At 37.6% G+C, this 60,948-nt stretch overlaps 2 long non-coding RNA genes and 1 pseudogene across 2 annotated transcripts; all 3 read right to left on the bottom strand.

Annotated features, from left to right (window-relative positions):
- On the bottom strand, window positions 2,932-3,760 carry LOC100621775 (annotated as a pseudogene).
- Window positions 19,024-41,135, bottom strand: LOC106506390. Its single transcript, XR_002339119.1, has 6 exons — window positions 39,861-41,135; window positions 33,700-34,521; window positions 31,902-32,433; window positions 28,985-29,152; window positions 25,091-25,337; window positions 19,024-23,203 (listed from the first exon to the last, which is right to left on the bottom strand). It is a non-coding gene; the product is annotated as an uncharacterized LOC106506390 (long non-coding RNA).
- LOC106508684 lies at window positions 43,348-51,150 on the bottom strand. Its single transcript, XR_001305704.2, has 3 exons — window positions 50,860-51,150; window positions 47,813-48,022; window positions 43,348-43,423 (listed from the first exon to the last, which is right to left on the bottom strand). It is a non-coding gene; the product is annotated as an uncharacterized LOC106508684 (long non-coding RNA).

A 60,948-nucleotide genomic window follows, 5' to 3' on the forward strand; every position in this document is an offset into this window, starting at 1 on the left:
CAAAAATGGGCAGAAGATCTAAACAGACAATTCTCCAAAGAAGACATACAGATGGCCAAAAAACACATGAAAATATGTTCAATACCACTCATTATTAGAGAAATGCAAATCAAAATCACTATGAGGTACCACCTTACACTAGCCAGAACGGCCATCATTAAAAAGTCTACAAACAATAAGTGCTAGAGAGGGTGTGGAGAAAAAGGAACCCTAGTACACTGTTGGTGGGATTGTAAATTGGTGCAACCACTGTGGAAAACAGTATGGAGATGCTTCAGAAAACTACATATAGAACTACCATTTGATCTTGCAATCCCACTCCTGGGCATCTATCCAGAGAAAACCATGACTCAAAAAGACACATGTACTCCAATGTTCATTGCAGAACTATTTTCAATAGCCAAGACATGAAAACAACCTAAATGTCCATCAACAGAGGAGTGGATCAAGATGTGGTACATATACACGATGGAATATTACTCAGCCATTAAAAGGAACGAAATACCGGCATTTTTAGCAACATGGATGGACCTAGAAATTATCATGCTAAGTGAAGTCAGCTATACAATGAGACACCAACATCAAATGCTTTCACTGACATGTGGAATCTGAAAAAAGGACAGACTGAACTTCTTTGCAGAACAGATACTGACTCACAGACTTTGAAAAACTTATTATGGTCTCCAGAGGAGACAGTTTGGAGAGTGGGGGGATGTGCTGGGGTTGTGGGTTGGAAATCCTATAAAAATGGATTGTGATGATCATTGTACAACTATAAATGTAATAAATTCATTGAATAATAAAAAAAGAAAAAGAAAAAAATATAGTTTCTAAAGAGGTAAATAAGTTGAAATGAGGTATTGGAGTGGGTCTTAATCAATCTGACTGGTGTCTTTATAAGAAGAGAACACTTAGAGAGAGGTACCAAGAGCACACACACACAGAAGGAAGACTCTGTAAGAGCAGAGTGAGAAGGTGGCCGTCTACTAGCCAAGGAGGAAGCCTTGAGAAGAAACTGAACCTGCTGAGCTTTCATCTTGGACTTCCAGTCTCCAGAACTGTTAGAAATAAATTTCTGTTGTTCAAGCCTCCCAGCCTGGGAATTTGTAATGGCAGCCCTAGATAATTAATACACTGACAAAGAGTGAAAATCATCTTACCTCATTTCAATCTAAAACCATAGGAGTTCTCTAATAAAAATTTCAAGGGTGTTTAAATAAAGAAACACTGAAATTTCTCATTATCCTTTAACTTAGTGGGGAGGCTAATTGCCATTTTTCTTCTGAGAATATAAAGTCTGCCGGTAACGGTAAGATGTTAAAGAGAATGAGTAAAGCTTTGTCTCGTGCTTATAGCCCAGACACGGTGGTCCCAAGGCCAAGGGAAGGATAGCCAATATCATCTTTTAATCAGAGACAGCATAATTTGTGCTGGCTTCGGAGCCAAGAATGTAAGAACATAGGCCTCTTGCAAATGAAAATAGTAGTTACAAGCCAACTGGGATCAAGCGTGGCTTTATGGTTTTCACCACTGTTTGCACAAACAAAGGACAAAACGTGTTTGTCCAGACAAGACTGTCCTACAATGTATAATTAACTAATTCAAGTAAAATTATACTTTATCTCATGTGTCCCATTTCGTCATATCTGCTACAAGCATGACTTCTTTTTAAAGTTTTTATCTATTTTCAAAAGCTGAAGGAAAGGAAAGATAACTTCTCTTAAGTAGTCAGGCAAAACATGATACTCAGATATCTTAATTCCATTACAATGTTGCTGGAAAATACCATCCAAAAAATTGTATCATTTATCTCATGCAAACCAAAGATTAAAAATATGTATATTACATTTTCACAACCTAAATAGAACTTTGAGATTTAATTTTAATTTACATATCAAGAATTTCCTTTCAGTCTGAAGCTTACATATCCTTTTGGTGCCTAATGTAGTTTATATTGATATAGCTGATGTAATGTATAATATATAGTTTACATCAATATAATCTTCAGATATACACTTATCTTTTATATTTGCATCTAATATTTTAAACACTTATTAAAAGGTAGAATCAATAATCCCTACTGGAATTCCCGTCGTGGCACAGTGGTTAATGAATCCCACTAGGAACCATGAGGTTTCGGGTTTGGTCCCTGCCCTTGCTTCAGTGGGTTAAGGATCCGGCGTTGCCGTGAGCTGTGGTGTGGGTTGCAGATGCGTCTCGGATCCTGCATTGCTGTGGCTCTGGCGTAGGCTGGCAGCTACAGCCCCAATTAGACCCCTAGCCTGGGAACCTCCATATGCCAAGGGAGCAGCTCAAGAAATGGCAAAAAGACAAAAAAAAAAAAAATTCCTATTATATTGCCCTTTACTCATATCAAATTCTCCGTGAAGATTTACTAATTTAATCAATTAAATGAATACTTTTTCTTTTAATTGGTTAACTCTACTGTTTTCAGTTTTAAAGGGTATGAGTTCAGTTACACATCAAGGAGGTTATTTTTACTGGTAGGGAACATGTCCTACTACCAGGCATTTTGTGGAATTTATACCCCATAGTAAAATTTCATTTCCTTTAGTCTAGGACAAGTTCAAGGTATCGTGGAAATAATGAAGAGGAAACTCAGCAGACCTGGGTTTAAATCACCCCTTTTCATTGTACCAGCTAAAGGACCTTGAATAAGCTACATAATTTTTCTGAGCCTGTTTCTCTACTTTTGAAACGGAGATAATAATATTTACGAGGTCATTTTGACATTCTGCGTAGTGATCAGTGCATAGTTCTTGCCCAATAAACATATTTTCTTCTGAGTTCCTCACATCCTGGGGATCAGCCAATTATCTGTTGGTTTAGCCTTTTCAAGTAATCTTAAGTTACTCCTTTTTTTTTTTTTTTTTTTTAACCTGAATGTACAGAAAACTTCATGGTGTACACTTAGCTCTGTTTGATGGCAGTTCTTCGGTCTTTGCCTTTCCTAACTTTGGGCCCAGGATGTGAGGAAACCATACAAGCCACCAACCTTGGACCCAGAATTTTGCCTCCCCAGTGACAGCAGATTTCATACCTGTCTTTGTAATTGGTCCCAATAGCTTCCATCAGCTTAGCCTCAGCTCCTTTATCTGCTGAATTAACTTGTGTGAAAGTGACAGTGATGCAGTTCTTCCTGTGGAATCTGAACCCTCCAGTCTGGCCTTCCTTTTGATGATGCAGCAGGGAACCTCTATCTCTTGACACAGGGCAGGTAATAAGATCCATTACATTCACAATCACCACTCGCTCAAACTTCTTGCCCTCCACCATGTGGTCCTAGCGGTAACCCCTGCCGGAGGGATCAATGGCCTCTTGGTGTGGACATCCTCTTTGCTGGTAGCTTTCTTCTTAGCCTGGGACAACAACCTCTCCTTCTCTTGCTTCATGTCTGGCCTGTACTTGTGCACCAGCTTACACAGCTGGATGAAGGTCTGGCTGTCCAAGGCCCAGGTGAACTCATTTATAGCTCTTCGCCACTGCAACCAGAGGTAGTCAGGCCATGTGACAAAGTGGATGAGGTCCCTTTGGGCTTGATGTCCTGTCCTGAGAAGTAAAGGGCAACTGTAAGTGAGGCTCGAGTTCCTCATCAAGTCTGTGTTTAGGAACACGCAGGAAGCTATGGCATGTCAGTGATCTAGGTGGTTTAAAATGCCATCACCATTCTTTTCCTTTCCTTTCCTTTTATTTCTTTTTAGGGCTGCTCAGACAGCATATGCAGATTCCCAGGCCAGAGATTGACTCTAAGGCACAACGACAGCACTGTCAGATCATTTAATCTACTGCATCAGGCCAGAGATCAAACCCACACTTCTGTAGTGACCCAAGCTTCTGCAGTTGGATTCTTAACCCACTGTGCCATGGCAGGAACTCTAGCCATCTTTAATTCCTTCTAAAATGTCTTGGGTTGAAAAAATTCCAATGGATCTTTGAAAACTATGTCAACAAAGACTTGCCAACTTAAAACTGCACCTCAAAGGCAGACCTCATTTTATTGGGCTTCACTTTATTGCACTTTGCAGATAGTGTGTTTCTTTACAAATTGAAGATTTGTTGCAACCCTACATGGAGCAAGTCTATCAGCACCATTTATCCAGTAGCATTTGCTTGTTTTTTTAAACTCCATATCATATTTTGGTAATTCTCACAAACTTTTAACCTTTCAACTTTTTATTTATTATCATATTCTATGATCTTCTAGAAGGAAAAGGTAAAAAGCAAATTCCAACAAAGCATCAGGAATTCTAATTACTAGACTCCTCAATAGCAACAAAAGAAACAACAAAGCAATGAAATCAGGACTCTGCAATGCCGAAGAAAAGTTAATTCCAACTGCATATTCTATATTCAAACAATTGGTCACCTGTCAGTATAGAATAAAAGATATTTTCCTAATGCACGTTCTCCAAACATGTCCCTCCATTGCACTCTTGCTAAAGGGGCTATTGGAAGATGAGTTGCACCTTCAGAGGGAGCAGACCAAGAAAAAGATGATAAGGGATTCATAACTGAAAAGAGAAAACCCAGGAGGGAAGTGATGAGAATCTTCAAGATAGCAGTGGAAAAAGATCCTAGGAGACAACTGTGTCCCAAACTTAGACATTCCTGGAGCAGGGTAACACAGCAAACAGGCATATGGAGGGCCTCTGCGGAAATGCCAGCTTTAATCTGACCAAATTACTGGAGGATGTGTTCCCTTCCAAGTAAACAAAGAAAGAGCAGGGCATAACATCTAGAAAACAGAGCATCTGACTCCAGATTAGCAAATTCCAAAGGCAACTGTTCAGAGAAGTAGCAACCAGATAACAACATGCAGCAGACCTAGAATAAAACCAGCCCAGAGAGGACAAGAAATTTTCCAGGAGAAGAAGAGTCTGGGTAGATCAACTGGGCTTATTGACCTTATGGAAAACTGTCCTATGGAGATATTAGAAGGTCAGAAGAATTAGCAATAAGTGCAAAGATAACCTAGTAAATGAAAAATAAAAAAAAAAAAAACTACCTTAATCTCAAGAAAAACAGAAAGTAAAATGGAAGACATCATTATTCACTGGATGTTTGTTAATATTTGAAAAGGCATCAAGAAACACTGAATATTTATTTAATTAAAAATTATACTGATATCTATTAGGAAGTGGGTAAAGAAGAAGAAGGATGGGGTTGGCAAAGTAAAAGAGCTAAACTCATCTAACATAAAAGGAAATCAATATGAGATTATATGTGCGTATAATCTAGATGGATATCTGTATTTTTTTTTCTTTTTCCAGCCACAACCATAGCACATGGAAATTCCCAGGCAAGGGGTTGAATCAGAGCTGCAGCTCCCAGCCTACACCACAGCCACGGTAACTCTGGATCCAAGCTGCATCTGCGACTCACGAGACAGCTTGTGGCAACACTGGATCTTTAACACGCTGAGAGAGGCCAGGGATCTAACCCACATCCTCATAGATGCTATGTCGGGTTTTTAATCCACTGAGCTACAGTGAGAACTCCAGGATGGATATCTACAAATTCCAGAAGAAGAAAAGGAAAGAGAAGGACTTGAGAAAGTGAGGCAAGAGGAAGAGAAGAACAGCCCAACACCTGGGAGCTGGAAGGTATGTTGTCTTCCCCTTGGCCATAAACTTGAAGGAGCATCACTGTCAGACAAGGCCATTCTGTGCCTGTGATGGATCAAGACAAAAACAAACCCACTCCATGGTCATGTCTGAACCCAGAAATTGAACATTGTTCTTGGTACAAAATGACAAAACTTCCTCCTTCCTGCTTACCATGAGTGATTCCTTCCCCTTTACCAATCATCTTAGCCTCACTTTAATCTCCCCATCATCAAAATAACGTTCACAATGATAGCCATAGAATTGCCCCTGCTTGCAAATGGCATCCAATCCAGTGCAAAGACACACTTCCTTAAACCTTCCCTCAAGTCACCTAATACAGCTCTAATCCTATAAATTTAATGATCACCGTCTTACTGGGACTTCTCAGAGTCCCCGTGCTGTGTGGTCTCCCTCCCTACAATGAATAAAGCAACTATTGCAACCACAGGTGTGTTCCTGGTGGTCTTTGGCTGGAGAGCACTTATTTATAGCAAGTATTGGAGGGAAACCACTGGGTTTTGTTAAAATTCTTTTAGTATTTTTGGATATGTTAAAGTATATATGCATGCCACTTGGATAAAATATATAAATTAATATTTAAAAAGCTTGTCACACACTACTTACCAAGGTGGGGAAGCATATACGTATCTGGCTAACTGAGGGGTTTTGTAATTGTTGTTTTAAGAGGTGTCATATCAAGCAGAAAATCCAGCGATCTCTAGTGAATGCTGAAAATACCTAAAATGATAGCAATACTTGCTGGTCCAAGAAGGGAAACAAACCATTTCAGATTCTGGGTGTGGTCAGCAGCAACAAGAAGGGGTTAACCTCTTCAACAAGAAGAGTTGAAACTGGATCCCTTTCACTTGCTTTACTTTGCAAAGACCAAATATCAAGGGAAATGCAAAATGAGTATGGTTCTTCTGCAAAATTTGGATCACCGCTTAAAATAAGCTTGTGCATATTTATTCATTAGTGATCCATGAAAATAAAGTAGCCTTTTTAAAAGCCTAATTGATGACGTCAAGCACATGGTTTAAAAAATATCTAGTATGTGGCAATTTTGGTTGATCTCAACCTTGTTTTTAAAAAGGCATCTACTCCTCTGGCTAATGTTAATGCTTTCTTTTAATTATAGATTCTGATTCATGGAGGTGATTAGAATGGTGATATCTTTTTAGCTGCCGTTGAAACCTCTCTTAAATTACAGAGAGGCTATAGAGCCACCCATAAACATAATCATGATCCAAATAATCCCTAAAAGGCTCCGTAATACAGAGGCCTATGAGTCAAACAAAAAGTCACAATTTTAGGATCTGCCAGGATGTCATAAACAAACTTTAAGGGGAAAATCCCAACCATTAATTTCAACCATCCAGTTTTAATAACTTTCAACACATTGTCAATCCTGCTTTATTTATACCCCTCATCTATTTTGCCTACAGCCCCAGAATATTTCGAAACAAATACAATGAACCATATCATTTTATCCGTAAACACTTAAGAAAACACCTATAGAAAGATAAGAGCGCTTCCTTCTTTAGGCATAAACACAGTATTATTTTTGCACCTAAAATTATCGTGAATAAGCCTGTAGTAACCTCAAACATCCAGTTCAGTGCTCAAATTTTCTCTAACTATCTTATAAATGGTGTCACATAAATATTTATACAGTTTATATTTTTGAATTTGTATCAAAAAATTCCACATGTGGCATTTGGTTTGTCTCATAAGTCTCTTCATTTCTTCTAGTTTCTCCCTCCCTTTACCTGCTTGCAATTTACTATTTGAAGAAACTGGGTTTTTTGTCTTATAGAATTTCCACATTTTGGATGTTACTGCTTAAATCTGTGTGTGTGTGTGTGTGTGTGTGTGTGTGTGTGTGTGTGTGTTTATTATGTGGTTTCCCCACACACACCCCTCAAAGACTTTTAAAGATTAGGATTAATTAGTGGGTTCGGATATTGTCATCTCGATTCATTCATTATAAAGATTTCCATAATAAATCCTGGAGAGGGTGTGGAGAAAGAGGACTCCTGTTAAACGGTTGATGGGAATATAAATTGGTACAGCCATTATGAAGAACAGTATGGAAGTTCTTTAAAAAACTAAAAATAGAGTTATCATATGACCCAGGAATCGCACTCATAAGCATATCTCCAGAGAAAACTGGAATTCAAAAAGATTCATGCACACCAATGTTCATAGAAGCACTATTTAAATAGAAAAGATCTGGAAGCAACCTAAATACCCATTGACAGAGGAATGGATAAAGAATATGTGGTGTGTATATATATATATATATATATATATATATATATATATATATATACACACATATACATACATACATACATACAATGGAATACTACTCAGTCATAAAAAAGGAAGGAAGTAATGTCATTTGCAACAACATGGATGGACTTAGATTATCATACTAAATGAGGTAAGCCAGATAAAGACAAATATCATACATCACTTATATGTGGACTCTAAAACAATAATACAAATGAACTTATTTATAAAACAGAAAGAGACCCGCAGATACAGAAAAAAAACTTATGGTTACCAAAGAGGATAGTGCGAGTGAGGGAGGGATAAATTAGGGGTTTCAGATTAACATGTACACACTACTATATATAAAATAGGTGACCCAACAGGACCTACCATATAGCACAGGGAACTATATTCAATATCTTTTAATAACTCATAATGGAAAAGAATCTAAAAAAGAATGCATATAACTGCATCACTATGCTGTTCACTTGAATCTAACACAATGTAGTAAATTAACTATAGTTTAATAAAATAATACCTATTTAAAAAAAAAAGATTCACATACACTTTCCACCTGAGGGTTTAAGCAGCCACTCATGATCATTATCTATACCCATCATGAATTAGGGGGAGCAAAGTTGTTATATTCTAATTTCATTATTACTGCTGCAGTTATCGGCTCAAATAATTTTTATGACCAAGGCTGTTTTTCATGATGATTACTCCAAGGACAGTTCACACGGAAAAGAGGATAAAGGCTTGATTCTTTCTATTTATTTACCAATTTCCAGAGTAGGATTTCTCACTTCCTTCAAAGGTTGCTAGGAACCATTCTGTCTTGTTTTGTTGTAACATTATAAACTCATGTACATCTTGACATATGTATCATCTCTCAAGTTACTGCAGTTGTCTTTATTTGTGGTTCCCAAAATTTCCACCATTTTGCCAGGGGGAATTCTTTCCAGTTGACTCTCAACCACTCCTTCCTGATACAATTCAGAGTCTTTAACGGGGTCCTTGTAATCTGGTATGAAGACCTGTTCCTGGATCATCTTCTCCATTTCATGTCCCAGACCTGGAATCTGCCATTCTCCATGGTGTTCTCGTTTCCTGTAGAGAAAAATGACACTTAGAAATCACAGTTTTGGTTTGACAGGGTGTTCCTTGCTACAGATTGATCATTCTCTCCATGCTTATTCAGTGGGCAGAGACGAAAAATCATTAAAAATATATCCTGAATACATCCTGTTATTTCCAATTCAGATTTAGGATTAACTGGTTTTTATTTCATTTTGATCTTGGCTTTGATATGTCTCTTTTCCCTTATACTGAAAATATTGCTTCCTAATAGTATTAATATAATTCCTTATCTTCTTTATCATCTGCATGTATATGCTTCAGATTGTATTCAGGGTAATTTGTCTCAGAGTCATTTATATTCATATGTTTAAATACACTTAATGATATATGACAAACCAGCTAACTCAAATATATGTTTGAGTATTGTGTGTGTGTATATTCTAATTCTTAGAATTACTACAAATATATACTTGTATGTATATATATATATACACACATATATATGTATTTATATATAAATATAAATACACATATATATTTATTTTTATATAAATATAAAATATATATTTTTTTTACAGAAATTCCAGATAAAAGCAATAACCTCATTTCACAGAGAGGATATTTATTGCATAGAAATGTTGCCAATTTTATGAAAAGAGAAAAAGAAAAACAAATCTCAACCTAGATTAAAGGTACTGATGTACCTGTCCAGATTTTAAGCTGGATGACCAGGAGAGGTGATCCTTTTTTAGATTAAAGTGAAGAGGACAAGAAGGTTCGGACAATTCACAGTGAATTTTTTTTTCCTTATCTTGAAAAAGATGGCAAGTGAAATGGAAATGGACTATGTTCCGTGACGTCTGAAAATTTCTGAATTAGGAGTAACTGAATGAGCTGAGTGGAGAGTAGTAGAAAAAGGATGTTTGACACTGAGTTTGATTGATGGCACCGTATTTAGGATGTAGCACATCCAGTGCAGGGCCAAGGAGTGGTGAAGGGTATGGTACTAAAGCGAAGGCAGGCAGGAAAATGAGGATCTAGGGTTGGGTGTATTGTCCATGTGTCTCTAGGGTCGGGTGGGATCAACTCAGGAGTGATGCAATTGAGACGTAAGAATAAATTCTTAGAATTACTACTTGTGTCTGACAGCGTCCTTTCAACATTCCTTTCTAGTGTATGTCTTTTTTTTTTTTTTTTTTTTTTTTTTTTTTGTCTTTTCACCATTTCTTGGGCCGCTCCCACAGCATATGGAGATTCCCAGGCTAGGGGTCTAATTGGAGCTATAGCTGCTGGCCTACGCCAGAGCCACAGCAACGCAGGATCCGAGCCGCGGCTGCGACATACACCACAGCTCACAGCAATGCCAGATCCATAACCCACTGAGCAAGGGCAGGGATGGAACCCGAGACCTCATGGTTCCTGGTAGGATTCGTTGACCACTGCGCCACGATGGGAACTCCTAGTGTATGTCTTATATTGCAGTGTGTAGTACAATGCTCTCCGTAGAGTGACTGATTAATATAAACCAGCTCCATCAAAAGATTGGAATTGGTTGGACTTTGCAATCTTTTCAAAGTGGCAATTCTTTTTTCTTTCACCCATGGCATGCTGAGGCTTGATGTGGGATTTCAGTTCCCAGACCAAGGACTGAACCCAGGCACAGGGGTGAAAGCATGGAGTCCTAACCACTAGAGCACCAAGAAGCTCCCTTGAATGGTCTTTGTTTGTTTGGTTGGGTTTTTTTGGTCTGGTTGTTTTTGTTTTTTTGTTGGTTCATTTTAGCAGAACCCCATGGCATATGGAAGTTCCCAGGCCAGGGACTGAATCTATGCTTCTGCAGCAACCTGAGCCACTGCAATTGAATCCTTAGCCCACGGCATCACAGTGGGAACTCCCAAAGTGGCACAATTATACTCCATGACTTGGCTATGCTACCATAAAGGTAACCTAGTGCTTCTTCAGAGAATATTTGATTTGTTTCCACTCTTCAGCATTATAAGATGGTAAAATAAATATTCTTCTTACATATGTTTCACATAGTTAATTCAATTAGGGTAAATCCTTAGAAACAGAAACAGTGGGTGGACAGTTATGCATTTCAAAGGCATATTAGCTAAATTGGTACATATAATTGGAAAATTCAATGCTTACCATCAAAATATCACTGAAAATGCTAACTGATTTTGTATTTTATGAAAGTTTTTATCAAGTCATAAATAAAATAAAAATGATCAATATGAGAAGGATGGGAAAAAATTTCATCGGCATAAACACCAATGAATCTGATTTTAAGAAACCTAAAGAAACATTTTTTATAGATTTTGTTTTTCATTTTTAATAAGATTCTTACTTTCCTAACATTTATTTATTTATTTTTGTCTTTTTGCCTTTTCTAGGGCTGCTCCCGCGGCATATGGAGGTTCCCAGGCTAGGGGTCTAAACAGAGCTGTTGCTGCCGGCCTACGCCAGAGACACAGCAATGCTAGATCGGAGCCTCATCTGCAACCTACACTACAGCTCACAGCAATGCCAGATCCTCAACCCATTGAGCAAGGCCAGGGATCAAACCTGCAACTTCATGGTTCCTGGTCGGATTCGTTAACCACAGAGCCAAGACGGGAACTCCATAACATTTTATTTTATATATGTATTTTGTTACATAGACTAATTTGTGTGAGTCTACTAAGGCCAATTTATGTCTCCGAAATCATGGAAATTGCACTAAGCAGCACAGAAACCACCTTTTCCTTTGCCCCTTTTTTCTTCCCAGATACTACGAAAGAGCGTAGAAAAAAGGTAATACCAGGGATAGTTCCTCAGACTCAAGATGGATAATTGATTCCTACAACAACAAGAACAAACACCACTAAAAGCCCACATTTGATGTTTCATTCCTTGATACTAGTCATTGTTACTACTTAATTTCAATTTGTTGCTTTAGTTTCCTGATCTGGAAAAATCAAACAAGATTTTGTTGAAGAATCAATGACATTCAACTTTAATATTAAGCTGACCTCTTACAAATTTGTCAGAAATGGCATTTCCTGCAGAGGAAGAACCATTCCACTCACCCACATAATAGAATGACAATTAGCCTCTGTTTATGTCTTTAATTAGGTGTATTTTCTTCTTCCAGACTGACAATGCACAAAGGAAAAAACAGAAATCTGATCATGCAGAGAACAGTAGAGCGCCTCTTAAAACATACTAACCAAGTCATGGAATTTCTGTGGTTAAAGTAATAAATGGTCCCCAGAGAAGCCGTTGATCGTTGCTGTTTTGACTGAATGGAATCTTGTAGCCAATGTATGCTGTTTTAGCTTTGTTTTCTTCTTTTTTTATTTTAAATTACCTGATTCACTGCTTTTGTCGTGGTTGCATAACGCTTTGCCTTCTCCTGTGAAATTTTCTTGACTAGAGTCTCATTAGATGACATTTCTAATTTGATTTCTTGGCTGTTAGAGATTATTATGCTAGAAAACCCACATTCCTTCCTCCCTCTTCCCTTTTCCGTTATTTCTATCGTGCTCTTGTGTTTTTATTTATGCAAGATGCAAGCCAGATGTTATATTAATAAGAGAGCTGATTTTCCTCAAGGAGCTATTCATCAGCATAGAAGTAAACCCTGTTGCAATTTCTGGGAATTCCTTAAATTCTTTCCTTATTTTTTTTTTTCCATATTAAGTGGTAACTTTTGGAAGATACACTTGAAAGCAATATTACTGTTGGTATAGAATTATTTCTGTTTACTATGAAAGTTGATGGGGTTTGGGGGTTTTCACAACTAAATTTTAAAATAAAAGAAGAAAGCATTAAAATGAGAAACTGCATCTTCTAAATGTAGGTATCATATCACAATCGATATGTGTAAAATTTTGAAACCTATGTCACTATACTCTACAACAGAAATTGACACAACACCGTAAATCAACTATACTCTAATAAAAAGTTTTAAACTTAAAAAAACTTAATTAAAATGAAACAAAGATATCATATTTGAGCAAGGGAGTATCTCATACAAGGAAATCTTGATTCTTTGTTATTTGAGATGTATACTTTAAAATACATAGAATTAGATGATATTTTCATTTATGCCTCAAATGCTATTTTATGTAATGAATAATATTAAAACAAAAGATAAAGAGCTTCTTATACTCTTTGGATGATTACATATTCTAGGGTACAAAATGATTTTTTTAAGACCACACTTAAATTCATTATGATTCCAAAAATAATCTCTTAAAACAGACATGAGATCCTCAAACTACCACACATCCCAGGAACACTCAATAAACGTTTTTGGAATCCTTTTAAAGTCCTCAAAAGGCTTATTTTGGGTCTTCTCTCTTTGTTGCTTTTGGTTCTGTAGCTGAAATTAACTGACAAGACAAAGAGATCATCTAAAGTCCATGATCAGAGGGATACGATTAGAGCTTGTGGAGCAATGCAGTACTTCTCCTTTCAATAGGTTTTCCAGACACTCATAATCTGTGCATGTTAGTTACAAGTTGAAGCAACTGATTGATTTTGATTTATAGACTATTTTTAAATCAAAATGTATGGGTAATGTCAGCAACAATTACCAGCTTCCCTAGAACTATAACAGGTAAGAGTTAATAAGACTCATCCTTGATTTCACTAAACTAGTTCTAAAAGGGGTTATCTGCAACTAAAAATTAAGATCTTACTGACTCAAGAGCTACAAGTGTTTCAATCTTACACCAAGTTTTGCTAGCAGCCCTGGAAGTGGGGGTTGATGTTCTCTTTGCTCATCATTGGCCTGCCCATATCCTTGTCCCTTGGCCATCCTTAAAAACTTCAGTTTCGACTTCATGTCTGTCCTCCTTAAATTCTTTTTGCTTTCCAGGACTCTAAAAATCTCTCCTGTTCTTCCTGCTTCACTGTCTGCTCCTTCTCAGTCTGCTTTGCTGATTTGTCTTCATCTCTCTGACTTTTTGTTAGATCCTCCAGGGCTCAGGCCTTGGACATCTTCCCTAACTCCTGCATCTCATTGGAACTCTCACCCAGGACCATAAGCCATTTTTATGAGCTTCACTCTGTGCTTGCCTTCAGAACTCCACACTTGTCTATCCAATTGGTCTTTCCACATTGCCACTCCAGTGCCTAGAGGCTTGGCAATAACATGCTTTAAATATAGTCTGAATGCTCACAGTTCTAACCTCCTCTACTGATGCCACCCAAGTTCAAGCTATGATGATCTGTCCCTGGGACAATTACAATAGATTCCCAGCCAGTCTCCTTGAGGCTCCATTTTTGTCCTACTGTCTATTTTCAACACTGTAGCCAAAATGATCTTGATGAAAAAGTAAAATGCATTATGGCTCTCATCAGTTTGGTATTTTCCCATACCTTTTTGGCTCAGAGTATATACACTGACCAGGAAGACCAGAACTCATCCACTGGGATTTGGTTAATCCCAGCTCACACCACCCAGCCCCTCACTTGACCTCAGTGACACTGATGTTAGGCAAGATGCTCCGTGCCAGGGACTCTCCCACCTCAAGTCTTTTGCACATGTTGCTTTCTCTCCTGAAGGGTTCCTCTGCCGTTGTGTAGTGGTTTTCCTCTTCCTCGTTCTTCCCTACTTTATTTCTCTCTATCACCCTTGTAGCCATCACTTTATTTACATATTCTTTTTAATTGCCTGCCATCCACACACAGAAAGTTAAACTCTATAAGGGCAGGAACCTTTGCCTTTGTTATTTACACTTTCCATATCCCCTAAAATAGTACCTGTCAATAGAGTGCTTACCCAAAAAATAAGTGTTGAATAAACAAATTTCTGATAGCCTTGGAATCATAGATATTGCCAGTCGATCTGTTGGCAAAGAAAAAATGACAATCTATAGCATTCATGGTTGTGTGTTCAGTGCTATGGTGGACAAATATAAAGAATAACTACCTTCAGGAGTTCCCGTCGTGGTGCAGTGGTTGGTGAATCCAACTAGGAACCATGGGGTTGAGGGTTCGATACCCGGCCTTGCTCAGTGGGTTGGGGATCCGGTGTTGCCGTGACTTGTGGTGTAGGTTGCAGACGCGGCTCAGATCCTGCATTGCTGTGGCCCTGGGGTAGGCTGGTGACTACAGCTCCAGTTCAACCCCTGGCCTGGGAACCTCCATATGCCACAGAAAGGGGCCCTAGAAAAGACAAAAAAAAAAAAGAAAGAAAGAATAACTACCTTCATTCAACATAGTATCGGAAGTACTAGCCACAGAAATCCAACAAACAAAAGAAATAAATGGCATCCAAATAGGAAGGGAAGAGGTAAAACTCACTGTATGCAGATGACATGATACTATACGTAGAAAATCCTAAGGACTCAACCCCAAAACTACTTGAACTTATCAAAAAATTCAGCAAAGTAGCAGGATATAAGATTAATACTCAGAAATAAGTTGCATTTCTCTATACTAACAATGAAATATTACAAAAGGAATACAAAAATACAATATCTTTTAAAATTACACCCCCAAAAAATCAAATACCTGAGAATACACCTGACCAAGGAGGTGAAAAACTTATATGCTGAGAACTATAAAACATTAATCAAGGAAATTAAAGAGGATTCAAAGAGATGGAAAGATATTCCATGCTCCTGGATTGGTAAAATTAATATTGTAAGAATGGCCATACTATCCAAAACAATCTACAGATTCAAGGCAATCTCTATCAAATTACCCATGATGTTTTTCACAGAACTAGAACAAACAATTTAAAAATGTATATGGAACCACAAAAGACCCAGAATCGCCAAAGCAATCCTGAGAAACAAAAACCAAGCAGGAGGCATAACTCTCCCAGACTTCAGGCAATATTACAAAGCCACAGCATCAAGACAGTGTGGTACTGGTATCAAAAAAGACATACAGACAAGTGGAACAGAATAGAGAACCCAGAAATAAACCCAGAAACCTATGGTCAATTTATCTTTGAGAAAGGAGGCAAGAATATAAAATGGGTAAAAGACAGTCTTTTCAGCAAGTGATGCTGGGAAAACTGGACAGCCAAATGTAAATCAATGAAACTGGAACACATCCTCACACCATGCACAAAAATAAACTCAAAATGGCTTAAAGACTTACATGTAAGACAAGACACCATCAAACTCCTAGAAGAGAACATAGGCAAAACATTCTTTGATATCAACCTTACAAATGTTTTCTCAGGTCAGTCTCCCAAAGCAATAGAAATAAAAGCAGAAATGAACAAATGGCTCCTAACCAAACTAACAAGTTTTTGCACAGCAAAGGAAACCATAAAAAAAACAAAAAGACAACTTATGGAATGGGAGAAAATAGTTTCAAATGATTCAACTGACAAGGGCTTCAACTCTAAAATATACAAACAACTTATACAACTCAAGAGCAAAAAAGTCAACAACCCAATGGAAAAATGGGCGAAAGACCTGAATAGACATTTCTCCACAGAAAATATACAGATGGCCAAGAAGCACATGAAAAAATGCTCAACATTACTGATTATTAGAGAAATGTAAATAAAAACTACTATGAGGTACCACCTCACACCAGTCAGAATGGCCGTCAGTAGTAAGTCCACAAATAACAAATGCTGGAGAGGGTGTGGAGAAAAGGGAACTCTCCTGTACTTTTGATGGGAATGTAAGCTGGTACAACCACTATGGCAAACAGTATGGAGGCACCTTAGAAAACTATGTATAGAACTATCATGTGACCCAGCAATCCAACTCTTGGGCATATATCCAGACAAAACTTTCCTTGAAAAAGACACATGCACTTGTATGTTCATTGCAGCACTATTCACAGTAGCAAAGACATGGAAACAACCTAAATGTCCATCAGCAGATGATTGGATTAAGAATATGTGGTATATATACACAATGGAATGCTACTCAGCCATAAAAAAGAACAAAATAATGCCATTTGCAGCAACATGGATGGAACTAGAGATGCTCATACTAAGTAAAGTAAGTCAGAAAGAGAACGACAAATACCATATGATACCACTTATACCTGGAATCTAATATACATCACAAATGAACCTTTCACAGAAAAGAAAATCATGGACATGGAGGACAGACTTGTGGTTTCCAAGAGGGGGGGAGTTCAATGTACTTGGAATTTGGGGTTAATAGATGCAGACTATCGTCTTTGGAATGGATAAGCAATGAGATCTTGCTGTATAGCACTGGGAACTACATCTAGTCACTTATGATAGAGCATGATAATGTAAGAAAAAAGAATGTATATATGTATGTGTGACTGGGTCTCTGCTGTACAGTATAAAATTGACAGAACACTGTAAAGCAGCTATAATGGGAAAAAAAAGTCATTTCAAATAAGGAAAAAAAAAGACCCCCACCAATATGTTCCTTTGCAAACATAATTAGGTAATCCTCTGGCAAGAAAAATAAACTCCCAGCTTATGCAAAAAAAAAAAAAAAAAAAAAAAAAAGAATAACAACCTTCAAAAGAATTATAAGAAATTGTTTTCTACCATGGAGTTTAAGACACATCTGTTTATGACACAAACAACCCAATAGAACACAGAAGAACAGCATATAAAATAAGAATCACAGTTGCCTACGTGTCACTGCTATTTTTCAAGAGAGGACATATAAATTCATCATTTTAAAATCCGTTTTTCAAAAAGCAAGTTCCAATGATACCACACAATTAAAAAAAAACAGAAACAGACTCAAAGATTCAAAACCAAATGTATGGTTATCAAAGGGGAAATATGGTGGGGGGAGGGATAAAATAGGGGTTTGGCATTCATATATACACACATTACTATATAATAAATAGACGGGTAACAAGGATCTACCAAATGGCACAGGGAAATTTACTCAATACTGTCTAATGAACTATATGGCAAAAGAATCTGGAAAGGAATGGATATATATATATATATATATGTGTGTGTGTGTGTGTATATATATATATAACTGATTTACTTTGCTGTACATCTGAAATTAACACAGTTTTGCAAGTCAACTATATTCCAATATTTTTTTTAAAAAAAGTAAGTTCCAAGTCTATTCATTTGTCAGGAACAATTTCACATGGCAACATGCAGGTTGTCCTCAAAATAAATACTTACTCAAACTTCACTTATTCAAATATTTATTCATGTACCAGACACTGACCAAAGGACATAGGCTCTAATTACGGATGGGAAGGGCCAGTAACTTGCACGTACAGAGAGTCTCATGATTTATTTGAAATTTGACCCAACAGATGAGGGAAAACTGGAAAGTTTCCTTTGTCCTCAAATACCACAAAAGCATGCTTCCACTTATACCTAGAATTCCTTCAAAATCTATTCACCAAATATTGTAAGGTATATAAAGAAGGGAAATAAGGCACAAGGGCGCTTAAAGACAGTTTGTCTTTTTCATGAAAAGTTAAATATCTACTTACCCTATAACCCAGGAGTTTTCACTCTAGTAGATATGAAAGCAACCACAGAAAGAGCTGTATATGGATGTCTAAAACAGCTAAATTAGTAATATCCAAATGCTGGAAAAAATCCAATATTCCATCAACAGTTCAATGAGTAAACAAATTGTGGTATATCCACACAATGGAATAATTATAAGTAATAAAGGGCAAACTACTGACGCATGCAATAATTTGGATGGATCTCAAAATGACCATGCTAAATAGGAAACAAGACCCAGAGAGAATGGTATAATTCTACTTATATAAATTCTAGAAAATGCAAACTAATCCATAGGAACAGAATATCAGTCATTGCCTAGAAATATTGATGAAAGAAGGATTGAAAAAAGGCTCAAGGAAACCTTTAAGAGTGGTGGAAATATTTGTTATCTTCATTGTGGTGGTGTTTTATGGAAGAGTAAATTTGCTAATGCTCATCAAAGGGGGCTCTTTATTTTATTTTAAAAAAACTTTTATTTTATTGAAGTATAGTTGATTCACAATGTTGGGTTAGTTTCAGGTGTACAGTAAAGTGATTCAGTTATTTATATATATATATATAAACACAATTATATACACATACTTATATACACATATATACTGAGTTTAGTATGGTATATATAAGTGCCAAATGCATCACTGTTGAAAAATACATATTTGTAAATAATATTAGCACTTACATAATGCTCACTATCTAGCAACATTTGTTAATTTAATTAAGTTAATAAAAATCCTATAAGGTAAATTTTCTTATTATTATAATTAAAAACATGTAGGATAATTGTCCCTTACTGTAGGTTGGGACACTGAGAGTCTAGTCTTCAAGGTTACCCAGTTGGGAAATTACAGAACTTATCCTTAAAATGCATGCAGTCTGTCTCCAAACACGTTTTGATTCCCACACATACCGCCACAGAAGAAAGGAAAGAAGGAATTGAAGAATTCAGAGAAGAGAGCCTTCTCTGTGTGCTTGGCAGTCAGAGAAAAAGTCATCTCTTTTTAAAAAGACAGGATGTTTGGTGAGCTTTGAAAGATAGGGACACTTTGGAAAAGGAAAAGAGTAGAAGTGTATCTCAGACAACACCAATGCTGCCAGGCATGAAAGGGCCTGGGAAGGTATTTGTCCAGTCTTTCGTGATATTTTTTACAGGGTGAGTAGACCAAAATCTGCTGACATTTTATCTTATAAATATTGCATGCAGAGTATAAATAGCTGGACCAGTGGGGAAGAAGGGCAAGAGGAGGGAGTTTCTCCCCTGGCAGAGGTCCTATGGCAGGAAAGGAAGAGAAGGTGGAACTGGAGCTGACTGTTTAAGGATTAATGAGGCAATCATTTTCTTTAATGCATTATATGACTGAGAAAAGTGAAAATGACGAAGCTTGACTGTTCACAGTGACAGGGAAAAGGAAATACTGCTTTCACAGGGTGACATGCAAACATCAAAACTGGTTCCCAGGATTAGTAATTAGTGACAGCAAAAATATTGCTCTTAGGATTTTCCTGTGATGGTAAAGGTGATATTGGCCCTATATCCATGAGGACAAAAGACAGGGCCTACATTCACATCTAAAGAAACCAAGAGACGTCTCTCATACCAAAGAACAAGCTATAAGGAAAGTGTAGCCAGAGGAAGTGAAGGTCACCCAAGGGTGCTGAAGAAGCTGGGAGAGCACCAGATGCAGATCTTGAGAAAGCTTACAAGGCAAAAATCATCACCTGAAGAATGGAAAGAATTGAGCAGGTGTGTGGCGGAGGCTCCCCTGAAACCATGTGGAATAAAGAGGATAAAAGAAAGGAGCCAGTAGGAGACATCATGCAGATAAGTCCTGTGGGAGGCAGTCTGCCAATAAAGTAAGAGTAGCTATACTCTGCATGAAGAGCAACTGCCTATTCTACCAATTTGAGATGTTGGGAAGAAGAGCGCTAACTTCACTCATGTCAAACCGTACTTCCTAAAAGAATTTCTGCTAGCTTAAAACATAGCTCTTGCCCTTATTTCCACAAGCCTCCTGAAAATAGTTGGTCTAGGAGAAAGTTTACTTATTCCAAGATGTGCAGTGATCAAAAAGCTACCCACCTAAAACATATTACAGGAATAAGAAAAAGGAATAGTAAATGACAAAGAGCAATCTCTGTATAATGGGTCGAAATTGTGACAAGTATATCATCATGAGCTATAAACACTTAGTAACTAAATTCCATGAACTAAATGCTGTCCTAAAATAAGAGCTTAAAGCAGATTTGTAAGATGTAGAAAAACATCTTGGAAGCACTAGAGGGAGAAAAAAAATACCACTGAACACCTGACATGGGCTGTGAAAAGCAATAAGCAGAATGAAATTGAAATGAACAAAGTCAAAAATAAAGGAAAAGATGATATTTATAAAAGTAATGTAAAGATATTGCAAGTATCTTTAAAAACTAAAGATGATGCTTTTAATGAAGAACACTAAAATTGCAAGATCTATTTAAAAATATATTTAAAGATAAAATCCAAGAAAACATCCCTGAAATTACAAAAATACAAAAGAATTTATGAAAATAAGTCTACATCTATAATGCAAATATGTAGAACAAATTTTGGGGAACACCAAGGCTAAGAGATCAAGTTACTACTCTAATGAAAAATAACCACCCTGACTTGAACCATCTCCATAGCAACATTAAATCAGATCAGTCAGCGAATGGCACGCACAGAGTCCTTAAAGAATCTGATGCCATTCAAGCAACCATTCAAGAATAAAAGCAACTGACATACATACAACACATCAAGAATTATGGTTTCTATGAGTCCTTTGCAAATAAATTGAAGGACCATCTTCAACCATCTGAACGACATATGGAAATGCCAGTAAGCTCCCATAGCTCTATGAACAGCCCTCAAGTAAAGTAAGTAATGTGATTAACAATAAAATAGTAATGAAAAGCTAATATCAAGCTTTTAGTAAATATCAGGCACTGTTCTAAAATGTTATAAAATTTCTGTGACGTGAGTATGATTAGTATTCCATATTCATAATATATGTATTAAACATTATATTACATATATCATACTATCTATCTATATAAATATACACATAACTGTACACAAAAACACTCAGATGTTATTCTATACGTATATATATACACACTCAGAGATGAAGCAAAATAATAAAGCAAATCTTTATTTACTTTGAAAGAGTAGAAATAATATGATTAAAATATCTAGAGAAGAAAGGAAAAGATGTTGCCGATATCCTCAACTTCTATAGCTATAAGGAAACAGCATGATTTTAAACGGATAAATAAACTAATTATTGTTATGTCTGTGGTTAAAGGTTTAGAAGTAATCACTAAAGTAAGGAGTATATCTATTAAAATCAGTTGGTTGAGGAGAAATGTGGAAGACCCAGAAATACAATCATTTTAATAATTGATTATAATAAAAGGTGACACTTTCTCTTGGTAGATTTATGAGAATGATTACTAAAGCAAAACATCAAGCTTTCCAAATTATTTGGATAAATACAGTCACCCAAACCAAATGACAGACCACATAAAACACATAAAGGATGATATAAGAACTAAAAATGCAATCAAAACAGAATGCATAGAATAAAATGTACTTCTATGACTAAACAAATCTGCAGTATCATAATTGTTAGATGGTTAAACTTACACAGTTAAATAAAGGAAACATCCAATTGAATCACAAAGTAAATTATTTTACTTGTAAGAACAAAAGAATCAGTATTATATTTAATATTATGTTATATGCAAAAGCATTCAAAGTCATAAAATAAAATTATAAACAAAGTTGAAAATAAAAGTGTATTCAAAATAGTTCCTGTAAGCAAGAGTGGTAATCTTTATATCAAGCAATGTTGAATTCAGGGTGAAAGGAACTAATGAATTAAGAAGAATACTTTAGAGCCATAAATGTTACATTCCACAATACACATATAATAGTTATTATTATTTATTAACCAACTAACATATAATCAAAATTCCATTTAAAAGCTGACATAAAATACAAAGAGTAATGGGAAGTTTTAATGCACTTCTTCTTTTCCACAAAAGACTGGTCAATGTAGAAAGATAAGTAAGGATACAGAAAATGTAAATAACAAGTTGATAATATGTAGTCAAGCTAATATGCATATAAAAATTATATTCTTCACAAATGAAGAGTACACGTATTTTTCAAGGACCCTTGGAACATTCAGATTATATTAGAGCATAAGGAAACCTTCATTAACTATTGAACTATAAAAATATTTATTTGTAAAAGTTTTCTCATAAAGCCATAAAATTATAACTTCAAGTAAAAAGTAGGGGGAAAACCTTTACTGTCTAAACTTTTAAAAACTGCTTACATCTTAGGCCAAAAAATCAAAACCAAATTTCAGAATATTTAGAAAATAAAACAAATTAATCAGATGAGAAGATAAAGAAGACATTCAGATATTAAAGAATATATCAATATATCTATTTTCTACTGTAGCATACATAGAAATGCATAAACAGAAAGAAAACAAGACACGGAATTAGCAATCAGCCCAATTGTTATTATTACATGAACACTTAACAAGCATTAATTAATCAATAATTACAGTGATACTTAAATTCTTCTAGAATTTCTAGGGATCTAGAAAGATTTTCCTGCAAAGAACCAGAGAGTACACATCTTTGGTTTTGTAGACTCTGTTGCATCTATTCAACTCTATCCACAGAGTTAAAACAGCCATAGACAGTTTGTGAATGTGTTGTTACGGTTGGTTATGTTCCAATAAACCTTCACAGAAACAAGAAGGAGGCATTAGTTGATCAACCTTTATTGTAGTATTGTAGAAGAAAACCTGTCAAGTTACTTTTATAAAAGTAATATAATATTGATAATAAAAATACAATAAACCATGTCGATAATATTAACTATTTGTTATGAATATTTATGCAAAAGTTCTCAAAACTATTAGCAAATGTACTATACAATTTCAAATACTGGGGTTTTGTAGATCTCCCATTTTTATGAATTCCTACACTGTAATTTGTCAATCTTTCAAAATTTATTGAGACTCGTTTTATAACAAGTCTAGATATGGTGGTCTTTTTTTTTTTTTTTTTTTTTTTTTTTTCCTTTTATGGCTGCAATTGCGGCGTATGGAAGTTCCCAGGCTAGGGTTCCAATAGGAGTTGCAGCTGAGGTCTATGCCACAGCCACAGCAACACCAGATCTGAGGCACTATCTGCAACTTAGACTGCGGCTTATGGCAATGCTGGATTCTTAACCCACTGAGCAAGGCCAAGGATCAAACTGCATCCTCACAGAGACAATGTTGGGTCCTTAACCTGCTGAGCCACAAGGGGAACTCCCTGGATATGGGCCAACTTGACAAAAATAATGTGTGCCTTTGAAAAGGATGTATTGAGTGTTGGGTTCTACAAATATGAGGTGGGTGGAACAGATTAATAGTGTTGCTAAGGTTGTTTATATACCAACCCCTACTGATGTTTTTTCTAGCTCAATCGACACAGAGAGAGCAGTGTTAAAATCTCAAACTATAGTGGTATATTTGTAGATAAATACACAGAAATTTGATATTATTCATATTAATTCTCTTAACATTTACATGTTAACATTTACATGTTAAAACTCTACAATTAGGCATATACCCACACCTGCATGATTGTCATGTATTACTGACAACTTGCCATTTTCAGTATGAAATATCCCTTTTCTTTTGATAAAAATTTTGTCAGGAAGTCTACTTTATCCAACATTAATACAGACACTGTAGTTTTCTTATTATCAGTGTCTACAGGGCGTATCTTTTCTGCCTGTTTACATTCAATCTGTCTGTCTTGTGATAAAGTGTGCTTCTTACAGATAATGTGTAGTTGCATCTTGCTGTTTAAAAAAAAATCAGTTTCCAACTGAAATGTTTAGTTTATTTGCATTTGATGTAATTATTGATATAATTGAATAAAGGCATACTATTTTCTTACTTGTTTTCTGTTTGGCCCATCTGTGCTTTTTTTTTTTTTTTTTTTATCTCCTTTCCTGCCTTCTTTCAAGTTAATATATTTGAGGTGAATACCTCTTAGAATTCTGTTTTAAAGTCTGTATTGTCTGTATTAGATTTTGTGATTTTTTTTAATGATTATTTAAGGGATTGTAGTATTTTTTTTTTTTTTTTTTGCTTTTTAGGGCCACACCCACAGCATATGGAAGTTCCCAGACTAGAGGGCCAATTGAAGCTACAGCTGCTGCTGGCCTACACTACAGCCACAGCAACCTGGGATCCAAGCTGAGTCTGTGACCTATACCACAGCTCATGGAAACGCTGGATCCTTAATCCACTGAAAGAGGCCAGGGAATGAACTCGCATCCTCATGGATGCTAGTTGGGTCTGTTAACTATTGAGCCATGAAGGGAACTCCATATAATATTCTTCTTAACTTTGCACAATCTATTTAGAGTTAATATTATATTACTTCAATTAAAAAGTATTTTGTGAACATATAATTCCATTTATCATGATCCTTTGTGCTATAGTTAGGTATATCACATTTACATGTGTTTTCTATCCCAAAAATGTTATTCAAATTTTTCCCTTTAAAGAGTCTTTGTACTTAGGAATAAAGAAAAAATAGTTTTAAATATATGTACCCACATACTAACCACTTCTGGTGCTGTTCACTCCTTCCTAAAGATTTGAATTTCCATATGGCATGATTTCTCTTCATTTCGAAGAATTTCATTTACATTTCTTATAGGGTAGGCAACAAATTCTATCTGAAGAAAATGTTTCTATTATGCTTTAATTCTTGAAGGACACTTTCTCTGCACATATGGTTCTGGATGAACTTTTTTTCTTCTTTCGGCATCTTAAAGATGGCTTTACACTGACTTCTGGCTTTCATTATTGCTATATAAACAATAATTCTTATCAGTTGATTTATCATTCCCTTATATGTAATCTGCTATTTTCCTTTGGTTGCTTTTAATGAAGGCTTTATCTTTGGATTTCAGTATTTTCAAAATTATGTGCCTAGATGTGATTTTCTTTGTATTTACTTTGCCACATTTTTAATGAGATTCTTATATCTGTAAATTCCTCACCAAATTTTAGAAAAATTTGGGCATTACTTCAATTTATTTTTGTCCCATTCTTTTCTCTCTTTTTTGGATGCAGTTTCCCATATGTTTCACTTTGATTGCTCTAGGAAGCAGGTCAATATAGACTGAGATAGTCAAGAGATTTATTGGGGGAAATGCCTGTGAATGATAAAGGGAGGGGGCACAGAAGTAGCTGGGGAGAGCCTTCCTACCATGATGCAGTTCTGACAGGTGTGAAAGAAGCAAAGGAAGAGAGAAAGACTGTATAGGAGGAAATCTCAGACTGCAGTCCGACTCTGAGAAAAACTCAGGTTGCTAGGGGTTCCCACAGCAAAGATTGTTCAAGAAGCTCAATGTTGAGCGGCAGTGGCTTGGCTCTAGTGTTCTCACTTTGTTTTGTCATTGACTGGGAACTGCCTGCAGACAGGGATAGACTCAGGAGATATGGTGGGCAGGTGGGGCTGTCAATCAACTATGTACCCTGCAGCAGGTCCCTGAAGGGAGATCTAAGTGGTGTATCTTCATGGCCACCACAGTGTACTTTGGAATGCTCAGTATTATTGTATCTGATGCTCTGTTCTTTCTATGTCAATCAATTTTCATTCTATTCTTCAGGGCACATCATTTCTATTTGATTCATCTTCATGTTTACTGACTCTTTCTTTTGTCATCTCCAATCTGCCATTAAGTCCCTTCTCTGAAATTTTTGTTTAGGCTATTAGTTTTTACTTTTAGACTCTTTGCTAATTCCTTTACTTATTAAGGCTTTTCCTTGGCCAAAATTTCTCATCGGGACTATGAATACATTCTCTTACACATCCTTGAACACATTTTTAGTAGGCGCTTTATAATTCTTATCTGTTTATTCCAACACTTGGATCATCTTGGAGTTAATCTCAGGTGATTTTATCATCAGTATGTGTCTATATTCCTGTTTCTTCATATGTCTAGTTATTTTGAATTCCTTCCTATATAGTTTGAAATATATGGTAGAGATTATGGATTCTCTTAATTTTGGTGATTTTTGAATCAGCAGGCAATCAGCATGCTAAACTCACACTTTGTTTTCCTTGCAATGAAATTCAGTTAAAATTTCTTTTTACTATTTTCAGCCTTAAGGCCTGCTTGGTGTTTCCCAATAAATGTGTAATTTAGGGGTCAGCCAGAGATATGAAAATAGCTTACACACAGAATTTAAGGCTCCTCATCTCTGTATCTCTCCTTCCCAGGATATTAGGAAAAGGAGGTGGTAGCTGTGATGGTATCCCTGAACTCCATCCTATGATTTTGTTTCTGTCAAGTTCGAGCTACCTTGCCACATACTAACTGTAACCTTGAGTAAGAAAGCCATTAAGAACAGCATAATCTTTCAATATCATTTCTTTTTTCTAAATGTCCACTCACTTCCAGTTTCTGCCTACTTTTGTTCCACTCCAAGGCCTTTGGTTTTTTGGTTTTTTTTTTTTTTTTTTTTTTTTACAGATTTTACCACTGTTTTATCTAGTTTATAACTGCTATCTATGGGAAGTTTGGTCTGGTATCACCTATGCTATCTTTAGTGGAAGTAGGACTCCGTTATCCTCACTTTTGATTATATATATATTTTTTCATTGTTTTATATATATATATATTGATTATATATATTTTTTCATTGTTTTTATATTTTTTTCATTGTTTTATATACATATATAAAACAATGAAATGTTTTTGATAAATCGGATTAGAAATATCAAATTGCATGTAATTCAGCATTGGCTATAATAAAAGGATTATGCACTGTTATATATTGTTGATGGAGGTAAATTTTGACCCATTGGTTTCCCATGGTAGGAAGTGTAAACCACTGCAGCCTTTATTTAAACTAAAAATATACATTTTTGGCTTTTTTTGTCTTTTTAGGGCTGCACCCATGGCATATAGAGGTTCCCAGTCTAGGGGTCTAATCAGAGTCACAGCTGCAGGCCACAGCCACAGCAATGCCAGATCCAAGCAGTGTCTGCAACCTATACCACAGCTCATGGCAATGCCGGATCCTTAACCCACTTAACAAGGCCAGGGATCAAACCCACAACCTCATTGTTCCTAGTCAGATTTGTTTCTGTTGCGCCATGATGGAACTCTGAAAATACACATATTTTTTGAATGAGCAAATTCAAATCTAAGAATTTATCCTACAGACATCCACACTCAAATGCCAGATATAGATATAGATTGTCATTGCCAGAGGACAATGACAATAGCATTGTAATAAGCTGAGGAATTGAAAATGCTATACATTGATCAACGAGGAACTAGCTAAATACAGTGTATTGCGTATACACAATACAATACCATGAAGAGAACAAACATATATATATAGCGTTTGGTTGGACCATATACCATTCTAAGTGCTTTACATTACGTATGTTATCTCACATAATTTTCCAACAATGCTGTTATCCCATGTTACATATAAAAGAAGAAGTCAAGCAACATGCTCAAGATGACATATTTAGTGAGTGGCAGGACTGGTATTTGAATCCAGGAGAATCAGATGCCAAGTCCATGAGTTTGACCACCATGCTATTACATCTTACCATATAATAATAAATAACCTTATAATGAGAATGAGGCAGCTCCCCAAGTAGTAATTGGAATACTTTTCAGGATGTAAATTTAAATGAAAAGGTCAAAGTTCAGAATATATATATATATATAAATTCTATCATTACTATAATGTAAGTAATGGAAATATACTCACATATGCATATACTTACCTCTGCATAGAGTATTCCTAGAAGTATACTGAAATAAAGAAAGAAAAAAAAACTCTGATACTTGGGGAGGTAATTGGGTACACAGGTACACAGAAGCAAGGGAGAGATTTAACTGCAAGCTTCTTGTGTTTTTGAACGTTATGCCATGTCACATATTACTAACTTCAAAAAATAAATGAATCTTTTTCTGAAGTAATAAGTATTTAGTGTTTAGTGCAAGGAAGGGTTCTTTGGAATCAATCTCTTTGTAGTGAAAGGGCTTACAAAGAGTGAAATGGCCAGCTGTTTACACACAGAGAGAAGGCTTGGGCCAAATGGCCCTGCACAGCATGTCAGCTTTCCCTCAGTAGCACACAGCCAGCACAGAACCGGGTCTAGAGTAGACAATGAGTAAACACCACCCAGGTGCCAGGAAGCTCAGTACCCAACTTGAAGTTTGTCACACTAACTCCCTTAACCTTTAAGTTGACTTACTTGGATCTCACTTTCTGTCTCTATTCTATTTATCTTAAAATTATTTCCCATGTTGTAAACGTCAGACAATTTTGGCATAAAAGTCTGTTCATAGTTAGCATATACAAATACATAGTTTTAAATGTTTGTTTACCAGAGCATTTCCATAAAATGGAACAAGAACATTCGTTGCTCTCATCAGGCATCAACACTCAGGCGGTCCACGCAACCTGGTGATGTCACTTACCTATAAAGGTCTGCAATTTGCTATTTTCAACCAAAGCATTGTATTGATTTCCAGCGTTTGTGAAATAGAAAATCAATTCACCTCCCGGAATGTGAACTCTGAGCTAAATCTTCAACCAGTGTGCTCCTTAAAACTTCACTTGGAAATGGTGATCACTTTCTTAAACCCCTGCAACATAACAGGATCCTACCTTAATGCAAAGGTTGAAAGGTAAAGAAGGATTGGCAGTGATATTTCTGAACTGCTTAAGCATCGGCAGCCAGCTGAGTTTCATGCATTTCTCAGGCTGCTGAATAACATCTTTGTATGCACTAAGAAAGCACGCCTAATGTTTTTCACCTAAGGGAGATAAAGGCCGTTTGTGAGTTCTGCTGTGAATGAGGCTGAACTCAATACTTGTTTATATCCTGAGATTGTTCACCAAGCTGGAAATGTACCAGTTATGTGGGAGCAGTAGAAGCTGGAGCTGTACTCTATGTGCTGTTAGCTCAGGTCGATTATAACTTCTTTAAAACTGCTCAGTCAACTTCTGCTAACTGTAGCATATATCTCTGTGACAGATGTGTCATCTTTTGTTTACACTGCACTTTCTCCCAAAGCCTAAAGATAGTAAATTCTGCCCTGAATAATTATAAATATGCCTTCCCTTAGGCTATGACTGAGACCTCAGGATATCCATTTTTTCTCCCTCCTTGTTAGAGGGAGTTGCCATACAACTAAACCGAATGTTCCTTTCATTTTCTATGAATGAGTTTACTTCACATCTCTGCGGGCACATAAATACCTAGGTCTTTGCCTATCTGGCTAGTCGAGGCAGCACTGCACTTTCATCAGCCAAGTGGAAGCTTCAGGAACAGGCTGGGGCAGAATCACTATATGTAGAGCTTTGTAATTTCCCTGTTGTCCTCATTCTACTTCCTAACCACCAAGAGGCTTCTTCCAGAACCCGTTCAGACTTGCATCATCTAGTTCATTCCTTCCTCTTTTAAACTTACCAGTCTTCTTTCTCATTCTCTCTCAGGCTTACTAGATATTAGTGACTCATTCCATTCTGGTCTCATTCCTTTTACAAAAGGAATTAGATGCTTGTTGACTATACCAGAGGAAAATCCTGCAAGTTGCTTTCTAATAGCATGGAAACCACTAAAACATTAGAATCCCTGCACTACGGATATAGAAAAAGACCTCAGAAATTGTATATTCTCCACATCCCTTAGATAAGGAAACGGATGCTCAAAGAGGCCACCTAATGGCAGTCCTGCTGGAGATCCACCTTGTGGCTCAGTGGATCAAGAGCCTGTCTTAGTGTCCACGAGGATGCAGGTTTGATCCATGGCTTTGCTCGGTGGGCTAATGATGGGGTGTTGCCACAAGCTGTATAGGCTGCAGATGTGGCTCGGATCCAGCATTGCCATGGCTGTGGCTGTGTCATAGGCCTGAAGCTGCAGCTCTGACTCGACTCCTAGCCTGGGAAACATTTTTTTAAATAAATAAATTTTTTTAATTGTAAAGAAATAATTTGGAAAAAGAGGCCACCTAATGTGACAGGGCTATGTAGTTGAAGACCTGGCGCCAGTACACTCAGGTTTCCTTTCCGTCCCATACGAATTGGCAGGCCTCAAATCTTCAGTAGTTTTTGAGGCTTTCAACTGCAAGGTAATCCAAAAGAGAATCCTTGTTCTTTGAGTCTTTGGCATATGTCTGTCAGCTAATAAAAGGAATAATGTAAAAATAAGGGATATGTTTATATTTAGATGTTTGCTTCTACAACAGACTATTGGATAATAAAGAACACTAGATATGGACCGTAAGATAAAAGCTGTCATGGATCTTCTTCTGGGAGAACAGGACTGTGGGCAGCAGAGTCCTGGCCCGTCATTGAGAGGTGTCAGACGAAGGTATTTACACTGTGGGTCATCCTCTTATATTTTAACCAGATAAAATCTGCTTAAAATAACTGACATGTTCATTTTGGAAAAGAGAATGTGTTGCTCTGTCGAAGCATCAACACTAAGGCTGTCCATTCAGTCCTAAGAAATTGTTCCGCTGTGATAGTCACAATTTGCATTTCTATGAGGGTGAACTGGAGGAGGAAATATCACAAAAATATAAAAAAAAAGTTTAGCTGCTTCTTGAGAAGGGCCGAAGAGCATCAATATAAGAACATAGATTTTTTTGGTATTACATCGACCTGATTTTGAGTTCCGGTTGTGCCATTTATTAACTAAGACATCTTTGGAAATGTCCCTCTTTAGGGTTTCCTCGCTGATGAAAGAGCCAGCATAATGAAAAGCACTTCACAGAGGTTTTATGAAGATAAATGAGATAATGAATGAAAGCTCTTCTCTCTATGCCGGATTCCTAGTAAACCCTGAATGAATTTAGCGTATTGTAACCAAAGGGGCTGTGGGGAAGGGAAGGAGAAGTTCCAAGTTTGTTTTGGTAGTGAGGAATATTGGAGAAAGGAAGATTGCCTTGAACAGAGTTTGCTGCATAACAGGACAATGGCAGATGGGGCTCTAGAATGTCATGATTCATGTCAGTCACCTTCCAAAGCCCTCTGAAACCCTTTTGACTGATTTCCAGTCCTATTACATGGCTTCTTCTCAGTGCCTTTTCCCATACTGTCCTGACTATCTGGAGTGCTTTCTGCCTCTCATCACCACCCCACCTGTCTTGGTAAAAAGGTTAGATGTTCTTCAGTCTCCATTCATACACCCATAGCATCGGTGGGATAACACTCATCAATTGGTACTGTTATTTTTTGTTTCCAGTTCTGTCACCTCAGCTCTTCATGGGAACAAGCTATTGCAATTATAAATGTTTTAACATTATTCATCTTTTTCTCCCTAGTACTTAGAAGAATGTCTGATATATAATCAGTATCCAAACATTATTTGATGCACAAATGACTCACCCACTGCTCAGCCAACCTGGATGAGGAGCCTGGAGAAATTCTGCTGATGTCCTTCTTCCTAAGTGAAGAGCTATCCAATTTGCTCTCGCACGGGTGTGACCAAGTATTCGGTATTCTACGTGCCTGTTTTCCAAAAAGGAAGCTCCCCCCCCCGCCAAAAAAAGGCAAAAAATGATGGTCACTTTTTTCACTTATATGTGACAAAGTATATCTAAGAAACAACTCTTTCTATTACAGCCAATCAAAGCAGAAAAAGAATACTTGTACCTAATCAAGTTCAAGGATAAACTTTATTGTCTCCAGGTTTCACCTGCTTGTTTAAGTGGACTGCACATTATATATTATTGTAGCACTGTCAAACTTCTTGGATCTAATAATGTTCTCCATCTTCTAATACATTTATTATCGCAGCAGCCTATTCCTGGAGACTTCTTTACCATTTTTAAGTAAGTTTTCATCTATCCATGGTTCAACGTTTTCATATATAAAATGGACATAATAAAGGAGTCTATTAGGTTCTCATGAGGAAGCGCTGAGGAAGAAATCAGAGACACAAGTAAGACATTCAAAACAGCACAATGAACAATTAAGAAGGGTTAAATAGGGTTATATTAAACTATTTAAAATTAATTTAGGAGATTTTATGGTTATAGTTAGATAGTTACAGGTGTGTAAATAAGTGGTTTATGTAAACACTCCTGGAAGATCTAAAGAAATGTACTTTTTTTTTTTCTTTTTTTCTTTTTAGGGCTGTACCTGCAGCATATGGAAGTTCCCCAGCCAGGGGTTCAGTCAGAGCTACAGCTGCAGGCCTGTGCCACAGCTGCAGCTCCAGGCCTACACCACACCAGATCCCAGCCACATGTGCAACCGCAGCTTGTGACAAGGCCAGATTCTTAATCCACTGAGTGAGTTAAGGGATCGAACCCACATTCTCATGGATACTATGTCCAGTTCCTAACCTGCTGATGCACAATGGGAACTCCTGAAGAAATGCACTTTAAAAATAAGTATTTATTTATTACATGCTCCCATGCATTTTGGATGATGTATCAGAAAGTATACTCTCTGAATTAAGAGGTGCAGGATGGGAGTTCCCGTCGTGGCTCAGTGGTTAACGAATCCGACGGGGAACCATGAGGTTTCGGGTTCGATCCCTGGCCTTGCTCAGTGGGTTAAGGATGCAGCATTGCCGTGAGCTATGGTGTAGGTTGCAGACGCAGCTTGGATCCCGCGTTGCTGTGGCTCTGGTGTAGGCTGGTGGCTATGGCTCAGATTCGACCTCTAGCCTGGGAATCTCCATATGCCATGCCAGCGGCCCTAGAAAAGGCAAAAAGACAAAAAAAAAAAAAAAAAAAAGAGGTGCAGGATAAGAGGTTTTCCTTTTCCTTTCATTAAGAGGTCTACCAATGGCTCCCCAAAAGCTCACTCTTTCTTTCCTTCTCCTGTTCTTCTTTCTTTTCTCTCTTACATTTCTACCCCACATGCTGGTATAGAATTAAAACCCTATGTGATCAAGAACACAATAAAATGCTTAGGTTTGAAACTCTTACCAGATGCCTCTTGATAGCACATCCTTCCCCCTCCACCCTCTTCCAGCCCCCTCTACCCCTCCCACCCCGGCTAAACTGTTTCCTCACCTCCAGCTGACACCTTGACAAAAACTGAACCCCAGCGCCTAGCATGTAGACCTATAATTTGCCATTTTATTTTTCAGTATCAGCAGGGTGCGCCCTGTTGCCAAGGATTTCCCACTCTGAAATGAAAGATAAAACAGACACCTGCAGAATTCTCTTACAGTTTGTCCTTCATCCTGGTGAAGAGCCTGAATAGGGCAGCAGAAAAGGTTTCCAGGATGAGAGGGGGATAATATTCAGTGCTGGGAGGAACTCCTGTGGTGAATGCCAAGAAGATTGTTTTGTGCAAAGGGCAGTCACTCCCGTCCCCAGGGAATGGAAGGAAAACCAGCTCCTTGAACAAAAAAAGATTTTACTTTTCAGTGGATTTGGCCAGGCCACTTTCTTCCATTTTTTAACTGATTTTATGAGAGATCTGGTTGACCTAGGATGTTGACACAATATACGACACAGTTTGTGGTTCAGATTGGTATAGAAGTGACTGTTCAATGGTTCATGAGATCCAACCTCAGGATAAAATGCCCCTCTACCTAAAGTTCAGAGACAAGAGCCATCCGCTTTATTCCTACTGCTTCAACCTCTTTCAAACCCCATCACAGCTAGTGCATTTCTTGGTGTATTTCTGTCATCACATTCACCATCTAAGTACTATAATGCTTTCTTCTTCCTTGTCATCACTGGGTAAGTTTCTAGGCCCAAAAGCAGACAGAGAATGCACAACTGATATTAAAACAGAATATTACATTATACTACAAGCAGTGTGGAGGCAAATCCTGTTTGCCTCCACAACAAACGCTGTTGTTACACTGTAGTTTTTCCTGACTAAAGGTGTTGAAAAATGCGTCTCCAGGGAATGCTTTTCCATCACGTGTAGCCGCAGAGCTCCACCTCAAAAATATTATGGTGCTTGTGAACCTCACTTCCTGCCATCCACTTTCTATTTTCCAGTGCTTTCCTTTTCGGATATTTTTTTTTTTTCACACCTATTACAAAGCATAAAAACAGAAATAATCTGCTCTCACTCTGTTCAGAAGGGGAGATAAGGAAGAAAGGATACTAGCATAAAAAAAAATAAAAAGCTCTGCTTACGTACACCCTTTGACCGATTTATTCATTCAGTAAATATTTATGGAGGGCCTACTCTGCCAAGTGTGGTAACAAGTACCAGTTTACAGCGGAGAAAAAGAAAGACAAGATTCTCGCTTTGTGAAATATTCATTTGTCAGCGGAAAGAGAATGGACAATAAACAAATAAGTCCATGAAAATATCAGATTTTTTATTTTTGATTACAGAGTCTCCTAGACAATAATAAACACTGCGAAGAAAATAAGGCAGTGATGGGATGGGGGCATGGGGGAGAAGGAGGGAGAGGGACTTTCGATTCGGGTGATAAGTTCTCCCCGAGATGATGTTTAGCTAAGACGTGGACGTTAAGAAGGAGCCAAATGCTCGAGATCCAGGAACAGAGGGTTCCCAGTGGAAGGGACAGCGAATGCAAAGCTCTGAGGAAAGAGAGCTCTTGGCTAAGGTGTCTGGAGCAGAGCCAGCTAGGGAGGAAGCAGTGTGGGAAGAAATCTGAGAGGTGGCCAGGGGCCGAATTGCATAGCCCAAGGGAAGAATACGGCCATAACTTACCCTGTTTGTGAAAGGGTAAGAGCGCAGATATTCAGCAGGAAGAGGGAGTGCAGCCTAAAGGTGGGTAAAGATCAAACGACTTAGGGGGGGAAATGGGGTCATAGATACAGCTCTCACTTTGAATCTATCTCTAAAAATAGGACATGGCAGCCTTGAGCAGAGTCAGGTAGCAAATCTGTCACCTTCTTGCACATGTGGGTATCAGCCTCTCCTTGTACCAGTGTATTGGAAAGACAATATCCTGAAATACTGTTAGGAAATAATACGTTTTACTCGTTATACCCACAATGTGGCTATAAAGAGTAAAGATCCACGTGGTTATAATGTGTTATAAACCAGCAAAGATCCACAGGCGGGAAGCAAAGAGTGGAAGAGAAGGTTCAAAATGAAACAATTCCATTCAGACGGTAAGATAAGGAACTACTTAGTTGTCTCTTGAATGTTATAATAACATTTTCATAGTAAAAAAAAAAAAAATCGGGGTTTTTTTTTTTTTTTGGCTTTTAGGGTATAAAAGCATACATTTACAACTAAGAAGAAAAGTTTTCAGTACTTGAAAACCAGAAAGTTAATTTCGATTCTCATTCAAAGTATCTCATTTGGTCTAGGTATTATAGAGCACCATGAGATATAATGATGGTAATTTGAATTAATAGGTTATCACTTTACAGAAGTCTAAAAGATTTTAAGAGAGGGACAGGATTCAATGAGCATCCAGCTGTTCATCAGTTAATTGAGTTCTTTAAAATATACAGTAAGTGTTAGATACTGTTATAAAGATTCTCAGTATGAACCAATCACAGGGCAATACCACACAAGATGCCTGCTTTATGAATTTTGTGCTCAGCATGTTTTCCAACTGGCTTATATTCCTTAGGAGATAAGTTGTTCCCAAAATAATTAAGCACTTACATCTTTAATGTGTTTTTGCAATCTGGCCTAATGATGTGACAGAGGGAATGGCCAAAGTGTCATATGGCCTATGGATATGAAACTGTCCCAAGTGACCAGCTGTCCTTCTGTTAAGATGGCTCCACATTGATTATCAACTTGTGTGTTTACTGTATCAGTTTTCTGGAGCTCTGAATTGTTTTAGATATATTTTTAATGTTTCTATCAAGAATAGGAGTTCTTCCTAGGTGTAAATCTTTGAACAATGATTTCTTAGCTCTGATGTCAAAAGAAAAAGCAAGCAACAACAGGAAAAACAGATAACTTAAACCTCATCAAAATTAAACAGTTTTGTTATTCTGATACATCATTACCAATGGGAAAAGACAATCTTCATGCTAAGAGAAAATACTTACCCATTACGCATCTGGTAAGGTAAGGGACTTGTATGAAGAATGTATAAAGAAGTTTTACAGCTCAATAATGAAAGAAAATCCCATTTGAAAATGAGAAAAGAATCTCAATAGATATTTCTCTATAAATATAGCAATTGGCCAATAACCACATGAAAATATTCTCAACATTATTGACTATCAGGGAAACACAAATCAAAACCACAATAAGATACTCACTGCTAGGCTGGCTACAGTCAAGAAGACAGAAAACAACAAGAGTCATCAAGGAGTTCCCGTCGTGGCGCAGTGGTTAACGAATCCGACTAGGAACCATGAGGTTGCGGGTTCGGTCCTTGCCCTTGCTCAGTGGGTTAACGATCCGGCGTTGCCATGAGCTGTGGTGTAGGTTGCAGACGCGGCTCGGGTCCAGCGTTGCTGTGGCTCTGGCGTAGGCCGGTGGCTACAGCTCCGATTCGACCCCTAGCCTGGGAACCTCCATATGCCGCGGGAGCGGCCCAAGAAATGGCAAAAAGACAAAAAAAAAAAAAAAAAAAAAAAAAAAAAAACCGAGTCATTAAGAAAGCAGAGAATTTAGGAGTTTCCCCATGTGGCTCAGTGGAAACAAACCCAACCAGTATCCATAAAGTTGCAGGCTTGATCCCTGGCCCCCCGCTCAGTGGGTTAAGGATCCAGCGTTGCGGTGAGACGTGGTGTAGGTGATGGAATTGGCTTGGATCTGGCATTGCTGTGGCTGTGGCGCAGGCTGGCAGTTTTAGCTCTGATTCAACCCCTAGCCTGGGAAGTTCCATATGCCGCAGGTGTGGCCCTAAAAAGCAAAAAAAAAAAAAAAAAAAAGGAGAATTTAGCATCCTTGTGTATTGCTGGTGGGAATTAAAATGGGGCAACCTCTTTGAAATAGTCTAGTAATTTCGCAAAATGTTAAACATAGAGTTTTCACTTCTAGGTAGTTAATTAATGGAAGTAAAGACATGTCTACACAAAAATACTTGCAAGTATGTTCATGACAGTATTATTCATAAAAACTAGAAATGGAAAAAATTCTAATATCGATCAGTGGATGAATGGATAAATCAAATGCAGTACATACATATAATTGAATATTATTCTGCAATAAAAAAAGTAAAATACCGATTCATGATATAGCACACATGAACCTTGAAAACATCACGCTAAATGAAAGCAGCCAGTCACAAAGACCACATATTGTATGATACCATTTATATGAAAGGTCTAGAGTAGCCAAGGAAATTAATGGTTGCTTAGGCGTGCAGATGGGGCAATTTGAGGAGCATGAGAGAGATGCTAATGGGGATGCAGTTTCTTTGTGGGATGATGATATGTTCTAAAATTGAAGGTGGTAATGGGTATACAACTCTGTGAATACAATTAAAACCATTCAATTGTACACTTTGCAAAGGTGAATTATATGATTATATGGTGTGTGAATTATATCTCAATAAATGGGTTTTTTTAAAAATAAATGTTCTTAACAGAGATTACTGCACCATATAATTCCTACCTCTGCATATTTCTCCCCAAAATGGAAGAAGTCTAACATCCTAAGAAAGAGATGGTCAAGCAATAAGACTAGAATTAACGAATCTCACATTGAGTGGTATATGCTGCTAATTAAGTCCTCAAAATGGATGTGGAAACTAAAGGGAGAAAAAAATCAAGCAATGCTACAAAATATACAATGTGGCAAGAGTAAAATATACTCTTGCAAGATATTAATTACTATATTTACTAGGACTCTAAATTTAAAGCTTCAGAAGACACCTAAGTAACCACTTCATCCACCCTCCACCTTGTAAAATATGAAAACAGAGGCTCAGAGAACTTAAAATGTTTTGCCCTCAGGTCGTCGAATACATGCTGGACTGAGCAAGGAATGAAAGTCAGATCTTCTGAATTATAATCCAATAGAAATTCAATTAGATAATCTATTCAATACCTAAGGATCTTAGAAAAAGGTTCAGATGTTATTTTTTCAGAGAAAGTATGTCTTTCTTAAAGTAGTGGTTTATCTTAAAGGCAAACGATAGATGTAATGCATACAATATATTAAATGTAGTGTTTCATATTAAAAGAGGAGCAAGGATTTCTTTCCTGGTGAATTCTGGCATGTGGGACTAAAGCCAAGGACAAAAATGTATGTCCCGGACACATATAAGGGATAAGAAATGGATTATGAGTATTCATAGGGAGGGTTCAAAAGGTCTTGGACAAATCACGCCTCACATTCCTTTTATATTCTCTTGTCTCTGCCATCCCCTGGGTTGCCAGGAAACCTCAAGATGACATAAACGTCAAGTGAAGCCCAGGGCAGCAAAGGCACAAAGAGAGTAAGAAGTTGATGAAAGAAAGAAAAGATGTCCTTTCGCCTACTTTGTGACTGAAGTGAGGGCTGGGAAAGAGTGGCTGTGGATGAACTTCCTGGTTCTCCTACTCCTAATGGTCTAGCTTGTTACTCGAAATTGGGAGCAGCATCACCCTATTAGAAAGAAAGACTTCAACCCCATCTTATCCCAGATCAATCAGAATCTGCATTTTCACAAGATCCCCAGGTGATGGGGTACACATTAGAAATTAAGATCTTGAGAGACGGCTGGTCTCCGTCAACGTTTCTCTGAAGCAATATTCAGGTGTCTGTATCTTGAGGACCCAGCTGCCTAAGAGGGTTTAGATGATTGGTCACCACCTCTACATCCTTGGGAAGCTCTGGCTTCTGGATTCACATGAAAGTCATGCACTCTGGCTCTAATCAGAAAAGACCTTTGCTGGTCATAAGAAGTGTTAAGTCAGCTGCCTACTAACTCAACTTCCAGTCTCACGTAATTTTCCAGTTCTGCCTCTTGATGTTGACTTTTAAAAGCTCTTAACGTGTTCCTGTAGCACCTCCATGAATGTGTTTTCATTACATATCTGTGCTTTCATCTTTGCAAAACAAGGATGTTCTCCTTTCTCAGAAATTAATGTCATATTTCCTGTCAAACCCTTCATTTTCACAAGTTCAGACTAATTATGACTGCAGATGGTACCGCTAAATAAAGTTCTCCATCATGGACACTTAATCAAATCAGTATTCCCAGTAGAAATGTCTGTCTTATGGAAAAACCTGTTGCTGTGGGTTAGTTGAGAGTTTAAGGTAATGTTGAAGAGTTCTTTAATCTAATTTTATTCCAAGCCAAGATTGCTATGGAAACTCATGTGCAGGCTTAGAAATATCTCATTAGGGTTTCTTTTGTCTAAATAGTAAAGAAAATGCTGACATCACATTAGCATTTAAACACTACATGCCTTGTGCAGAGGAGCAAACAGCAGAGTAAGTGAAACTGCATCCAAGTTCAGCTAAACAGTCGCTGTTAAGGATACTCACCTTTGCCCATCTACTGTTTATATACAACACTTCTTCCAACCACTAAACTGTCTTGTAACAATCTCATTAGCAGGCAGCATCTCCAAAGGAGGGGAAACAGCTCAGAGAATATTTTAAAAAAGGAAAGAAAGAAAAGAAAAAGAAGCAGTTACAGGTTTTTTGTGTGAAAAACTGCACTTCTGAGTAATGTTTTACAGTAGAAGGTTAAACCCCAGGCTAATATGTATCTTTAAGTGATCACAGATTCTCAATTGTTCTTTCTTTCCCCTCATCATTCACCTAGGCAATAAAGATCTGTGTTCCATGACTCAAAAAAAAAATAAAATCAGCGTCTATGGCACTAAATTGTATCATATTTCAGGAAAGACACTAAGAATTTGGTTTTGCTTTTATATTTTATTTGCATGTGATGACCAGGAAGAAAAAGAAAACTGTACAACTTGGAAGCTCTGTAAATGTCCAATGTTTTCAGCATAGCAAACAAAGACAATTTGCAAGTTCAGAATTACCTTCTCCGACCTTTTATTTTCAAAGGGGTGGATTTTGATTACATGAGTTATATGGTTAATGGATACCTTAGGTGGGATCCAACTCTAGCCAATCTGAAGATCCCCATTCTGGGCCACAGTCAAATGAAGACAATTGATCCCCAGACCAAACATTTGGTTGTGGTCTTCACCAGAGCCATATTGGCCTAGTAAGCTCTGCCTGATGGTTTCAAATCTCTAGGGGGCCCTTAGACATTCTTCCTCTTCAAAAGATGGCCACAAGCCTACTGCAGGTGTGAGTATGTTAAATCCAAGCAAAGTTTTGCACTTCTGTTGTTGTTGTCTTTTCAGGGCTGCACCCACAGCCTATGGAGGGTCCCAGGAAAGAAGTCAAATGGGAGCTTCCACTGTGGCCTTTGCCACTGCCAGATCCAATCCACATCTGCAACCTACACCACAGCTCACAGCAACACCGGATCCCTAACCCACTGACCGGGACCAGGGATTGAACCCACATCCTCATAGACACTAATCAGGTTCATCACTGCTGAGCCAAACAGGAACTCCCCAAGAAATGTTTAATTTACCACAATGTAACTTGTATTTTCCCTGATAGGTAATAAAAAAGAGCAGTGCTGAACAGTTAGCAGTCTGTATTCTGTCTCATTCAGTGAGGATCAACTCTCTGGCTTCCATTTCATCTCTACCACTTCCTCATTAGTTGAATTTTTTAAAAGCCACTTATCGCTCTTGGATTCAATTTCTTGTTCTGCAAAACGGAGCCAAGCGTTGGAGAAAGTACTATGCCCACCTTTGGAGACAGAGTCCTAGTCTTGTTCCTAGCTAGGCACATCTACCCACCCAAGTGTCCGTTCTTAATCAAATCACCAGAACAAGATGCATTTCAACTATACGATAATTATTATATTTATGTAAAATACTTATTGTGTCCTTTCAAGTAAAAAAGTGGTTCCCAGCAGTCAAACCACTTACATGCATTTATTTTTCAGTACACCTGCAATTCCTGTGCTCTCAGCAGGCTCCGTAAATAGGTCGTCTTACACGGGAGATACAAGTTTGTAAAAAGAGAAGGACTTGCCTTCAGAGAGGTTCATGAATAGGAATAAAATGTTTTGGTGTACAATAAAATGTGTGTACCTGCTCAGAAATATCTATATCCATGTCCATCTCTATCTCTGTCTCCATCCTGACCCCAGTTCCATCTGTATCTTTGCAATTATTATTTCTGTCCATAGCTATACATCCTTGAAGCGTGCAGGTCATTCTCCCTTTCTGGATTTCTTTTCTGATACAGACTCTACCTGGAAAACTAAACTTTAAGAATGCATAAAACATTTATGTGGAAGCATTTTTTCACTGCAATGAAACTAGTTTCAAGATAAAAAACCTTGATAAGAAATATCATTAAAAATTTTCTCAGAGTTACCATTGTGGCTTGGTGGTAACAACTCAGGCCCTAGCCTGCGAACTTCCATGTGCCACAGGTGCAGCCCTAAAAAACAAACAAACAAGCAAACAAACAAACAAACAAAAAACTTTTCCCATTTAACCTTAAATGCATTTCCCAACTCAAATATAACAAAGTTGGTGAAAATTTATGATTGAACTAAGATTTTGAATTGTTCTGAAAATACGGTTTTTATTTATTCTTTTTGGCAGATCAACCTGAGTGTTTTCATACACATCTATAATCATAGATCTGGACATCATCATATCCAGCAAAATTTCAACTTAGAAGAATATTTCTAAAATATTAGAACAACAATTATGGATGGAATTGTCTCCCTTCCACAAAGTCATATGTTGAAGCCTTAACCTAACCCCCAATATGACTGTATTTGGGCCTTTAGGGAGGAAAGGTTAAATTAGGTCATGGGATAGAGCCCTAATCCAATAGGACTAGTGGCCTTGTAGAAACAGGAAGAGATTATAACAGTCATGAGAGCACCGAAGAAAGACCAGGTGAGGACACTGCAAGAAGGCCGCCACCTACAAGCCAAAGAGAGAAGTTGTGGGAGAACCAACCCTATCACCACCTCGATGAGAGGGAAGACATAGAAAGAGTAAATCCTTCTTTCCATTACAGACTCCAGAAATAACACTCGTGTGATCCTGAATGAGTCTCACCTGCTCTCAGTAAAATAGAACACTTGGGCTAAGAGAACTCTGATGTTTACTCTTGTTGTTTTTCTGCTGTGTTTTATAATGATAATGATAATGATAACATTAACAGTTGTTTGAGCATTCTATGACAGTGGCATTCTTCTATCAATGCCTTAGAAAACTGTTGCCACCTACAGCTCTCCTAGGCTCCAAGAGAAGACCATGGTGTCCCAAGCATATTGAATTGAGTAGAATGCTATTATTGTCTTATTCTATCAACCGCAACTCTGCAATATCTGTTTATCTGATGTTAGAGTCTCTGCAGAAATAAAGAGACTTTATTTACATAATTCAATATTTCAACTACTGTACAATGTTCCTAATCATCTACCCTTCAAAGATCACCGAAAGGTAAGAGTCTGCATATTGTCATGCCATGATTTGAAATTTCCAAAGCTCTCACATGTACACACGTGTACTCCCTCACATTGTATAAACATGCTTTTGTGGGGTATAGTTTGAAAACACAGCCTAAATGTATTCACAATAAAGATAGCTGATATTTTATGTATTGGAAACTTTGTTAAATGATTTATACGCATTATTAATTCTTTGAATCCTCCCAAACCATGAAGTCGGGAGTATCAACTTCCTTTCAAGCAAGAGACATCAATGCTTAAATGGAACCATTTAGGAGAAATTTAGCTAGCATATGGCAGAACAAGGATCTGAACTCGAAGAATCTACCTCCAAAGCATGCGTGCTTAGTCCATTATGCAATTCTTCTTCTCTGGAAGACTTCTAATTTCTGGGCTGGACCACTTTCAGTTAACATGGAGAAACAAACTTTTAATAATAATAAAATTCAATAAATTCCAATTCCAAAAATCACTTCTTCCAAAAGAATGTTGAAGCAGGTGTTCCAAGCTTTGACAGTCATCATTTAAGGATCTAAAATATTTTAAGTCCGCATCAGTTTTTTCTGTATTCTCTACATACGAAGCCAAGCTCTCCCTGTTGTGCTTTCCAGCAAAACCTCAAGCTGACAGTTGCATTCAGCACTTAATCCCCATCTAAATAATGAAGGCGCTGCTGGAATTTTCAGTGACACCAGGTCCAGAATTTGCCATGGAAAGCAAAAATCACCCTACTCTACCCAGCCCTGTGAATATCCAGCCAAGGTCGTGTTCAAGGTAAAACTGAGATCTGACCTTTTACCCCCGAGAGCTCCCTACTTTGGCCATGGCTGCACCAAAAGAAACTCATGTTTTTGGGATGCAGTGTGTCCCGAGTTAGTGTGTGGAAGACATTATGTCTCTTCCAGGTCTGAAAATGACCCGCTTGACAAAAACAGTGCTGCAGACAATCAGAATGCTCCATTTCTTTTGGAAAGAGTCATAAAATTATTTAAAATCTACATAGGAACATTTTAATCAGCACAATAAAAACTTCTAATTTGCCTGAAAATAATATTCTAAGTCTTGCTTTAAGTTTCTTTTTAAATTAAAAAAAAAGTACAGTCTTTTAAAAAATGTTATTAATAGGCTTCTAAGGTAAATAGCAGTATCTTATCTGATACCATGTTACTCCTCTTTTGTATTCTATGAAGGAAATCATACATAGCATCTTGCTATATTTTCCAAATAACATACTCACATTCCTACAATTTCTCTTATTTTGTGGTTTTATACATTATACAGGATTTTCTGTTGTTAATACCCCATCACTACTATTCTCTTCTAAGGCCATGTCCTTCAAAGTCACCTGTCCTGTGTGGTCCAGACTAGAGTTTGTCATGAGACTTGGAAACAAACGTACCAGACGCACAGACATAGAAAACAAACTTATGGTTACCAACGTGGAATGGGGGAGGCAGGATAAATTAGGAGTTTGGGATTATCAGATACACAGTACAAATAGAAAACCAAGAAGGACCTACTTATAATACGGGGAACTATACTCAATATATTGTAACAACTCAGAGGGAAAAGAATCTGCAAAAGAATATATGTGTGTATATCTATATATGTACATATATAGATGTACATAATACATACATAAAATTAGAGTGTAAAATATATATATATATATACTCTGAATCACTTTGCTGTACATCTGAAGCTAACACAGCAGTATAAGTTACATATATACTTTGGAGTTCTTTTGTGGCACAGTGGATTAAGAATCTGGCATTGTCACTGCAGTGGCTAGCGTTGCTATTTTGTCTCGGATTTGATCCCTGGCCCGGGAAATTCCACATGCTGTGGCCATGGCCAAAAAAATGTACTATTTTTCAATTAAAAAAAAAGAAAAAAGAAATATACCAAAATCAATGACTCTGGGAAGGTGGAATGATCAGGTGTGTGTGCAGACATGAGCTTTATAGGAGCTTCCCGACATGTTTATAAAGGGTGTCAGGTGTCACCCTCCTGCTTCAGACAGATCCTAACTGCACATGCCCCACCCACCTGCAGCTGCTCCCTGACTTTTAGTAGCAGCTTTATTGTTAACTGCTCTCTCCCACCCCAAGCAGGTCTTAGCTCAGGATGGCAACCACCTGATTCTATGTAAACATTTTATGTCCAGAATTCATAGAAATAGAGCCTTAAGGATGAATATCTGGAGGTGGTTCTCTGATAGAACTAGATTCAAAAATGAAAGTAACAAAAGAGGTTCTACTGTATAGCATAGGGCACTATATCCAGTCTCTTGGGACAGAATATGATGGAAGATAATATAAGAAAAAAATATAGGAGTTTCCATTATGGTACAGCAGAAACGAATCCGACTAGGAGCCATGAGGTTCCAGGTTCGATCCCTGGCCTCGCTCAGTGGGTTAAGGATCCAGCGTTGCCATGAGCTGTGGTGTAGGTTGCAAGACGTGTCTTGGGTCTGGGGTTGCTATGGCTGTGGTGTAGGCTGGTAGCAACAGCTCCAATTCGACCCTTAGCCTGGGAACCTCCATATGCTGCAGGTGTGGCCCTAAAAAGGCAAACTAAAAATGTAATAGTTTGCAGCTACTAACCCCTTTTTTTCAAGGAAAAAAAAAAAGAAAAGAAAAATGTGTGTGTGTATGTATACATATATATGATGGGGTCACATTACTGAACCACAGAAATTGCCACAATATTGTAAATAAAATGTCCTTTAAGTTTTTTTTTTTTTTTTAATTTTAAAAAATAAAAGTAAAAATAACAATGACCTAACCCTGTGGCAGGCGGGAAATCCTATGACCCGCAGAGGCAAAAATGATTGTTAAGTTTTCACCCCTTGTCACCAGGAATGAAAATCCTATTAGACGATGTGTCTTTAAAGATGAAATTGCTGCCTTAATAGAATACTAAGGTCGTAATCATAGTGTAAAAATGTGAGGTGAGTTGATTGTCTCTGAGTGAGACAGTGAATGGAGAGTAAGGAGAAGGATGAGCTTGGAACTGAGCATTTCCAGGTCGTGGTTCAGCTAAAGAGCAAGAGCTCTTCTATAACTTTCCTGAACAAAGTCCTTATCTTCTAGAGCCAGAGAGCCGTGATTTCTAAAAAAATAAATTGAAAATATGATCTTACATGTGGACAAAGTAAATTTAGAATCTTGAAGAACCTCTTGTATTGAGGTTAGGGCTTTGGTTAAAAAGGGATGAGCTCTGAAAATTAAAATGAGGTATATGAAGATATACCTTGAACACCCAAATCCACCAGGCCGCTTCGATGGGAGCAGCAGCCCTTCCTTACTTATCTGAGAATGTTGCCCCCCCCCCTTGTGTGACAGACTCATATTAAACTGTCCTAATGTAGCTGATTTGCAGGGAAAAAAATGATCTGACTACAGACTCAACCCCCCCCCCACCATTCATTGTTTCAAAATTTAAGCCTCAAATATCTGAAAGTTCCAACAGGACAGGAATAATGTATGAGCTAGCTGGAGGTCTCATAAACATGCAAACAATTTAACACTCCTACAATTTATGTTGCGAGAAACCCGAATAATGTATGTGAAAATGGATCCTAAAGATCACAGTCTATGATAGAAAAATGAAAATATTGGCTTGGGATGCATTTATTCATATGAATAAATATATGAATCCAGATAATCTAGATTCATAGAGATAGTTTGAGTGGCAGTGGCAGGAAGTGGCTCTAACATTGTCTTTCTTTTTTTACTTATTTTTTTTTTTTTTTTTTAGGGGCAGGCCCACAGCATGTGGAAGTTCCCAGACTAGGGATCAAATCCAAGCTGACCAACCACAGCCACAGCCACACCACAGCTGGATCCTTAACCCAGTGAGCGAGGCCAGGATACTAGTCAGGTTCACTACCGCTGAGCCAAAATGCAAACTCCTCTAACAGTTTTCTTGAAGCCAGTAGTGGCCAATACTAAACAAAGTTGCAATGCCAGAGATTCCTAAGTGTACTCGGTCTAGAAGAAGATATCTAAGGCTTTAGGAAGCTATCCCAAAGCTTAGGGAAATAGGAACTCTGGAGTAATATTATTATTGTCTACTTTTTCAAACTTTTAACCATAGGCCCAGGATATAACAGAAGTTACCCCCTTCACCAGAGTTGTTTCTTTGTTTATTTTGTTATCATAATATCACTTTATTGAGGGTGTGGGGGCACAATTTTTTTTTTTTAGTTAATTTGTTTTTTATTAAAGTACAGTTGATTTATAATGTTGTACCAAATTCTGCTATATAGCAAAGTGACCCAATCATACATACATACACATTCCCCTTCTTATATTTTCTTCCATCATGGTCTGTCTCAAGAAACTGGATAGAGTTCCCTGTGCTAATACAGCAGGATTCATTGTTTATCTATTCTAAATGTAATAGTTTGCAGCTACTAACCCCAAACTCCCCGTCCATCTCACTCCCTTTCCCCTCCCCCTTGGCAACCACAAGTCTTTTCTCCATGTCTGTGAGTCTCTTTCTGTTTTGTTGATAGGTTCATCTGTGCCCTTCCTAGATGCCACATATAAGTGATCTCATATGGTGTTTGTGTCTTTTGCTTTCTGATTTATTTCACCTAATATGAGAATCACCAGACTTTTGAGAAATACGAAGGGAGCACCAGAATCTATGAAATCTTTTGAGTGAATGGTGTCTTTAAGCTGGGAATAAGAATGTGAGATGTTGCTCTAAAAATGAGGTTTGTGAAACCTGTGGGGTTGATGAGATTCCAGAATGGCAGGAGCCAGGTGGTGGGGCTTAACCTATAGAGACAAGATGGACACGGTTCCTGCAAAGGGTAACAGGGTTGCTGCAGTAATCCAGAAGGTTTGACTTGCAAAGCTTGGTAGTGTCCCCAGGGCCAAATTTTATGGGCAATCTACTAAAGTCTTACCTGACTTCTACAAGTGATGACCTCTAAGTCTTGTAGACAGAGATCTGACTTGAATCATCACAAAGGAATCAAGATGCCTAGCCAATATCTAAATGTTATCCAGCTCACTGAGTCTGTTGAATGGAAGCCTGACTTTACTTAAAGAAAACTCCTTCTGTAATGCCAACATTTTACACTGTATATTTTCTTCTTAATCTTCTCCAGTGGCACCTAGAATAATATAACAGAGCAGTAAATTGAATAAAGGAAAAGACTTAGAAACTGGAGGGATTACTAGATACTGACTTAACTGACTAGACTACATGTAATTACTAGGGTTAACTGATGCTAATTCCTAGGGACTCCAATAAGATTAAAGTCAAATAAGATTAAGGTCCAGGATAGGGGCTTATGTAATCCAGGTAATTGATGTAATTTGCCTTTAATCCAGCTCACAGTGGTTCTCTTGGGTTCCTAAACCTACTACATGGTTATTTTTCAAGTCCTGGACAGCACTGTTGGAAAAAGACATACTCAGCAATTGGCAGAATCCCCATATTGTTTTTCTGACATTCAAAGTGAGGGCTATTGTAGTAGGAAAAGCCAAGTGGAGGCTTCTAGAACTGCCTCTGCCTGTCAAAATAGCAAATCAAAATCAATACTGCCTTTCTGAAAAATTGTAGAAATCCCAAGCATATCCCCACTCAATTATCCTAGTTAGCCTATGTGTAAGAGAGATGGCCCTTGAGGAATGAAATGGATTATTGCAAATTTAATCAGATGGCAACATAATTTGAATATGATGTTTTGGATTTAGTTTCTTTGCTGGAGCAAATCCATCCATTCTGTATTATCAAGAGTGCAGCTATTGGTTGAAGGAGTGATTTTCTCCCCTATATTAATATATACTCCTAGAAGTAGTTTGCTTTCACCTGACAAAGGCAGTCATGTGCTTTCACCATCCTATTTCTGGGGTTACATCAAATCCATAACCCAATGTCATAATCCAGTCCAGGGGCACATTTATCATCAATTGCACAGAGATTGTGCTAATTTATCCTACTGATGATAGCAGGTTGATTGAACATGCCGAGGAGATAGTACAAATATCCTGGCAAAAGACACGCGGACCAGAGCGTCAAAAATAAATCCAACATTTAAGCAGCCAGCTACCTCAGCGAAATTTCTGGAGCTTGAGAGGTCTGAGGCAAGTTGAGATATATTCTTCAAAGTCGTATACCAGATGCCAAGTTATGATGTCTGGTATTTTCTTCCAATAAGAAAGAGGCACAATGTCTAGAGGACTGCTTGAACTCTGAAAGCAACACTCATGTAGACTAAGAATCAAATTATTTACCAAGTACACTATGAGGCTGCTAGTTTAGAAAGTTCACATGGGGGCCAGAGGAAGATGCATCTTATAAGAGGTCCGTACCATTGCGCATGTTTCCCAGCCATTTGCACTGTATGACCTGCAGATGCAATAGAACTTGCAATGCATATGACAGATCTGGATGCCATCTCAGTCTTTTTCACTATTGGGCTTAATATCTTTAGTTTCTTTATTCTCTTTGTCATGGACTTTCTGGGGGGGGGTATGTATTTATTCTGTCCTATTTAAATATAAATAAATAGCATTTTACAAAAGAATTGATCTTAAGGGAATTCAGGACTTAGTCACGTAATAAAATGCACCTATTTATATTCATTTTTACAATGCTCACAACCCTCTAAAGTACAAATCAAAGTCAGTCAATGGGTTAACCAGTGTTAGTTCTTTCACCTACGCTGTGTCTGTGACAAGTACATTACTTATACTTTTTTTAAATGGAAGTCGACCAGCTCAACTCCAGTGTTGTTAACGTGATAACTAGAAAGTTGACCCCAGCTTTGGTATAGGAGGTCTGCTATTTCCTTGCTATAGAACCCTGGAGAGATCACTGAGCTTTCTGTGAACCTCAAGTTTCTCTTACTGAAATAACCGAAGCACTTGTCTCCCGGAGGCTGATGCGAGAACTAATATAAGCCAATGACCATGAAACTTCCTATACATACTAATCCCTCAAGTTGGTCAAATTCATGGAGTCTTTGGAACAAGGAACGTGGCCAGCTTCACCACTGAGATGGTACCAGACAGAACAAAATTCTCCTTGTTGGTGTGCCAAACCACCTGAAAAATACCTAATGAAGAACCAGGATGTGAAAAGCACTCTAGCACTATTATTAGCCCTTTGAATGAGAACAAATAGCAGCAACAAGAGATCCACCAGTAATCCCCAGATGATACGCCAAGTGAATCCAAACAAAGGGGCCCAACCCTTCTTGGCTCCCACATGCTTTATGGCTAATAGCAGTGAAAGCTGGGAAAGGAGATCTGTTTTGAAGCCAAAAGGTCAGTAGGCTGCCAACACATGGACATTTTATTTTATGAAAATAAAATATTAAATATTGACAAAAAATTCTCAGCACCGATACTATACTCAGGCAGATTTAAAAAAACTACTACCAAATTGGAGATTGCAGAATAAGTTGTGGAAAAGGCACATGGATGTATTTTTGGCAAATTTAAAAAAATGTTTTCAAGTTTGAAAAATAAAAGATGACTGATCCATTAAAATCTATTGTTAGAAAAAAAAAAACAGCTGCTGACAATTTGATAAATTATTCATCCAAGAGCTTCAATAATCTAAAACAACTTCTCCCACATATGTTGACAGGGGAAGAACTATCTAGCAAAAATGATGAAACAGAATAATTTTAGGGTATTTCTAAAATGATTAGAATATCCGTTTGTCTTTTAAGCCTCATTTGTTCTTAATTTTAAGCTAAAATTATTGAACATTTCTGACAAGGACTTGACAAAGTTTTAAAAAAATATGTTTGTTACACACAAAAAAATACTCTTTTAGCAGCATGGCAGAATTTAACAGATATTTACAGTGCTCTTTTGTAACAGAAATAGAAAATCTGGAAGACTTAGCAGAATATGATTATGCCATTGCCTTAACCAAGATTTTGATAAAAAGAAATTGTAGAATCTCAGGGAACACAGAGCCTGGGTTTCCTACCGGGAAGGAGGTCCTGTCAGCTCCTGCAGAAAGCCACCGGGCCCAGGCTACGCCCTTCACTTGCTGGCTGAGGTCCAGTGACGACTGACTAATGGAATGAATTAGAAAGGCTGGGCCACTTCAACCTAACGGCGGGGACCACTCTGACAGTCCATTTTAGCTTCGGAGCTCCCTGCAGGTTTGGCTGAGGTTATCAGAGGGTGTATATCTCAGCTCAGCTCCCCCAGGGTCCAATCCCATTTCCTCTTCCTCCTCCCTTCCAAGGATACTCCCTAATAAACATCCTGTACACTAAATTCCACCTCCTGATCTGTTTCCCAAGCAAACAATCTGCAGCAAGGAACAAACGGCAGAAGGGAAATATCAATGTTTCCATCATTCATTCAGTAGCTCAGCAAGCCCTAAATGAGTGCCAGTTACGCAACACATTAAACGATGACCCTTTGCACGGAATGAAATCGAGTCCCTGCCCCAAGAACGTCACAGTCCAATGAGGAAGGCTATGAATCGAAATGGGAACTGTGAATCACAATAAAATTAGTCCATACGAAAAGACCTGTGAAGAGTCTCCAGTATATGTGGGCAAACCTCTAAAGAATGGACGAATCTCAAAAACTATGCTAAGTGAAAGGTAGCCTGCACAGTATATGATTTATTTCTATGAAATGTGTAGAAAAGGCAAATCTATAGAGAGAGTAGATTAATGGTTCCTGGGGTTGGCGGTGGGAATGGGGGTTGACTGCAAATGGAATTTGAGGTCTTTCTCAGATGACAGGTATGTTTGAAAATGGATTGTAACCATGGTGGCACAACTCTATAAAATTACTAAAATGCATTGATTTCTACACTTAAAATGAGTGAATTTTATGATATATTATACTTCAGTGAAGCTTTTAAAAAATAAAAAATATTCACATTATTTCTCTTCAGGTCCATGCAATAAGTCAGATGACTTGCAAATAATTTCTCATCCAATCCTCAAGATTGGATTCCTTCATCCAATCCTCAAGATCACCAGGAGAACTTATTGATTCCAAAGGATGATCTGATGTTGTTTGTCATGGGCTGGGATATCTAAGAAGAAAAACAGCAATAATCAAAATTGAGCATGGGGTTTATAGAAGACAGCCAATTCTCAGAAGAAAGCACAGCTTTTACATGGTCTGAACATAAAACCAGCTTTGCTCCCCTCCCAGGTTAGGTCTTGAACAGAGACTATTATTTGTTCATTCATCTCAGCTACCATCTCATTCAGCATCTCATGTAAGACTTAGCTGTACGAAGAATCTGTCCTTTCCATGAGGAAGTTTTAAATGAAAAAATTAATCCTGAAGTATTGATTAATCCCACCAGTAATTACTTAGGATTGCCTGTGTGCCCATAATTTAAATCCAATTAAAGATTTGGTTTATGAGAGGAGAGAACATTCCTACATATTTAGTTGTCAGACATTTTATTCATTCATTTATTTTATTTTATTATTTTAGGGCCGCACCTGCAGCACAGGGAGGCTCCCAGGCCAGGGATCCAACCTGAATCCTCGTGGATGCCAGTCAGACTTGCCTCCACTAAGCACAACAGGAGCTCCTAGTTGTCAGACATTTTATTATGAGACTTAGAAATATCTTCAGAGGGAAAAGAAGTGTTAATACTACCTAAGATATGGCTTTGCCTGATAAATTCTTTCTCTTTCTTTCCTTCCCTATCTCTATGTCTATCTTTGTTCCTTCTCTCCTTCTCTCCCCCCCCATATATAGTATTTGACAGACCAGCTTTGCTATATTAATTTTCTCCAAAATACTTACTCATTCCTACTATATGTGGGGTGCTGCCATTTATTGCTGAAAACTTAACAAAATATCTCTGACTTGAGGAAGTTTTCAATTTAATGATTTAGTTTTTAACCCAAATATTGCTAGGAGATATTCCTAGAGAATGCATTATAACAAATCAATTAAAGATACATGTTCATTGGAAAGTGATCAATGATTTTTCATGTTGTTGTGTTTTTAGGGAAATTCCAAGCTATACATATCCATGGCCATTTTTTTACTAAGTATCTCTGTTCTATTTTGTAGAGATTTCATCATCCATGATATTTAACATCTGCCTTACAGTTTTCATTTTGCAAGGGGAATTAATAGCACTTACTTTGCACAAGGCATTATTATTTAACCGTATTTTTCGGGAGAAGAAATGGAGGCTCCAGGAATGAGAGTCAAAGCCCTGCCCAAGGACCCTGTGGTTCTCTTCACTGTTATATATGTTCTCTGCCATCTTCACTCTCGGTCGATGACATGAAAAATTTAAGCAATCACTTAAGCAATTGGGAAAGAATGTCAACAGATTCCACTACCACATCTGCAGGCTTTTCAGCATCTGTCCTCATGAATGCATCATCCCATATGTTATTAGAGTTGAAAGACCGATGCTCTTACTTAAAGCAAGTCCCCCCTTCTTGCCAACCCCAGAGCGGTGTTCTGGGAATTAGTCCCTTACTTTTCCATGATTTTAGATTTGCCTCTCTACTGGATCATTCCATTCTTATAAAAATTTGTACCATTTCTTGCATTGTTAAAAACGAAAACTTTCTGCTTGACTTCTCTTTCTACATATTCGCCCATTTCCCTGCTCCCTTTTGCAGCAGTCCCAATATGGTGTATACACTGCAATATCTAACTTTTCTACTTCAATTCCTTCTTTATTGTCCTTATAACGCCACTAGAAACCATTTGGTCAAGGTCACCTATGACTTTATATCGCTAAGTCAACTGTTCTTAGTTCACAGCCTACTTCATCTTTTACATTTTGCAGGGCTGATAAGCAGCTCTTCTTGGAAGCACTTTATTTACTGGGATATCAAAGATGCACTTTACGCTTAGTTTTCCTCCCACCTCACTGATGGTTCCTTCCATGTTTTCTTTGCCCACATCCTCCCGAACCTCTCAGGTGGAGTGTCCCAGGGTGTGGAGTACTCTCTGTACTCGCTCTTTGGTGACTGTGCTGGCTATTTAGTTCCTGAGTCAAAGCTGTGTATATACATATACTTGGCTTTGTGAAACTGAGCTTGGGATTTTGCAAACCACAGTTCTCCCTTGCCAGCTGGTCCCACTTGGATTTTGCCAATGGGGAAGATGAGAAAAGGGAGAGGAAACTTGAAGGGTCGTGGAAGAGACGGACAGACAGACCCTGAGAGACGGCTGATTCCAGGAGCAGCGATTTGTCCCTGTGTGTAGGCTTCTCCCACCACATTATTATGACCCGAATCAGTTTTCTTTGAAACTCCAGGCAAAATGCCAACTTCTCAGAGGTCTGAGTCCATGGGCCACTCTTACAAGACTTTACTTTTTATTAATCCCAAACTCTTCCTTTTGCTTTCTCAGCCAAGGAATGGTAACTGCTTCCTGAAGTAATGACTTCTTGCTGCCTTTTCCATTGTCTAATATGTGCCTACCATCTCTTTATATGACATTCTCCAGTTAAAATAATTGATGTTGTTTCTCGTTCCTGACTGAACCTTGACCAATAAAGTAATCTAGTCACCTAACTTGAAATAATGCTTTTATACTGATGATTTCCAGGACTTTCTTCTAAATTCCAAACTAGTATCAGGTCTAATGATACACTTTTACAGTTATACAGGGTTGAATATCAGCAATTGCATATGGCTGAACACTAATATAAAACTAATAGGCACCTTGGAGTTCCCATCGTGGCTCAGTGATACACGAATTTGACTAGTATCCATGAGGACACAGGTTCGATCCCTGGCCTTGCTCCTTGGGTTAAGGATCCAGCATTGCGGTAAGCTGTGGTATAGGCTGCAGATGAGGCTTGGATCCTGTGTTGCTGTGTCTGTGATGTAGGCCAGCAGCTATAGTTCTAATTTGATCCCTAGCCTGGAAACATCCATATGCCATGAGTGTGGCCCTAAAAAGCAAAAACAAACAAAACAAACAAACAAAAAACCAAACTAACAAGAACCCCAAATTTAACAGTTTCATAACAGAATTCCTCCCCATCAACTTTTTATGGCTCCCCCATCTCAGTCTGATCATGCATTCACACCTTTGGTTAATCAGGACAAACCCTTTGAGTTTCCTTGCCTCTTCTCTTTGCCTTTACACTGACTTCAACTTGCCAGCAAATACCATTGGTTCTTCTCCCAAAGTATATACAAAATCTTGTCATTTATCACTACCTCCAAACTGACAGAATAAAAAACTCTACTACCAGTGGTCTCCTGGGTGTGACTTGAACATGCCTGGTACACTCTTGCTTTCCAGCCATAATGCTGAAACTAGTAGAATGTTCTTCCTCAAACTATCTACCTGAATAATTCCCTCACTTCTTTCAAGATTGAAATATAACCACTCTAAAATGACAACGACCCCACACTTTGGCAACAAACCCTTTGAGCTTTCTCTGTTTTTCAGTTGGTTTGTTGGTTTATTTTTCTCTTTGTAACAAATAGTTTCAAACATGCTATATATTTATTTTACTCAGAACATGCTGGACTGCAGTACAAATAAAGCCATAGTTATCCAAGAGCCAAAAAATAACTTTTTTATCACCCATAAAACAACAGACCAAAGCAGGATTCCTGATCAGAGGGGACCATGACTCAGTGATTGGTTCCTTCCTTCCTGTGGCTTCACCATCCCCTGGGAACCATGATTGTTCTGTATCCAATCAGTAGAAAAGAAAATATAGGAAGATATGGAAGGCTGTAGCATCCTTGGCCAGGAAATGGCACCTATCACTTCCTATCATATGGGCAAGGACATAGCCACATAAGCACATGTAACTGCAAAAGGCACTGGGAACAGAGTCTAGCTGTGTGCACAGGAAAGATAGAAAACAGAAATCTGGTGGACAGCTAGCAACTTCTGCGACAGGTAGCTAATTTCTCAGGTTTACGGTCAATATTTGTTCCTCTTACTAAAATGCAGTCTCCATGAGGGCAAGAGACTTGGTAGATTTTGTTTATAGATTTATCCCATGAATCCGGACTAGTTCTTCTCACAGTGTAGTCACTCAAAAATATTTGCGTAATGAATGAATGAATGCCAGATGCTTTGTGAGATAGAAAAGGAAAACGGATTATCCCTGAAATTGGAGAATTTGTGCTCTTTTGGGGAGACAAGACATTCCTATAAATATACAAATAAAAGACGAAAAACACAAGTTGACATGTGGTAACAAGGCATGCTGTATTCACAAAGGTTGAGAGAATTCATAGCCAAGAGAAAAGTCCAGCCTTGGCTTAGGTCAGAAAAGGGTGTTGGATTTGGTTTAGATTAGCTGAAAAATATAAATGCCATCTTGTGGTTTTCAAATTGCTCTAAGGAACTCCAGGACTCTTAGAAGATATTTCATAAGTTCTTAAAATAGTAAAATATGTCTACAAAGTTTGTTTAAAAGCTTCTATTTCTGAGTAATTGTTATTCAAGGAGCAGTGTTAAATGATTTTTATATATTACATCATTTAATCCTTAAAATGATCCTATAAAATTAGTATATTTATTTCCTTTTTACCTAAGAATTTGGGAAAATAGAACTTTCGATTTCAACAACAAAGTTCTATAATTTTCTCCATGAAGATCAGTAAGGACTTACTGCTAGGTATATCACTGCTTTTGTTACTATTGTAAATTAGATCTTTTTGCATGTTACATATTTAATTTAACTATGTAACTAAAGGGCATATAAATGCCCTATATATGTGTATTGATCTTGTATTCAGAAACCTTCTAAAGCCTCTAAGGTTATGTATTACATTCATTTGGCAATATATCCTCAAACGCTTTTCATGCAGGTGATCATATATCACAAAACAACAGCTTTGCCTCCTTCCAGCCAATCCTGACATTTCATTCCAGGTTCTCACCATTTCATTTCAGGTCTCCGATTAGACTACCCTTTAAAATATTTAATACAAGTGAAAAGAGCTAATGGACATTCTTGATTAGTTCCTGAATGTAAAGAAATACATTTTAAAATATGTGAAGTTTTGGAGGATTGAATATATCACGTTAAATTCCTTTTCCCTTTTTCATTTTTTAAGGTGTTTTTCATTGCTCTTCCTTTTACTTAGGACTTAGTGTTGAATTTCATTCACTGTTTTTGCTGTAACTACTAAATTGATTTCATATTTTCTTCTTTATGTGTCAACCCTGCAGGCCATTATTCCAGGTCTACCTTACTAGGAGAAAATTGATTTTGTTCGGGTATAGGTAGGTTATGTGGTTCATGGTCTGGATGGCTCCCAAACTCCTAGGGTGAATTTTGATTCGTCTAAACAAACTATAGTAATTCTATCATCTCTCTCAGTGGTTGGTTAAACATGGAGGAGTGACATGACCACGGCCAATGACACATAAAATGTATTCTGCTTGGGGGACTGGCAAAAGGGCATGGCAGGGTCATAGCCTTTTTTTTTTTTTTTTAATATGTTAAGCATGTCCACTACCATCTTGCAACTATGCAGAGAATCACCCACACATCGACCATTGCAGAGAGAAAAGATGAGTGGGACCTGGCTTCTTGATAACATGGTGGTGCTCCAGAATGAACCCTGAAACCACGTGACTTCTAGGCTTCTTTTTTTATGGAATAATACATGCGACTTTTTTGTTGGCTTCTTTCTTATTTGTAGTCAAAGGCATCTTGACATGTGTTGATTTACTTTCATAGGTTCCCTAATGTTAAACCATTCTGGTATCTCAGAACACACCCGATCTGATCTTGATATGTTTATTTTATAGCACCCCAAATTTAGGTTGGTCAAAATTGTTGACACATTTGAATCTACATTCCACATTGAGACTGCCCTGTAGTTTCTCATTTTATACTGTCAATGCTCAAAGACATAACAGCCTCATAAAAGTGGGGAAATCTCCCACTTGCTTTATTTTTTGAAAGAGTTTGTATCAAACTAGAATTGCTTATGTCTTGAACATCTGCTCTAACCTGGCTTAGTGTCTGGGGCTGGTGTCTCTTTTGTTTGTTGTGTTAACATGTATATTCTTGCGTATGAATTTTGCAGGAGGAGGAATGGGTATTGCTTTGAATATTAATTTGATTTTTAAATGGTTATGAGACTATTAGATTTTCTATGTTCCCCTAAATCACTTGTGGTAATATATGTTTGATTTCTTTCAGATTTCAAATGTAGTGGCACAGAATGCTTTAGTATACACTCATAATATTAAAACATTACTCCTTGTAATGTCTTAGTTATATTTCTAATATTCTCATTTTCTTTTTCCTTTTTTTTTTTTGCTTTTTTAAGGCTATACCCATAGCATTTGGAAATTTCCAGGCTAGAGGTTGAATTGGAGCTGCGGCCACCAGCCTATGCCACAGCCACAGCAAGGAGGGCTTGGAGCGACACCTGCCACCCACCCCACAGCTCAAAGGAACACCAGATCCTTAACTCACTGTGCGAGGCCAGGGATCGAACCTGCATCCTCCTGGATGCTAGAAGACTTCATAACTACTGAGCCATAATGGGAACTCCCCTTGTTTTCTTTTTTTATGGCTCAGTCTTGTCAGGCATTCGTATATTTTAACTGCATTTAAATGCACACGCTTTGAGCTTTGTGATCTTCTCTATTGTTTATTTCTATTTCACTAATTTTTGTTCTTATTTTTATTATTATTTTTTTCCTTCTTCCAGAGTTGTGCTATTGTTTTTTGACTTGGATTATTACATCATTAACTTTTACTCTTCACTTCTAATACATAGATTAAAGACGATGCATTTCTGCCTGCATAACACTTTGGTTGTGTGTGTGGTGATTTGATGTGTGTGTGGTGGACATTTACATTTATTTCTAATACAGCATATTCCAACTTCCACTCTGATATCTGCTTCGATCCATAAATCATTGAGAAGTTTGATTTGTTGTCTCTGCTAACATTGGAGTGAGCCAGAAAGTGGCAATCTGAATTTGGAACCAAGTTTTCTGGCCCAGAGTCTGTGTCTCTAACCATCAAACATACCTCCTCTCTGTCATCCTGTCTTTGCTTTCTCTCTTAACCTATGGAAATTTGAGCTGTCCATTTCCTTCCTTGAGATGAGATTTGCATATACTTTTGTTATGATTTTTCAGCATTTCTACATGTCTGTAGTGAGAAATAGGTTCCTGTTTACTCCTTCACTATGTGAGAGAAACTAGAACTTTCTCCCAACTTATATTTTACACACTAATTTTTCCATAGTCGGTAGAATTTATTACAGTTCTAGATGATCAAATATTGTTAACACTCTAGGATGCTGCTATCTTGAAATAAATTGGAAGGACTCAGAGGAAATCTAGAGGAAAACTTGTAGACATTGATTCTACTCTCCCCTTTTGATTTGGTTTCCCTGGAATCTAGATCGTTTTCTGTAAGCTGATGGTCACGTCTGCTCAGTCTACCTAGTGGGGTTGAAAGTCAGAAAAGAAGGATGGCCCAGGTAAGTGTGTGTAGGTCCGACCCCAATTTTGCTGATCAAACAGAATTTACTGGATCCACTAGCTTTTAAAAAACATTCATAAAATCAACTTCAGATGAACATTTTTTTCTTCCAGGAAATTAAAAACACACCCCCAGACCATTTCATTTCCCTTCAGAATTTCTCTGTAAGCAGGCACAGTAAGGACTTTGCTTTTCTCACTTTATTTCTAAGAAATCTGAAACTTGGCATCTGAGGTCTGTTCCCCGATGAAGAATCCAGGGTGCCATTTAAAATATGGTTTAAGTATGGGAAGTATCACCTCAATATTTTTTAAAAGGACATTCTAGGTAGCATATTTTTGGAGCAAAATTTGAGCCTACTTTGGGTTTTATTCCTTCTTCAAATAATATGCAGATTTACAACAAGGCTAGGAAAGCGTTGTCACATCCTTTTATCTCATTCTGTACCATATCTTTTATATAAGTGGTTTTAAATTACACTGTTGGTAGCCACACAGGATCTAGAATAATGGACTTATTTTTTAATCCTAAACTTTTTCTCATCCATTTTTTACTGTGAAGATGGTATCTTCTTCAGCTACAAAGAGAAGCAGTTACGTAGTCTTAGAGAATGCAGAATAATGGCTTAAAGTCATTTTCAATATAGTAAAACCTCATTTATTTGACCTATAAAAAATTAGAGAATTTGATCAATAAGCAGTTTCTTGACCAGGTGTTTCTCATTCTAATTTTAATAAATAACTAGAAGGTAGAAATTTTATGTGGAAAGAACATTTAAAATCTGTAGGAAAGCACATTGCTTTCAAATGCTCAGTATATAACGAGCTTATACTCTAATTGCTAATAAGTCTATCTATTCAAAATATACTCCTTTAGGAGTTCCCGCTATGGTATAGATGGTTAAGGATTTGGCTTTATCTCTGCAGCGATGCGGGTTTGATACCCAGCCCAGTGCAATGGGTTAAGGATCTGGCATTGCCACAGCTCTGTGTGTGTGTGTGTGTGAGTGTGTGTGTGTGTGTGTGTGTGTGTGTAGAACTAGGGTAGTTTGTATTTGATTTAGTGGCTATATCTAGAAGAAAATAATATTGAAATATATTATCCTTCAGGTGTTTTTTGAATTTTAACTGACTATCAGTTTGTGAGCTTATATTGCATTAACTGACATTTTCCTGTAGAAAGTGGCTATTCACTAGTTTCTTACATTACTCAGAAACTCATTGTGGGGAAGCAGCAGAAAGCTTGTGCCCTTACCCAATATCTTCCTGCAGCTTCCTTCACTGTCTACTATCTACATAGAGTTCAGAATCAATACCTAATTAGATCTAGTCAAGTCAGCAAACCAGCAAACACGTCCTTTCTGCCTCTGCATCAAAATGACTCTCAGCTCTCTGTAGGAGAATAAACCATCATCTCGTCCAAAAAAATTTAAGGATCTGTTCCAAAAAAAATCAATATGTATTACTAAGGACCTCATACTCATTTATCTCTTAATTACCTCTGGAATGTGTAAATACTCTTTAGAACAAGATCAAAATGCTTTGCTCGTTGTATGTATGTCTGTTATGTCTCATCTTACTTCTTTTTGGCAGAGATCTTTGGATTTTTCAATAGAATCTCATG

This window comes from Sus scrofa, chromosome 15 (assembly GCF_000003025.6).
Source record: "Sus scrofa isolate TJ Tabasco breed Duroc chromosome 15, Sscrofa11.1, whole genome shotgun sequence".
In the NCBI taxonomy this organism is placed as follows: domain Eukaryota; kingdom Metazoa; phylum Chordata; class Mammalia; order Artiodactyla; family Suidae; genus Sus; species Sus scrofa.